General features: G+C 41.8%; 3 protein-coding genes across 3 annotated transcripts in view; 1 reads left to right on the top strand and 2 right to left on the bottom strand.

Moving 5' to 3' along the window:
* Positions 1–7,980, bottom strand: part of rab39bb (RAB39B, member RAS oncogene family b) — an 11,452-nt gene extending 3,472 nt beyond the window's left edge. The window contains exons 1-2 of the mRNA XM_085264781.1: positions 7,482–7,980; positions 4,488–4,769 (exon numbers count right to left, since the gene is read on the bottom strand). Of these exons, the coding sequence (XP_085120907.1) occupies positions 4,488–4,702 (215 nt within the window). The 5' untranslated portion in view covers positions 4,703–4,769; positions 7,482–7,980. The remainder of the gene's footprint in view (positions 1–4,487; positions 4,770–7,481) is intronic.
* Positions 7,981–10,199: 2,219 nt separating this feature from the next.
* On the top strand, positions 10,200–26,881 carry LOC146579759 (ras-related protein Rab-38). The gene is made up of 4 exons (XM_085264769.1): positions 10,200–10,978; positions 15,753–15,883; positions 21,177–21,326; positions 24,536–26,881. The coding sequence occupies exons 1-4, from the start codon at positions 10,786–10,788 to the stop codon at positions 24,752–24,754; spliced, it is 693 nt and encodes a 230-aa protein (XP_085120895.1). The 5' UTR covers positions 10,200–10,785; the 3' UTR covers positions 24,755–26,881.
* Positions 26,882–46,685: 19,804 nt separating this feature from the next.
* Positions 46,686–68,910, bottom strand: LOC146579758 (uncharacterized). Its single transcript, XM_085267992.1, has 10 exons — positions 68,886–68,910; positions 67,598–67,889; positions 67,379–67,515; positions 66,940–67,234; positions 61,183–61,334; positions 60,810–61,095; positions 60,511–60,656; positions 60,011–60,257; positions 46,847–47,025; positions 46,686–46,750 (listed from the first exon to the last, which is right to left on the bottom strand). Exons 1-10 carry the CDS (start codon positions 68,908–68,910, stop codon positions 46,686–46,688), a joined length of 1,824 nt encoding a protein of 607 aa, XP_085124118.1.
* Between the last annotated feature and the right edge of the window lie 3,179 nt (positions 68,911–72,089).

Here is a 72,089-nt window from a genome sequence, read left to right as displayed (position 1 = left end):
ACGCAATCTGACAGGGAGGAAAAGTGCTGCTAGATTTTGACGAGATGCGACAACCTGCATGCACGCAGGGACACATCGACTGCCTCATGACGTCTCTCTCTCTTCCTCACAGACTGCATGCGAATATAAATATAACTGGAAGGACAATTAGAGGCTTAAGCTGGAGACGGAAAGAGAGACGTGTCTTGAAAGAGGAAGAAGGGAGGAGTTGCTGACAGAGAGGAGACAGTAAGAGAGGAGGAGTGGATAGCAGAAAAACCTGAGCCGGAGAGTGATTCATTTGATCGGACACACACATAGTTTATATGTATTTTTAGAAGCAAGAACCACGCAGATGAAACAACAATGACTAAGAGATCTGCATCGCTGGTGGAGAAGAAGTGAACAGAGGACTGTGTGGTGGATTAAAACAAGCAAGGACTGCTGCGTCACAAGTTCCCAAAATAGTGGCTTTTAAATATTTTCCTAAAACAGCTACTTTAGTCAACCATAGTGTAATAACTGAAGGATTATCTGGGTGCAGTCTGTGCCACTGATAACCAGACAAACAAGTGACAAATGAATAAATTTATGATTAAATTCTTGTTTGCTGCATGTAGATAAATCATTAGGCTGATAATGTCCTCTATTTCTGTTATTACCAACAATTATAGGGGAAAAACAAAGGAAACAGTTCATCTGTCCATCTCCTCTGTTCATAGTTTTCAGCCTCAAGCCTCTTTGTACCTACTGATTTTATAAATGTTGGCAGATACACAGTGCTATAAAATTAATATTACCAGCTGATTAATACACCTTTAGTAAGTACAGTATGCATGTGGGCTCATGTGGGTGACTTGTTCCAATGTAATGACATTTTCCATACTTAAAGAGAGAGATAAAGAGTGAGTGATAAGGTGGGGCTGAAGATCAGTGAATCTTATGTAAACACCTGATTGGTTGACTAGTTATTATAGAGAGAAGTGGAGTGAGTGGGCACTTGACAAAGAATAAACTGGGATGCCAGGAGGCGTTCTGGGTCCGTCTCTGGCGCCCTGCGAGATGAGCAGTTCCAGAAGTTCACCGTTGGAAATTCCAGCAGAAGCGCTATGGTGGACTGGACTTACAGATCGGACTTGGATTTGGCTTTATTTCTGCTCATCATCATCTTTGCCATGTTGGATTATAATTCTGTGAAGGATTTGGACTTTAATCATTTTCCAAGTGGATTGCAGATTCTCAAGACTTTCAAGGTTTCCTCTGTGAAGATGTGGGACTTATCAAGGAATCCTGCATTCCTGATTATTACCATTAACAGAGCACTAAGCACATCTTCAGTGCTGGAAGTGTCCATCTCACCACCAACCTCTGTTCCAAAGATAGGAACAACATGAACATTAGCTTAGAGTGAGTTACTTCAATAAGTAGAATTCATGTAATCTGATTATTCTCTTTTTTGTGTGCTTATCCTTTGCCAAGACTCAAAGGAAATTCCTGATAAATTTGACCTGCAAGGCTACTTGAGTTTTTTCATACCAGGACAAGCAGGGAAGACACCTGCTTGTTCAAGGCAGTCAGGCTGGACGAGTCCCTTCATCCACATCAGCTGAAGAACCCTGCATTATCTACTGGGAAAGACTCACAGGATCCGGGATCAAGACTTTTCTTTATCAGAGCGCCGAAATCAACTTCCTGTATAGGGGTTTTGTGGGTCTACCAATTGACAGGCTTCAACAAGTGCATTAAAGTCAGGTTCAATATCTGAGTTGGATCCTTGTGGGAAAACATCACTGAGAGAGGATCTATATCTCGATTTATAAAACTTCTTCAAGGAGAACATGAAGCATCTTCACTGTTGGCATGTGAATAAAAATGCTGTTCTCCAACTAGCTTTGAAGAAGCTACAACCTCGTCATGAGCATTTCAAATGCAAATATGGTTTTTAGGTCTTTAGTCTTTCCATTCTGCATTTGAGCTCTAGGATGTCTTTGACTTTCTTCTTCTCAACAAACTCTTGAAATTCTGCTCTCAGTTTCCACACTCTTTGCTCAGGCTGAGCCATCTGACAGCTGTGTGGCAGCCGTGTAACAAACTATCTTTTATTCAGTGCCGTATTCAGTTGTTAATCACTTTATCTTGCACCCAACTCAAATTGTTGGACATTTTTCCCAGATTTATAGACATATTGATCATAACACCTGCCAGTTATCCTATTGCAGCCCAAGCCTATCTAAGCCTGGACTTAGCCCCATTAACAAATCACTTCCTGTTGTTGTCTCTTTCACTGAGTGCACTGCTGCCAGCTCCTCCACGACTTTAAAGTTTTTCAATATCCTAAGTTGAAAGATAATCAACTAGGTTGTGTCACGGACATCACAGCTCTCATCCAAAAACCAATAACACAAAGTCAAAATTGTCCATATTCTCAAATGCTGTTCTTTTTTCTCACCAAACACACTTTCATAAACCTGTCAGAGAATGGCTTACTGTTTTTTATTATATTATATTATATTATATTATATTATATTATATTATATTATATTATATTATATTATATTATATTATATTAGAGAAAATCTGATTGCTAGCATACGAAACTAAAAATGATTTCATGATACATAAATTCAAAGGAAATCATCTGAGAAGTGAAGTGCTACTTATCTGTGTGAAGTGCTTCTAAGAAAAGTCACTGTAACACAGATTTATTTCTAGGAAAAGGCCTCGTGGTGTTCGGGCTGAAAAAGGTCTGAGACATCCTTCGTTCTCGGAGGGACTTGCTGCGGTTGCTATAGAGATTTTCATCATGGTGACAGGTGAGACCGGTCCTCTTCTGTTAGGATGATGAGCTGTGCTGTGTGTGTGCGTGCATGTGTGAAAGTGCTTTCCCGCTATGAGGCATACATTATTACAGCTATGCGTTACCCTTTTTTACCCTTCATGTACTCTAGGTTCTGTTCTGATGGAGAAACATCTTTAATCTAACATATTAAATCAGCATTTTGATCAATTAGCTTGGCACACAGACATTTGAAAGATGATGTGACAGTTCAAATGAACACTAGAAAACTTCAGAGTGTGCATGAGAAATAAAAACACTTAAAAATATAAAGATTTTAATAAAATGAGTAAATTGAAATGATTGAAATAAAAATTTAAATTGGTCATCGCATTTCAGCTACAACAGACTTGCTGATCGCTTGATTCCTTAAATAAAATAAATAAGTGCATACTTGTTTACAAATTGACTTAATAACCAAAAGCTCCCTGGTTCACTTTGGGCTTGTGTCAGGACATTCAGCATGAAAATCTCAGCTTTAATCGCAGGATGCATATTAAACGCTGGCTTCCTAGTCAGTTACATATTTTTACATGTACATTTTACATGACATACTTGGCATTTCAAAGACTCCCATTTAATAAAATGTGTGTTTAACTCTTTCATTAGTTAAAAATAATTTCCCTATCTCAATCAGTCTGAGAGAGGTTTAATACTTTGGTGTTAAATCTAGGTCATAACTGCAAACCCCTACACTGGCATGCTCTCTGAAAATACGCAGCAAAGTACAGTTATGCAGTCTGCAACTACTGTGATTGACCTGTTCAGTCCTGTTGATTCCTCCTGTGCATTTCTGGGTATTTTCTCATCACAGTTTTTGAACTTATCAGTGAAAGAATAACAACAGCAGCCTCGCTGTTGTCAGCAATTTCCTGGAAGGGGATTGTCGAAACTATTGGACGTGCGGGAATGTAAAAAAGAAATCGACAAATGTGTTTTTCTGGAAAAAAATGACCACAACAGGGATTGGGAACTAAGGAGGGGATACTGGGACACGACAACAACAGCCACTATTTGCATTTCTGTATGTGATTGCACCTCTGGAAGTAGTTTGCAGCACTGTGGGACCTGTGTTAACTACTAAACTACTCTTTGTTCTTTCTCCTTTATTACACCTTTATTACACCATATTACACACCATAGGTTTGTGTAATCTGACTATGACCATGTAAACACACCATCTGAAAAAAAACTGAGAGCTTTTTTTCTCTGTAAAGGCAGTTCACTTCACTTCAGAGTCGCCTGGAGCACCAAAATGACGACTATCAGGTTTTAGCAACACCTGCAACTGTTTTCTTTTTAGAAACAAACGCTCTGGTTGTTTTCTCTGAGCACATGACCCTGGAGCTCATTTGAATGCCAGCTTTCCCTGTGCAAATTATTGCTGGTTCACGTTCTGAGACATCCAGGCTGTGTTTGTCTAGTTCTGAGCGCTTACATGGTTCTTAATTACCCAAAACGACACAAACCACAACACTGATAGCTCCTGACACACCCTGCACACATGTCACTATTTCTGCTGCATATAAACACATCCTCTCCTGCTAAACAAATATTCTTAAATTACCATGCGTCACCTCCAGTAAATTTAAATAATATTTCCATAAAGATGTAAAGGAAATAACACCACATTAAACGCAGACTCGTTGTAAAGCTCCAGACACACACTTACCTGAAGCGCTCCTGACCAGCGGTGTCCCAGATCTGCAGCTTGATCCTCTTGCCCGGCTCGATCTCCACCAGGCGGGAGAAGAAGTCCACCCCGACGGTCGGGTCGGACACTTGGGCGAAGCGACCCTCCGTGAACCGCCGGATCAGACATGACTTTCCCACCGTGGAGTCCCCGATGACGATCAGCCGGAACTGATAGAGCCATATTGCCTCCATGACTTAGCTTGGTCTGCAGCTCTCCCCGGTGCGCTTGTAAGTGTTGGTCTACTTGCTGTGGTACGAGCTGTTGGTGCACAAACATGAGAGAGAGACAGAGGGAGGGAGAGAGAGAGGGAGGGAGGGAGGAGGCGAGGGAAGAGAGGAATCAACAAACAACATTAGATTGTTTGTTTAAGTGCACATCTTACTGTTCTTCTTGGTTTAAGCGTGGTTGTTTCTTTGCAAACCAAATGCTACCATCTGACCCTTCACTTCCTGTTCTTTGAGCTGCAATGTCCAAGCTCCCACAGGGTGACAAAATAATGAGTTTTGGAGGGTTTTTGCAGACCAGCCTGGATACTTAGAAATACCCGGGCTCCCTTGATGAAAAGTCGATGGGATTTTTGGGGATAATCACAAGAAATAATCACTAAAATTAATAAAAGGTTGCGATATTTACAAGTCTCATTCTGCAGGATTATCTTCACAAACTCACACAGCTATAATTTTTGAAGCCTTAATCCAAGCGCAGGAAGTAAGATGACTTTTACTTTTACTTCTGTGGCCACATATGATGTAAATGGACGTCCAGTGGTGTTTTTTTTAATTGTTCATTTGTAGACTTTTTATATTATAACCTGGTATTTTTCACTTTCCACGGTTAATATGAACAAACTCAAGAGGATTGTAAACATCTGTTTTAAGATTGCAGGCCCAGAAACATGTTTCTGGGCTTTAGGGCTCATTTCTGCAGCACTGAGTGAGAGGCAATGAGCACATAAGATAAGATTAGATGAGAAACAGCAGAGTGGACAGAGCAGGAATAAACAAATAGAAACATAAGCTAACAATATCAATACTGTTGATATTGTTAGCTATTGTCGCTACCTTCGACTGGTAATTTGCTCACATGCCTGTGTGATATGATTAACACCACAGGGTATAAGGAGGAATCCTCTTACGCTTCTTTAGTCACTTGATGGCATCAACTGTTGATTTAATCAAAGCCTGCTTTTTAAAGAGGGTGGGGGGGGGGGGATATAATTACAAATATAACCAACTGCTTTGATTGGACTGATTTTTCTTGCAGCTATAATTAAACCAGTCACAGGTAACTAACTACATTTAAGTTCTTCAGTTATAGATGGGGTTTTGAAATGTGCCCAATGTTTCCAATAGTTCGTGTGACTTTATTTTGACTCCTCTACCTTTCAAATGTAATTATCTGCTCTTTGCTCCATGCCACTTCTCATACAAAATAATTCTTCGATCCAAATTCGATTCTGATTGCTACACAATAACAAATACCACTCTAAACAGGTGCTGACATGTTAAAGCATGTCTTAAAATAATATAATAAATATATTAATGTAACAATCTGACTACTAAAGGGACCAAAGGGTGTCAAGAAAACATCCAGCACACCATTACATCACCATCATCCAAAACTGGTGATCCAAGCTGTGATGGATCCATACTTTCATGTTGTCTGCACCAAATTCTGACCTTATTATTTGAATGTCATAAAAATGAAGACACAAAGCAGAGAACATCTTTTCAATCTTCTATTGTCCCTGTCTTCTGTTGTTTGTGTGACTGTGTGGATTTCAGCCTCAGTTTTCTGCTCTTAGCTGTAAGGAGTGACATCCAATGTGGTCTTCTGCTGCTGTAGACCATTCAGAGAAGCTTTTCTGCTCGCAACGTGTGGTTATTTGAGCATTCTGATCATTCTCCTCTGACCAACAAGGCATTTTCACGCAGACAACTGCCGCTGCTCTGTAAACCCTAAAGATGGCTGTGTGGGAAAATCCCAGCAGTTTCTGAAATACTCAAACATCAGGCACGAGCAACACCACCATGTTCAAAGTCGCTTAAATCCCCTTTCTTTCTCTTTCTGATGCTCAGTCTGACCTTCGGCCAGTTGTCTTGACCACGTCTACATGCTTGAATGCACTGAGCTGCTGCTGGTTAGATATTCTTGTTAATGTGCCAGTTGAACAGGTATATATTTACTCATGCATATTCTGCACATGGTATACGACATTAAATATATCAGATCATTAAGGGTTTGCAGAAAAATGTAAACTGAAATAGTAATTCAATCCTGAACTATGTTTATTTAGTCCATTCAGCTCTGTGTTTTCTCTTTTAAGAGGCAAAACGTCTCCTGAAATATGTGACTTAAGGGATTTGATAACATAAGCTATGCTGCTCTCTGTACAGCAGCCCTGTCCCCTACAGATCCTCACAATACAGCTGTTCCCGACCAGGCCATCAGGCGAGCACGCGGCCTCCCATCACCCCATGCGCGTCTCTGTGGAGTCAGGTTGCGTAGCTCGGGAGGTATGCAAACATTAGAGGCTGAATCCCTGCTGAATAGCAGCCTGATGGGCTCTCGCGCCGGGATGGGCAGCTCGTGGGTTCGACACGACACGCAGGGTTTCACATATCCGGCATTTACAGATGGCTGCGGTTCAGACTGACATGATTACATGCGTAGGGGGGTGGGGGTTGTTATTGATCCCATTGCTTCATTTATTTATTTGCGTAAATTTATCCGTGTTTGAGGTGAGTTTGTGCGCAAAATCACGACTTATCATCGATTTGATGTTGTTTATCAAACAACAGACAACGATGTTTCTTCCAAAGGCGACTTTTCTTGCTATTATGAATTTCAATCACATCCATGCAAAGCAATCTAAAGGCCTGGAAATAGTCATTTCGGTTTAATCAGCCATCGCTTTTATCGCGACACCACAAAGACACGGAGATAAAACAGTAGAGGAAAACAGCCTACTTGGAGCAGCAGTGGAGTGCTTCGGGACAGAATGGTCGCTCTTGTCACGCTGTTCAGGCTGCTGAGGGCTCCATGATACAGGCTAGTCCGGGGGATCGATGCTCAGGGAGCCGCAAAAACAACCCAAAAGCGGCGAAACCTCGATGTTTGTGTGGAAGCTGGATCACAGAGGCTGGTGAGCGGCAGGCCCCTGAGGACTCAGGGCTGACTTCCTCCTTAATGTCAGGCCCGATTGAGTGCTGAAAGGAGAAAAACGCATCCAAGTGCAGGTGCGACCAGAAAAAAGGGATCTTGCGCTTTCGCTCGGAGCCGCGAATAAACTGCGAGCAGGCCTCTGTACTCTGTTTCGAGCCTCCGAGCTGAGAGGATGTCTACGAGGCTGTGAGAGGGAAATCCCGCGGTATCGTTTCTGTGTTTGCTCGGGGTTTGGAGGCTTTCGCTGCTGATGAAATGGCAGCAGCATCATATAGCCTGACTCATCCCGCATCAGTACCACTACCGTAAAGGAGCGCGCAGAGGCGCAACACCGGGAGGCGGCACGGCTTTTAGAGGGGAGGGCACATAACAGTAAACCTCCATGTATCATAATATTAACGCCCAGAAGCTGCATTATGCCTCTGTAAGAGAGCATCCTACTTATATGTAGGGAAAACTGGATTTATGTACTGTAACAGTCTGCTGACGTCATCAAAGTAACGGATAATAAAACACACAAAGACTAATTTTATTTGCACAGTTTAAAGACCAAAAAAAAAAAAACCCTGAATATTGAAAAAACTTACAGAAGTTAGTTTCTCTAACAACATTTTGACCAAAAAGTCAAAATGTTTGGTTGTTAGATCGTAATTGTGAGGAAACTAACTGAAAATATGACTTATGGATGAGGAAAAACAAACAATACTGTGAGTATTTTCATTATTATTATTAATAATTTATTTGTTTATTGAAGAATATTGCCACCAGATGGAAGCTGCACACTCACTGCGCTGTCTATGTGCCACTGCGCAGTCACGGAACAGCCTGTGAGAAGCTCCAGCACCTGGGAGTTGTAGTTTTAAGCAATAACAAATAGAACGCCCTCTCTCTCGGTGTGTGTGTGTGTGTGTGTGTGTGTGTGTGTGTGTGTGTGTGTGTGTGTGTGTGTGTGTTACTCATGCTTCTGCTGTGGGGACATAAATAAATAATAAACAAACAATAAAAATAAACCTGTTATAAAGTCAGATATCACTCAGAGAATCCACAATGTAACTCATTCACATGAAATGTTCTCTGTATTACTTTTTTAAATCTGTGCTTAAGCACTTTCACCTAACCCTCACACACTTACACTCCAATGGACATTCAGTATTTTGTCCAACGATACTTCGGCGTGTAGACTAGAGGAGTTGAGGCTCAAACCATGGAGCTTTGAGTTAGCAGGCGACCTGCTGAGCCACAGCAGCTGATTTAAAGAGTGATTGTGCTGCGTGGGTCAGGTGCTTTTTAAATGTGGGCACAGAAAACAAAAGGGAAAATGTGATAGAGGTCTGACTGAAATGTCACAGAGCTGATGTGGGATAGTGAAGACGGGAGTCCTCGTGGCTAGGAGATGTAAACAACAGCTCACCTGCTGACTGTAGAGAGACGCAGCTTGACTGGATAGTTACTCACACACTGCCTTTCTACTCAGTTGGGTGCAAAGTGATTTCTACTGCAAGTCCCATTCATACAGTGTTTTTAATCCATGGCTTTATCCAACATTCACACACACACTCAAACTCTGATTGATGCTTCAGGGGAAACTCGGGGTTCAGTATCTTTCCCAAGAATTCTTCAATGTGACCATCAGTCATCAGGGATCCGCTGACCTTCTGCTTGTTAGATGATCGGCTCTTCCACCCGAGGCACAGCTGACCGGTGATCAAGCAGAATAAACTGAGACAGGCTGAGCCTCCAGTTATCTGGGATCCTTAAACTAACTACCTGCTAAACACAGAAAATACTGTAAGTGTTTCCCAAATCTGTGTGACAAATCAGCCCAGTCACCCAATCAGCCCCCAGAAACCCAGAGCTGCTGTCCCATGGTAGACTCCAGTCAGCAGAGGGAGCACAGCATGTTAAGTAACGCGCTGGTTTGTGTTTGGCTTGGAGGATTTATAATTTATTTCAAACATGTTTCCGTGCAAAAAAGGATCTAAGTGATCTGCAAGCACAAAAAGAATTCAGCCTGAAGCGACACTAACACAGGAGAACGATGCACCTGTAACCCCGGACTCTGCTGACTTAAAGCCAAACCTACTCATAGAAAACAAAGTCAAGCTGATGAAAACCCTCAGCCCTGGATCTGAAAGTTTCCTCTGCTCACTCCTCGTCTCATACTTTTGCACTGTCCCATCCACCAAGCTTTTAACACACTGCCTGCACCCTGTGAACTTGTTCGCTGTATTTTCTGCTGGTTTACTGAGTCATTTTAAGTAAATAGCACTTCATGTAAAACCACTGAGTTCCCCTGAGCAAAGACCAACAGATAGGGCGAGTACAATGACAGCAGAGGAAACTAAACTTAGACCGAAGAAGGTGTCAGAGTGCCTCAGAACTGTTCCTGTTTGTGTGTCCATCCTCTGCACATCACAGCGTTTAATATGCGCGCTGTGCGTTTGAAAAGCACACACACACACACACACACACAGTATGTGGGCGTGACTTTATAAGACAGTGAGCTGCTGTCAGAAACGCAGTTTGTTCTCTGAAGTCGTGGCAGTAGAGCAAACTGCTGCAGAAGCGCGCACAGACCGCAGACTCATCAGATAACAGCGCCTCGTTTTTTCTCGTCCTTATCTCATCAGAGTTTTACGTAAAGCGTGATCTTCTTCTTTTCCATTTCACTGTTTAAATTGTGAAACAGCTCGTGGGTGTTTGGCCGGGACACAGAGCGGGCACGGAAATGTGAGCACCAGCGTCCCGGGACGTCATCGAGGTCAGCAGTCATCAGCTGTGGACTGTTACATGAGATCACTCCTGTGCCGCCTCCCCTTGTGCATCTGCGGCTCTCGGGCACACTCGCTTTCATTTATAACTTTTAACATGAACATTAAGATATGCGCACTTGTTGTAATTTGCGCCTGATCTACTTTAATAGCGCGTTCTGTTTTATTTATTTGCGAAAACCTGTTTTAAAAACCTTATTGCGCTTCAAAGTTGCTCTCGGGGAGTTCTCGATGGTGTTTGTTTTCCTGCGAGAATCCACTATTTAAAAGCGTGACACTCTTCGCAGTTTTTGCACGTCTCGTTCACGCGGAATTCGTAACCGGGGTCTTCAGTAATCATGCAGCGCGAACGCCTGCTCAAAGTTTTGGTGATCGGCGACCTGGGAGTTGGCAAAACGTCCATCATAAAGCGCTACGTCCACCAGGTGTTCTCCCAGCATTACCGGGCCACCATCGGAGTGGACTTCGCACTCAAAGTGCTCAACTGGGACCACAAAACAGTGGTGAGGCTGCAGCTGTGGGACATCGCCGGTACGTGAACCATACTGTTATTGTTTTGTGGGTGGAATGACACACCGCTGTACAGGTTAATGCTCACTCACTCACCCACTCAAGAAACACTATCACGAAAGGTTTTTAGTAGTAGATGCAGATGACAACTCTCCACTCAACCAAACCCAACGTAAATATCTGGATATTTTTCCAAAACACGTCAGATCCACACCAAATTTTATCGAGCTGTTCCTTTGCGTATGCACCATGTTGCTACAAAGTTGCATGAAAATCGGCTCCTAATGACCTCAGCAAACCAATAAAAAGTTAACTCCACCTTGTGGCGTTGTGTTTTAAAAAAAAAAGGGGGGGGGGGGACTCTGTGTCCCTCAGAATTATGCAAGCTTCAAACGTCCATCGAGGCTCAAAGGTCAAAGCTCTATATCAGTAATGCCAAAGTGAACTCTACTGTCAACTCAGCCACATACAAGTACACAGAGAGACAAAAATATGAAGCTCAGGGTCCATGGTGCACACAAAGTGCAGTTAGAACAAGAAATAGAGACCAGTGCAAGTACGGACAACAAGTAAGGAGGTAATAAGAGAGTTGGGCTGCATGCATTATCTGTAATATAGCGTTGCTCGACCTACAGCGACTATAGAAAGATGTAACCAGTAATGTGCAACGTATACAGGACCCGCATTTCATAAGGACTTCCTTTACAGATCCTCCGAAGAACCTGTTGCTCCACAGGCATGCAGACAAATAGCACTGAAAACATGACCTTGGCCGAGTTCCCCTTTCACCAGCTGCAACAGCAGACTGATGTTTACTCAGAACTGCATCAGTACTTGTAACCCAATAATACGAGCCCACGAATCTGAAGGCGTACTGCTGCAGTGAAAGCAAAGGGACTGACCACGTCACGTCATCCACCACTGACTAAACATGACATAGAGATAGAGAGAGCAGTGTGAGGGTCATAGTCACGTGCAGCCGTCTTCATCCATAAGCTTGGGGGTCATTTTGGGACAGTCGGGTCAGGATTACTTACAGTAGAGTGTCTTGAACACAGCACACGGCAGGACACACAAGACATTAGTTGCTGCCGTCGCACCCAAGAAGAGTCTGGTACACAAATTCTTCAACCTGCCAGCTTGCTCACCTCTTCCTGTTCCTCATCCTCGTGTGGATGTGAGGAAGTTGGCAGGTTAAAGATGTCTAATAGAACTGCAATGGATACGTGCACCTGTTCTGGGTAAATTCTAGGGAAAAAAACATCTTTAGGAAAGTTCAAGCCTGTAAACAATGTGTATAAGACAGAGACACAGTTAGAGAGACAAGACCGAGATGGTTTGGACATGTGCAGGAGAGGGACACTGGATATACTGGACAAAGCAGGAGGGCCACAGAGGAGCTTCATGGATGTGATGAAGGAGGATCATTGTAATAGATGAGGATGCAGATTATCTATTGTAACAACAGAAGAAGAAGATGGGTTTTGTTACTTAATCAATAATCTTAGAATATTTCCAAACTTGCAGTGTGCATTTTTTTTGTCCTGCATGATTATCACGCAGTCAGACTCTTTCTTTTAAAATGGCACAAATGTCAAAACGTACTCCCGTACAAAGATGCACTCTTTATAAGCAGACGTCTTCCATTCATAATAAGTACAGATATCTTCAACGAGTCCCTCAAACACATTTATTAGGTGAATTACATGTTTCACTTCTGGTTCTGCAACATGTCATGTTGTAGATGGTTGAGGGGGAGATAACTGTGTTTACTTCCCTTGTGAATTTAGAGACACTTTCCTCTGACATCAGAAGCATAACGCAGCATAAAAGTAACAGAATCTTAAAGTCAAGTTGAGTAAATTCCCAGAAGCTCGGAGATCACAGAGTGGTCAGTGGTATGCTGCTCCTGGAGCTGTGGCGTATGCCGATGCTGCAAGAGTAAGCCAACATGTGACAGCGTCAGGCATCTGTTAGAAAGTACTTTGTAAAAGTTAAGTACCACTATACATATAAACAAACTCGCTCAAAGTTAAGCAAATGCATCTGTACTGTGCTCAATGCAAGTAAGCAGTAAACCCCAGAACAAACGTGCAGTAATCTGCATTTTCACACTCTTCAGCTGCTTTTTGCTGATGCATCTAACAATTATGTTGCACAATTTGAGAAGTGGCCTTGAAAAAAAAATGTGGTCAGCCATCATTCCTGCAGAGGCACATAACAAGCTCTCTGTATTCAGCTTATAAAACCCTCCCATGTGTCTCTTTAATTGCATGTAATTAGATTTTTTGGGAACTCCTTTCTTTCCGGTCTCACTGCTGTCTCCCTCTCACACACACAGACACACAAAGACACACACACTGTGTGTGCTGAGTGACGTGCCAGCTGATAAGAGTTATCATTTAAATGAAAAGGTCCGGCTGAGGCTGTTTTCTAGGCGGACTTTAGCAGCGAGGCAGGTCACGACTTGCTGCTAAACGACAATGAAGCTGCTGCGGTCACACAAACAGCCGGCATGTTGTCCTCACGGTGTGGATGTGGTGATCGTACAGCTGTTCTGTGCTGGCTTTTCTTAATATAGGGAAGCCGGTTGTTCAGGGTCACGAGGAGCGTTTTCAAGTCACAAAGTTTTTGCATTTTCCCATTTGAATGTTTTATAGTTACAAATGTCAAGATAAAACATGTGAGTTGGTGTACGTTCTTTTTAGGTCAGCCTTCACAGAGTGCTTTTACATAGATGTTCTCTCTGTATAGTCATTTTTTTATAAGTTATAATGTCTTCTTTTTGTGTTTTCGTTTCTGATATGGTGACATCACGACTTCCCTCACCCACAAAAAAACATGGTGTTTATTACTTTAACATAGTAGGCGTTGTGTGTGATAGACAGATGTTATTATTGTTGTTGTCTTTGTTTTGTTTTTAGTTGTCATGTTTGCTTTCCATGCTGGTTCCAATCCATAGGAGCCAACAATCAGATGACACCCCCATGATCTAGCATTTTGGCAACAGAAGGAAAGAAAAACTCCCTTTTAACAAGAAGAAATGTCCAGCAGAACCAGACTCAGGGACCGGCGGCCATCTGCTGGGGGTGAGGGGGAAGGCGGGGAAAAGACACGCTGTGGAAGAGATTTAGATATTAATGATAACACTGATTAAATGCAGAGGGGTGTATGAGCTGCCTGTTGGGTGGAGCTCTCACGTGGTGTTGACTCTGCCTGTCGCATTATACACATAGGATGCAAGAGCGATGTCAGTCTCGTAGGAGCACAACAACAAAAAATAAAAGGATATTACACATGTTCTGGTCTATTTACATAAACTGTTATATACAAAAAATAATGATCATGTGTACATTTACCTTTGAGTGAACACGGTCTCCTGGTTTTTAGATTGCCGGACTTGCTTATTTTAAATTCTGAAAACATTGGTCATTGGTGGTGTTGACCTTTGACCTCATACTATTAGTACTGATCAGATGGTGTGCAGAAAAAAAGGGAAAGGTACCATCTGCTTTTAGGAGACAGTTTGTGTGCTCGGTGTTTGGGCGCATGCGCAGGGTTGTGTGTCTGTGTGTGTCAGATGCTCCACTGCTGATTCACCGGTATATTGGGATCATGTGGAGCAAGTTAGTTTCCAGGATAGAGACTTAAATGTTCACACACATGCTTCTCTCATTTGCAACATTTTTTTAACAAGTGTGTGTGTCTGTCAGCAGTGAGAAGAACATATGCAGTTCCTGTATACAAAAAAAAAAGTGTCTTATTGTGCTGGGAAACTAGGGCTAAATGTTTGATACTGACAAAGATGTTAGTTATTATTATGAAAAGTGACCAGTTTTGGTATTAATGGTGTGACCCTCAGAAACTGATGTGATCACCCAAGCTATCATCACTTTAGATGGCTTGGTGCTGTGGCGTATGTCAGACTCTGGCTGGTCTGTTGTGCTTTTTTGTCTTCATTGTTGGTTGAGTGAGGTGCTCGTGCTGGGCTTTGAGAAATCCAGCTGGACTACTTTTTGCAGTGGGGGAGACGGGCGCTGGCCTTCTGTGTGGGGTTCCAGTCAACATGAGTCCCGGATCTGCTGTTCCTCACCTCCTCGAAATGGGGGGTGCTTTGCTGGCTCTCTCCTCCAGGCCTAGTCCTCTCCTTCCCCCGCTTCCTCTGACAACACATCACTCACACAAATAGGACGGGTTGGACCATTCAAGTGGCTTTGCTGGGTGTGATGTGCGGTCATCTGTTTCTCCCTTTTTAATGACACCATAGTCACATCTCACCACACATCACCGTACATGTAGGATCTTTGGAGGCAGGAGCACTACCCAGAGGTAGGTAGGCGGGGCTGCGTGGCAGCGCAGACTGCCTTTCAATTTTACGTAAAACTTAGAGACCAAGGCTTTTAGGGATAAGCATTGATAAGCACGGTCTCTGGCTCATGTCACATTTCTCCCCTCTAGTTTTACTCACTTTCTACCTCTCTGCTAGGTGCGGGTCTGTAACATTGCGATCTCTCAAACTCATTTTTCAAGTATGGTCTGTGTCAAACACACAGTCACTCATATCCTATCATATGCTGCGAACACATAGCAAAATTGTATATTTGTTTATGTACCTCCCTCTGCTTTGTCTTTTTTGGCGCTGTGTGCTTTCTTACAGAAGCAGCGTTGTCTGTTCACCGTTGCTCCCGTTCTTCTCTCCTTTTTTTTCTATTTTTCTGCTTTAAATTTTTTTTTAAAAAAGTCTCTTCTGTAAATTAACATTGGCCTGGGTTTGTCTTCTGTTTTCTTTAAAAAGGGCAGGAACGATATGGCAACATGACCCGTGTGTACTACAGAGAGGCCGTGGGTGCGCTCGTCGTCTTCGACATGACCCGGCTGTCCACGTTTCAGGCCATCCTTAAATGGAAAGGAGACCTGGACTCAAAGGTAAAAAATCAGAGATGAAGGAGGTGGAGAATTGAGAAGAGGAGTGTGGTGGGAATTAGGGCTGCCACAAACGATTATTTTGATAGTCGACTAGTCACCGATTATTTTTGCGATTAGTCGACTAATCAGATCATGCGTCTATTGGACGTAAAACTACAGCTTATTGCACCAGCAGCATCTGCTCTTAGATAACTATCATTAGCTTACAGCTTTAAGTGTTTAAGGTACAGTATGTGCTAACTAAAAATAAAGACAAGATGATAGTTTATTAAAGTTTAACGAAATTTGCAGATTGTCTCGGTGGAGTTTAATAAACTCGGCCGTCTGTTCTTTCCATGTAAAGTATAACAGGACACTGGAGTAAATTCTCTCCCATCTCACACTTCTGTTTAATCAGTTCTCTGTTTGACGTTTATTCAGCTGTGTAAAACTATAACTTTAATCTCAGCCAAACCGATTTACTGAGGAACAAATAAAACACTGAAAAAAGCCAAACAATAACATTTTTAAATTATCTGAGTGCATATCATGTTCAACCTGAGTAGCGAAACACCGCGGGGGGGTTGAAAATGATGTGCTGGGAGTCCGGTGTTCTCACCGGCTCTAGTGACCCTTGAACCCTCTAGCTGTCGAGCTGGTGGGTAACAGACGTCTCTGAAAACGTCGGAGCGCTTTTGCAGATATGTGGTGTCTTGATAAACCGAGCAGATATTTGAAGTTTGCACAGCTACATTCTCGCCTGAAAATATGTTAAAAGTTTATTTTGTGAAGCAGAAAGAATAATAGGGCTTAGGAGTTGACGTCACGTCGCAATGTATTGTGGGAGCGCGGTGCCATTTTCCGGGTCCATAAATCAAAACAAACACAGTGTGTTGGAACAACGACGACAAGAAACATGCTTAAAAGCAGCTCAAAAGAAAACGGATGGTATAGAGACCTATTACGTCCAGAGTGCATCGCAAATGTGGACCCATATGAAATATGGCAGTGGAATAAAGACCCAGACGACTTACCGCCACTGTCCTACCCCGATATCTTCACATATCTTGTTTGTGGAGTAAGCGCTTACACTGCGAACCAGTTTTGTAATTACAAATCGCTGGAGTGCATCTAGTGTAATGGCCATGGTTCACCCCCTACCACAGTTGATGTTATACATTTATCAATGAACTGCTAAAATCTCGTTGTCATATTATGTGCCCACAATTGTAAAGTTGATGCAAACTACCACATTGATAATCGGGCAAGATATTACAGCCATTTCATAGGCAGGCTTCCCAAAAGTTGTGAGAAAGAATTAGCAAATCGTTACATAGCACGTATGTCTGCAAAGTCACTCCATTCGATGTTTGTTCGCAATTTCTATAACCTCCGAGACCACCAACGATCATATTATTAAGCTATAAAGAGTGATATGAACATATATAGAACTTACCGGAATGAAATTGTCCGGTAAGTTAAGTGATATCTGGACATGGAAGCGAACTGGATACCAGCTCGTCTCACGGCTGCTATCCAGGCTAGATGCCTTCGTTTGGTAAGGTCCGCTATATGAGCTGCCTTATGTTGCTTCCAGGTTGGGAAAGAATAAAAAGACAAACCCTTTTTAAGCTTATTCTCTTGCCGGTTGTGCGATCGAACATTGCAGCTGACCACGCAGCAAGTACGAACCATGGCTGTTGTGTGTGCTTTCGCTCCTTTGTCGCTTGCGCTTTGTTTGGACCGGGAAAATGGCGCATCAGGCCAAAATCCTTTCCACGCCCACCCCCGTGACATCACGCTCCAAAGCCCTATAAGAGTAATATTAAAACTAACTAAACTTGTTAGTTATCTTAGCTAAATTTTATTTTCACAAATGCAAATACAGTAACAAAAAACCTAATTTTAAACATTACTATAATTATGTTTTATGTTACATAAAATTGATTAGTGGATCACTTAACAAAAAGGCTATGAAAACTATTACTATTTGTAGTAATTACAAATTATTTGAATGTATGTAATTCTTTGTATTACACCCCCTGGCATATGTTAATTTTGTTCTGATTGTATACATGTTCTGTATACGGTTTCTTAATAAAGTTTAACATTTAAAAAAAAAAAAGAGAAAAAAAAATATATTAAAACTAACTAGCTGCCGCCATTGTTGAAAACTGGAATTGGCTGGGCCGCGCTATGAATTCTGGGATTGTTTGGGCCACGAAGCATACACCCGACCCATCCTTCATAACTGGAGAAATGAAGGACGCATTTGTTTGGGGGAGTCTTCGAATTTGGGCATGCTTCGCCGTGTTGCTGTAACGTAATTGGCCTACAAATGCGGCCTCCGAAGGATGCGGCCGCTAAATTTGGACACAGCTATGAAACCGGACACTGCTTCTTCTTCTTTGGGGTTTAATGGCAGCGGGCATCCCTGGACATGCAGTGCTGCCATCTTCTTTTTCAGTCCATTATTACATTCTTAAATCCTACTACTTATCCCTGTATCTTTTGGGATCTTACAAAGCTTCAAACGACGTGTCGACTATTAAATTAGTCGTAATCGTGACTAATCGACTAATCGTGGCAGCCCTAGTGGGAATAAGGCACGTTGAGTCCACAGGTCATAGTTTTGAGCCATCTTTATTGACCGCGGCTGCAGCTCTCAGCTGTCAGCCGCAGATGCATCACACCACAATACACCACCACTCGCACTTGTTGTAGTCAGCGGGCATGTTTGCGGATGCCACGCAGGTGCGTCCGCCCTCCCTGCATGGCACAGCAAGCCACGCCCCACCACAAGGATTTTGTGAAGGAGGAAATGAGTGCAGTTTAAAAAGTTTTAAGAAATGTATTTCTTTGCTCTGAATAAAAATCTACAGACTTGGGGCTGAGGCAAATAAATATGCATGAATCAGGGTGAAAAATCTAATATTGTTGTAGGATTGAAGTAAATCAGACTTTCTGAAAAAGTTGGAACATTTTAAAATGTTAATAAAAACAACAGCAAAACAAAGAAAAACCCATGAACCTCTGCTCATATTTACTTCTGAAAAACTCTGCCTCTTTTTTCTACTCAATCATGTGACCAACCTGTTGGCAGCAAACCTAATTAGCTGCAAAATATTCCTTCAGCTCTTCCTTTCTAGTCTTTTGCTGCACACATCCCAACTTTTTCGAGACATGTTGCTGCCACCGGATTCACAATAAGCAAATCTTGTTACACAGCATCCCTACTTTTTGGAATTTGGGTTGTACATAATCTTAATGTAGTTTATTAACCAGAGTCTAGCATAACTAATGGTTTGTTTGGGGGCTCATGCTCAACAGGTTAAACGGACAAGCCCAGATCAAGTCACTAGGCTTTGTTTCCTCTTTCTCTAATAATTAAACATGTGATACAGGAATGCGCACAATCATGCACACTGGAGAGACCTTACTTAAAAAAAGGCACCTTATAGCTTCACTAGAAGCTTATATTATATGAAAAATAAATAAGAAAAAAAATTTTTTCATGTTTTTCTTTTAACTTAAGATGATAAATCACAGAAGCTTGTTTACTTGCTAGTCTTGGTTCTATTTCACTTTGCAGATTGTAACTGATCTTAGATCAGTGAAAGCAGAGTTAGAGGCAGCATATCAGGTCAAAGTGAAAGACCAACATTTCTCCACAGTATGCATGTGCTTTGTCTCGCAGCTTGAAAACCTCTAGCCATTGTTGGCAGGATACCTATGCCTGTAAAACTGATGCACTGCATATTTCATATTTCAGTGGAACCTAAGCCAAGCAGAGTTGAGCCTGCTTCCAGAGACTGTGGTCAACTGTGCCAACAAGATGTCAACAATTTAAACGATAGATGCAAACAAGCGACAGGAGAAGCTTTATGACAGAGCACTGTCTGAGATAGAAGAGTGGTCACTTTACTTTGGCTTTAATTGATGTCTATTTTTATATTTTACTGAACAATTGCCTGCCTTGTTTGCGTTGGTGGAAAGCCACTGCTTAAAGTTAAATGTTGTGTTTTCATCCTGATTTAGCCAAAAAAAAAAAAAGTGGTTTCTCAATAGTTGTGCATCCCCTTTTCTGTTTTCCTGTTGTTGGTGGTGGAGGTTTTTTTTGTTTTGTTTTTTACCTCACTTTTCCTTGTTTAATTCATTTTGGAAGTACTGTATTCAGGATAGCTAGCCTAGTTTGTGACTCAGCAATGTCAGGGAGAACGCAGCAGGTGGGATAAAGACAGTTGTATTCTACACATATCATTTTGTTACGATATATATGTTTTGATAATATATGTATTCAAGATCTAAAAATAATGGGAAATAAACTTTTGTACATTTTTGTGTGTTCATTTTTTATTTAGTTTTTTCTTGATTTCCTCTAATCCCCAGAATCCCCGTTTGCTAATCTGGGCTATTTTCCAGTTTGGTCATGAGGAAGCAGTCCTCAAATGACCAGCTTACTGTCAGCTTAGTATCAAATGACAGACAGCTGACTGACTGACTGATTTCATTTGCCACTTCAAAGCAGTAGAAGTACTTTACACAAAAGTGAAGTTGTTTTGTTTTCTTTTACACATCCAGCAGTTAAAGAGTTATATTTGGAGGTGTATTTCTTTTTTTAATCTTATTTTTAAAATACTTTTCACTGAAAAAGAAGAGACCTCAATAAAGACATTAAGGAGAAGAAAAACAAGTATAAAACAAAGACCACAAGTCAAGGCTATATATAGTGTGTGCATATGTGTGTTTCCTTGTGAGAAATGTCTCCTTTATTACCGACAGTGTTTTTCCAGCTTGATGCTAACTATGTTCAAAGATCTTCGGTGAGGCTTAGAGCTTCTTCTTAACAAATATAAATTATGCTTTGAGGGCTGTAAGATTGACGAAAAGCACATTTGCATACATTACAGCTTAACATTGAAACATTGAGCTGAAACTGTAATGCTCAGCAGGGGCTGCAGACAGAGGCCCATCCCTGCAAGCAATCCGTTTTATATTGTCATCTTACTCTCAGTGCCCTCTGCCTATCAACTATGTAATAGATAGCCAAATCAGTATTTATTTTTTTTATCACTGTATTACAAGCCTGATGCCTCTCTGATATCAATATAGATAAATAAATAGGCATAACATAACAGACAGATGCCATCACTTGATGCTGCTGTATCCCTTCACAAACTGCAGATTACAGTGAAGCACTTCAAATTGAGGCTCATCTACTGGAAGCTTCGACAGGTCTTTGTTGCTTCATCATGAATTATTTTCGTAAATTTTCATTGCATTTCTTTTTCCATCTTCCTCTGGGATTCATTAGGTTGCCCTCAGCAATGGGAGGCCAGTTCCAGCTGTTCTGTTGGCCAACAAATGTGACCAGCGGCGTCATGGTTTGTGCCCCAAGCTGCCCAAACTGGAGAACTTCTCCAAAGAGTACGGATTTGTCGACTGGTATGAAACCTCTGCCAAGGCAAGATGAGATTATTTTCTGTTTCTGTCTTCCTGTCAGCATTTAATGGGTGTTAGATTTGGTCACAATAAACAAGCCACACCCCCTGTCTTACTGTAATGCTTATAGTTTAGCATGTGTATATATGTCTGTGTGTATCGCTTCCACAACTGGTGTGCCAATCTTAACAAAACTTTGTATGATTATCATCACATATACAGTTATTATTCTCATTATCATTCTGATGATTATGATCAAGTTTTTTTTAAAAAGAAAGGAAAAAAATGTTTTCTTATATCCCAATTCTTCAGATTTCCATATTCATCACTCGCCTGCAAATCTGATGTCACGTTCTCTGTTTGCATTTGTTTCACATGTCACGATCAGCGTATGTCCCCATTTGTAACTTAACGGTCACCAAAGTTTGTATCCAGGGGAAAATTTTGTTTTTTGACCAATAAATACTGAATGAGAAATTTAAAAAATGTTGTAGGCAGCTAGTAATGTAAGGCTGTAAAAATGTTTATTTCTGCTGCACGCATGTGCATTTTACCATGGGAGTCAATGGGGACCGACTCGCTTTTAGAGGCAGCCTCAAGTGGCCACTAGAGGAACTGCAGCATGTAGCACGCCTGCGATGGCTTCATTTTTTCTTAGCCCTGGTGTCATGAATCAAATGAGTGTTTGGAACCCAAATGGAGGTTGGTTTTAGGTAAAGCTTTATTTTGTATTGTTGAATTTCCACCAGAAAAGTCCACCAGAAACACAAACACGATCCAAAACTTAGTGGAAAATGCGCATAGAGGAAGCTAACAAAGACTAAGAGGAAGACTGTTATGTATTCGCAAGGGTGACAAGAGGCAGGTGACAGTAATCTAAGACAATGAGACAGAAGGGGAAGTAAAACTAAACACACTCTAGAGACAAGACAACTATTAATATAAAACAAGAAGTGAGAACTGTAACTAAACGGAGAACCACCGACAATTAGAAGAACTTCGCTGTGTTATCCAGGAAACATTCAGAATGAATAAAACTGAGGAATATATTTAATTAATTAAGAAAAAACAAAATACTAAAATACTCTAGAAAATATTAAGCTTAATACGCATGTGCTGCTGTAACAATTGAACAATTGGGATTAAAAAATTATCTATCAACCAAAGAAACAATTCAACCCCAAAGCTTCAAAAGCCCACAGTCTGACCTGGGGTGATGACACCCAGAGGGTACAGGGTTGAAAACAGTGTTGTCAGCACCGTCTCATTTACATACTGGCCCCTTACAAATATAAAGCATGTCTTCTTCTAGGCTGTTAGAAGAAAAGAAGTTAGGTACATCAGGTTATAGTGAATGCCATGTTCACATAATATCCAGTTATATAAGTTTTCATGATTCAGTCACAGCTGGCTCTCGTAGCTGCCAACTCGCAGAATTCAATTAGTTCGTATCGGCTAAAAGTACCAACAGAAAAACTTGGAATTCAGTTAAATCTTAAAAGGAAAAAAAAGTGAGAACACGGCGCTTACTGTGGCTCATCTGTTGATCCAATTTATTTAAATTAAAGGTGGAAGGCTGGAAGCACAGCTTTTCATTCTTCACCTTACAGAACCTTCAAAGCCTCATGTCCTCTTTTTACCCGTTACATAACAGAAACAAGTTGAGACACACACACACACCACCTCAGGAAATGAGGAGCGCTCTAGTAGACTTTAGTGAGTTTCCTTTTTTAGTAGATGTTGTAGACAAAAAGAATATTTGATCAGTTATTTAAAGACGTTAATATTTGAAATATTTCACCTTTACGATGGAAAAATGATTAATATAGATGTTCAGCTGTAGCTGCTCCCATTAAAGATTATCAGAGTTTCAGGTAATGAAGTTTCAGTGTACGTGCCAAAAGCTCAGGATTCAGACAACCGTGAATGCTCCATTTTAATGTTTGTTTACTCTTTTACTCAACATCAGCAATAGCTGAAATCCCTAATACGGTCATCACAGGCACACATAAGCTCCACCCCCTGCTGTTCAAACCCTTTGTTTCCAGTGGGCACCCAATCAGAAAAAAGTTGCCTTAAAGAGACGGTGGTCTGAAAGAGAAAGGAGTTAAATGATTAGAACGAGAAGATCTTTATTGCCATTAAATGAACGAGCATACAGAAATATTTCATCCCCCTACAGTTCACAACACGCACAAGAAAATAGGAATTGCTGCTAAAGGGCTGCAATACAAACTCAAAAAAAGCAAATTGGTAATAAATAATAACAAAATGAGTTGGCATAAGAGGAACAGTGTGGCAACTTGTTAAAGCAATCACATGATTTTGTGTAGACTGATTTAACCCACAATAGTGTTTGTTATGGTAGTTGTAGGATTTTGTACTGTTAGAGGGAAAGTTGTGAACAGAAAACGTACTGGGTAAGCGGTATCTCTCGAACTCAAGAAAGCTGCGTTTTAAAAAAAGAAGCCACGTGGTGATGGCATAAATGAACACGTTCTCTATTGCACATCTTTGCATTGTTTGTTGTTGTTGTTGTTCGGGTCTGCAGGAAGTATATCTGTGTTTTCTTTGTGACTGCTAATGTGTCTCTTCCTTGTTAGATAATCTTTGCTGCACCAAGGCAACTGTAAATCATGCAAAGCAAATTTAGGACAAAATGAAGTTGAAGCTGTGGTTCCCAGTAGGTCACCATTCTATTGAAAATGCACCCTTTTCCAGCTGTTCTGGACTCTGCAGACATGTGCGCAGAGATGCCCAAACCTCCCTGTCCTCAGCCACCTCCTCCAGCTCTTAGAGACAAAGCACTGAGACATTCCCAAGCCGGTCCTGGGGTAGACCTAGGACATCAGTGTGTCCTAAGTCTACCCCGGGACATACAGGAAGTGGCTCACTTAGCTGGCTCCCTTTGACCAAAATGAAATGACCAAGTTCCTAACTCTATCAATAAGCTGAGCCCAGCCACCCTTCAGAGAAAGCTTGTTCCTGCTGCTTGTGTCCATTATCTCTTTCTTTGGGTCATTACCCAGAGCTCTTTTAAATCCAAACAAGACGAGTTTTAGTCATTCGTCCAAGTTTTTCCTGAGTGATTAAGCGCCTAAAGACAACCCTTAAATACTTAAATGGACAATATGGTGGATTTTACTGTTAAGACATTTCACTATTTCTACCTCCATCGAAACTTCTTCAACCCTTCAGCTTCATCCTATCTCTCTCTCTTTCTCTCCCCAGGACAACACCAACATCGACGCTGCCATCACATGCTTGGTGAAAAGCATCATGTCTGTGGAAGAGGAGAGAGCGCTGGCTGAAGCCACCAGTGGCGCCTGTAAGGGCGATCCAGATGGCAGCGTTCTTGTTCTGCCTCGCTTTGACTACAACACAAAGGAGAAGGGACTCGGTGGATGTTCGGGGTGCCTGTCAATTAAACCGAAACAAGACCAGGACTGAAGGACTGTCTGAACCAAAAGACTGCAGGAACATGCAGAGGATGGTGTGGATGACTCTACTCTCCATCACTTTCTCCTCACTGACCTTTCCTGAGAGAATTTAATAGAATTGATGTTTCTGGGTTTTTGGGGGTTTTTTTAGATTTTTCAGGAAAAAAAATCCATCTAATATTTTTAACCAAATAATTAAGTTGTTGTGTTTTTATATCGGACTCTGATTCAAAATGAGTTCAGTCATTGCAGCAATCTCTTATTTGGAGAATGTGACCAATAGCACTTTTTATGGCTTTTAAAGGAAATTTGTCAAAATAATGTTTTCCCAAAATTTGTATTTATCTTATCTGCTATTTTTAAGGTTTGTTTTTTTTTTTGTTTGTTTGTTTGGGTTTTTTTTGCATTGATGCTTCTATTGTAGCAGAGACAGTAGGTGTGTGAAATTTGCAACTTTGTCCAACAAGTGTTTTTTAGTTTTTAGTCTTTAAATTGCTTTGAGTTATGACTGCTTTGTAAGTTACTACTGTTTGCCTTAGAGCAGCGGTCCCCAACCCCCGGGCCTCGGACACGTGAGTCGTTTGGTACCGGGCCGCGAGAGTTGAGGCTCAGGTGTGAAATGTATGGTTTTCAGGGTTTTTATCGGTTTTCAGCGTTATTTTGTTATCATTTTTATCGTTAACTCGGTTTTCCTGGGTCTTTTCAGGTGTGTTATGAATAAATCTTCTTTTTTTCGGTACCGGTACTAGTTTTATTTCGTTGTATTTATCCGCGACAACTTAAAGGCCGGTCCGTGAAAATATTGTCGGGCATAAACCGGTCCGTGGTGCAAAAAAGGTTGGGGACCGCTGCCTTAGAGCAGTGCCAAGTAGCTCCTTATTGTTCATTTTTAATATTTAATTAAAAAGATTTGTTGTTCTGTATTTGATCTTTATTTGTTAAAAAAACAACTTTATGTATAAGATGGAGTATTTCTTAATGTTTATAGGGGGAAGTTGTGTTCAGCTAAAGGAGAGGAGTTTAAAGGCCGTTGTATATGCTTTTGACCACTAGTGGTGCTATAGATCAGTGGTTTTCTTTCTTTTTATATCTCAAGATCCTGTCTGTCTGAGATTGAGGAGGGTTATTTGAAGTGTGCTTTTCATGTAAGCTGTAATGTATAGCATATTATTAGCCAAGAAATATACCAAACTGTGACTTTTTATGGAGCTTAAGGAGCCACAGACATATTAAGAGTGGAATAGGGTTCATCTGTACTGACAATTTTTCTGCCATGATCGTCCACAATACTGCAACAAAATAGCATTTTCCATGTCAAACACCAGACTGTTGATAATTATTATTGATGGTGTGAATTTTGAATCTTTGAGTTGTCAGACCTCCCCAGCTCATCTGAGACCAGCAAGGAAGCATAATGTTTATATATGTGCAACATGAATGCAAACCTGGAGCCCAAAAACTGAAATAGACTGGCAGTTTTTGAGTTTGGTGTCCACTTCACTTTAATACTAATGATCTATGCAGGTTTGAATTTGTTTGATGAGAAATAAACTGCACTGTTTTATACATCATACACAAGAAAGTATCGTGTCCCTGCAACACGGTTGTGTTTGTCTAAGGCAAAAGGTACAAGTCTTACCAAGGTTTTAATCCCTAACACTGTTCCATTCTAAAGATTTTCCCTTGTTTGCATCCATCCTTTAAATTACTGCTATCTTGTGGCTTCAGTGGCTGTTCTCTGCAGAAGCACGCTGGACTCTGCTTGACTTGAACCCCACTGAAATATGTAGCACCCGTTAATTTCATGGGGATGTGGGTTGGCAAGCTGAGAGACCGACAAATGTTTGTGGTTGTGTATTGTTGATAAATCAGACAAGCTGCTGCTGGCTGGCTCAGGTTCCACTGCTCTGAGATCAGTTACCATCTGCGCTTTGTGTGGAGACAGAGCACTGGCGAGTAATCAAGCCCTCTGGGATTCATCCTCGTAACAGATAAGTTTCCTCTTGCTAAACATCATGCAGTGTGGAAACATTTTCAATATCTCCTTTAGTACATAAGCAAAGAAAGCTTTGCTGGTGCAGGGGAGACATCGGCTCTTGCAGCAGGTCTTGTGAGCGCTCAATTATCCAATTAAGGAAAGTCCACAAAGTTGATTCGTAGCATTTTCAGTGTGAGAAACGTCGCTCATCCAAGTGATTTCTTCAGGTGTCGGCGTCTCTGCTCGTCTGTCTGCTAAAGTCACCACAAACTACTGCATCACTGCCATGGTCGCCACATTTTTATTTATTTTCTTTGGTTTAATTTAAGCAAAGTTGGGTTATTTAACCTAGGGTGGCCATATTTTGATTTCCAAAAAAAGAGGACACTTGTGCCAGTCATAAAGAACTTTAATAATACTGTTTACTTAAAGAAAACTTTAACATATTTAAACTATGCCTTCTCTGTGTGGTTAATGAACGGTAAAATAAAAACTGTCATATAGGTTTTACAAGTCAACAAGTGCACAAAAAAAAGAGGACGGTTGGTCACCCTATTTAATCTCCATTGTCTCTGGGGTCTCACCATTTTCCCTAAAATACTATAAACCAAAGGCAATCCAACCAAATGTTCATATTTGATGAGCCGTTTTTAATTTTCCACCGAATTAAAATGTAATTGTGCTACATGACACTGTAAACGGATAGTGAGCATTGGTATGTAAACAAAGGAGAACCACCGCCGTTGCTGTCAACCTGTTTCTTCTTCTGTTTCTTCTTTACTAACAATAAAAGTTTTTTTACATTTGTGTTATTTAACACATGTCAAAACTTAAAACTTTAAGCAATCTCATCACACTACAGTGCTTCAGTAGAAGCACAATAGTCATGCTTTTTCAATGTGCATGCTTTGAACAGTGGTGATTGTGTCAGATTATATATGAGTCTGCGAAGAAAACGTTTCTTTCTGCAACCAGCCTGTCATATTAATGTGTGCACACAGTCTGACTGTTTATTGGCGCTCTTCTCAGCACCACAGCAGGAGATCGCTTAATGTTTGATCTCCAGCCTTGATGATGTAAAGATTTGTATTGTTTTAAGATAATTAACTGAATAGTGCTTTTATGGTACACGTAATAACCGTGCATTTGTTTTTGTTTTTATTACTCGTTCAGGAGAAAACTGCAGCAATTACCAGCACTGTAACAACAAGCAAAAATGGACATGGCAGGTGGTGCACAAAGCAACCAGTGTATACAGGTATACGCTTTAATCTTCAGCAGGAACTGTTCCTGTTTGTTGGGAATTATAGTTTATTTAAAACAATTGCACCGCTATTAATGTGCACAAAATGGGCAATGTGCAATAGATCCTGGTACTGTCTAAACATCTTTGGCCACAACTCATTTCTGTATATTTAGTTGGAAAAGTGTAGTATATAAAGCGCAAACCAGAGTTTGTATAATCGTACTTCTCTCCTGGCCTCCTCCAGACTTTGACAAAAATGTCAAATTTTTATTAATCAGCTCATCAGACAACAGGGTTTTTTTCCCCAGTAATTTCCATACCTCAGCCTTATCTCTACCCATACGGAAAAGAAATAGTAAAAACTTATATGTGATTACTCATGAAAGTGGCCACTTTCTCATTACTTTCATACATTGTTTTAGTAAGTATCCAAAACATACAAGTTTCATTATATAATTTCTCAAGGGATCTTATATCTGTTTTCACTCTTATATGCTTTTCATACAAGTTTCACACAAGACAGATACAAACTTTATAAGATTTATATATATCTTTTCCATATGGGTACCTTTAAAATAATTTCTTGACAGCCACCCTTTCACTGACCATTGATGAGGCTTCAGTGATCAGCTGAAAGGCCAGATATATCTCTCACATCCTGATCCTGGTGAATTTTCAATGATAACTGAATTATTGATGTAAAATTTAAATCACGGAGCAGCTAAATTAAAGTCAGATTGAAGATGGTTTTGAGTCGGTGCATGATGTTACATGAATCACAACCACTCTTTACTCAATTCTAGAGCCATTATAAGCAAATTTGATTTACACTATGGTTCATTTATTGATGTTAAATTTAACCGTCAGGGGTTGCATTAAGGAGTGGCCTCACTATTGGTCTTAAACCAAGGGTGTCAAATATAAGGCACAGGGGCCAGAGTCAGACCCACAATGACTCCAATCTGGCCCACTGGACAGCTTTGGACAATGTGAATGAGGGCAAACATTTTGGACTTCTAACTGCAATTTCTTCTATTGTTTTTATGGTTAAAGTTTGAGGTTTTTTTACAACGTAACATAATCATTTTTTAAAAAAGAAAATACAATAGTAATAAAATAAAATGGGAAGTTTCTGTTTTATAATTTAAGGACATTATCAGTAATGACCAGAACGTTTTCTGTAATTTTACACATTAATTTCTTAAAGTTAGAGTCATGCTGACAGATTTCGCTTTTACTACGGCAGCATTTCTTTACCATGTAGAAAAAACGAGGCACACTGTTGAAATTGTGCTTCTTTTTCTCATATTAAGATATCTCAGAGTTCAAACGTGCAGTTAAACTTCTTGACGCTGGCAGAGAGGCAAGTTTTACTGTTTCAGCCCACTTAACTAAAGTGAGCGCTACCTATGATAGTCTAGCCTTAAACACCCCAATGGCGCCCCCTGGTGTTTAACTTGTGATGTTACAATTATGGAGCAGGAAACAATAACAAGGAGCACTGTGTACATGGTACAGTGTACCATTTAATCAGCATCAGCTGCTTTTTTCTCCTTGATATAATCTTGTAAATAATAATTGTGTCAGTTAAAAATAGAACAGCTTGAACATTTTTGCAGTTTTTACTTTTATTTCTTTTCCATTCTTTACTTTTATGTCTTTCCAGACGAATACTTGTGAAATTACATAGAAACCATCAGAGTTCCTGTTACTCTACATGTCCGCACAGACATAACAGTGCTGCATGTTTACTGCTGAAACTATATGGCCAGTGACACTGAAGCACAAAGCTGGCTATAGGCTATGCCCTTCCCTCACAGCTAACAGTAATGCTATACTAGTACAGGCTCTGGTTTGATCTCATATCAATCAAGTAATTCTATCCTTCCTGCCTTACCACACAGATTTCAGCAGATTCAAAATGCAGCTGTTGTGTTTTTATTAGAACAGCTTTCATAGGACCCCCTTCCTTCAGCAGCTAAAATACGGCAATGATTTTAAGATTCTGCTTCGTATTTTCAAGTCTCCATAATCTCTCTAATATTCTGCACATCTCCACTCCTTTCTGTACTCTGAGATCATCCTCCTATTTTACTCTTTCCCACACCACATTTCCTTTCTGCTAAAGCATATAGTTAGGGCTGGATCAGGTGACCCTGAATCCTCCCTTACTTATGCTGCAATGGGGGATTCCCATGATGCATTGAGTTTTTCCTTTCCAGTCACCTTTCTCACTCACTATGTGTTAATAAACCTCTCTGCATTGAATCATACCTGTTATTTATCTCTGTCTCTCTTCCACATCTTCCATCCCGCTCTTAACCTGGTTCTGCCGAAGGTTTCTTCCTGTTTTACCTTCCCACTGTCGCCAAAGTGTTTGCTCATAGGGGTCATATGATTGTTGGGTTTTTCTCTGTATGTATTATTGTAGGGTCTGCCTTACAATATAAAGCACCTTGAGCTGACCGTTGTTGTGATTTGACACTATAAATAAAACTAAATTGAAATTCACAATATTGGTTCTGTCCCTTTAATCTTTAAAGCCAGCCATAAAACACATTTTAATCTCACAGATTATGTTTGATTGTTATTTATTATTATACATTTTCAGACATTATTCTTATTATTCTAGATCAAAATTTAAATAAAGACAAAACTTGGGTGTATGAGTCTTTTTCGACCCTGAAAATTTAATATGGGTAGCTGCTGTATTGCAATGTTAGAAAATAAAAAATGAGTGAAAAAGAACAAAGTTTAGACTTGTCACTATCAGGATCATTATAATTAACTAAAAATAACAAATAAGATGAAACTTTTACATACTGAAAGAGTTTTGTCATGTAGCTAAATCAAAAGTGGCATTATAGAGGAAAGAAATGTACAGGGAGTGCAGAATTATTAGGCAAGTTGTATTTCTGAGGAATAATTTTATTATTGAACAACAACCATGTTCTCAATGAACCCAAAAAACTCATTAATATCAAAGCTGAATGTTTTTGGAAGTAGTTTTTAGTTTGTTTTTAGTTTGAGCTATTTTAGGGGGATATCTGTGTGTGCAGATGACTATTACTGTGCATAATTATTAGGCAACGTAACAAAAAACAAATATATACCCATTTCAATTATTTATTTTTACCAGTGGAACCAATATAACATCTCCACATTCACAAATATACATTTCTGACATTCAAAAACAAAACAAAAACAAATCAGCGACCAATATAGCCACCTTTCTTTGCAAGGACACTCAAAAGCCTGCCATCCATGGATTCTGTCAGTGTTTTGATCTGTTCACCATCAACATTGCGTGCAGCAGCAACCACAGCCTCCCAGACACTGTTCAGAGAGGTGTACTGTTTTCCCTCCTTGTAAATCTCACATTTGATGATGGACCACAGGTTCTCAATGGGGTTCAGATCAGGTGAACAAGGAGGCCATGTCATTAGTTTTTCTTCTTTTACGCTACTTGCGACCCTGTTGACTATTTTGAATGAAACGCTTGATTGTTCGATGATCACGCTTCAGAAGCTTTGCAATTTTGAGACTGCTGCATCCCTCTGCAAGATATCTCACTATTTTTGACTTTTCTGAGCCTGTCAAGTCCTTCTTTTGACCCATTTTGCCAAAGGAAAGGACGTTGCCTAATAATTATGCACACCTGATATAGGGTGTTGATGTCATTAGACCACACCCCTTCTCATTACAGAGATGCACATCACCTAATATGCTTAATTGGTAGTAGGCTTTCGAGCCTATACAGCTTGGAGTAAGACAACATGCATGAAGACGATGAAGTGGACAAAATACTCATTTGCCTAATAATTCTGCACTCCCTGTAGTGTTTGTGTTTGTTCATTTGGTAAAATGACATAACTTGTATGAGAGGCAAATTTATTAAAACCCAAAAGTTGAACATGTCATAAATTGTAAGTAAATCAACAGATAAAGCAAGCAAACAACAAATAAACCCAAATGACTTGAAAGAGAGCAAAAGAAAGAGAGAGGCATAGACTGGTAGCATATATTAACCAAGATGCAACTATTACTCTAAATAAGCTGCTTCACTACAAGCCACACAAACCTACAAGTGAATGTAGGAGCCTAAAAGCACCACAGGGCCCTACTTGTATAGTTTTTTTTTAATGCAAATTCAATTCACTTGGTGAATTTTGAGTTTAGTTCTGTGTTTGTTTTTTTTATTGTAATCTACATTTAATTGCTAACGTTTTTCATATAATCCAGAACCATCTTCAGAGTTACATCTTTTAATTGAATGAGGTTCATGAATATTAATTACTGTTTCTATTAAGCTAGCAAACAGGAAACATGGGTACATATGCTATGATCATTATAGTATGGTATAGTATATACTATATAGGATGCTGCAAAACAATATATAGTGACAAGCAATTCAGATATTGCAATTTAGTTGTAGACTATGACGCTCCATTTGATGATAGATATATATATATATATATATATATATATATATATACATACACACACACACATACATACATACATACATACATACATACATACATACATACATACATACATACATACATACACACACACACATTAGGGGTGCAACGATTCAGTTCGATACTTTGGTGTCATGCCTTTTTAATTTGGCATTTATTAAAATTATAAATATATATTTTAACTCAAAAGTACAGTTTTTAAATTTAATGTTGCTGAAACAACAAAGTAATAAGAAAATAAATCTATCTGATCGAGAAATCACTCATCTTTGGAAAAGAGAGTTTATTACAGAGAAATGTCTCTTTCCAAAATAAAAGCTATACTATCCGCTTCTTCTGGGCTATATTCTCAGCAGCATATTAAACATGTCAGGTCCCCATAAGGAGAATCATGTGCTAACGGCTGTCTAAATGACTCGGGTAAAGTTTGTAGCATGCGTGCTTGTTGTTTTTGTCTGTTTCCACTTGTCTTTGCACTAGGATGATGTCGGAGTAAATGTGCAGTCATATTCGTTGTGTTGCCACTACTGCTGTCAGTGTTAATCTCGTTAAAATGACATTAACGCCATAATGCAGCAAATCTCCGTTACCGCGGATCTCCCCATGTGTGGGCCTGGAGGCGTCAACACGTTAACAAGCTAACTGCGCTAACGCACTAGTTCCCACCAATGTAATTGAGCATTGCGTGGCACATCCGACATACTGTTTTACTTTTGTCCATGACGCGCTTACCATCAGGGTCATACGTCACATGAAAACCAAGATATTTCCAAACGCCAGATCTGAATGAGGGTGGGGGAGGTTCAATTTCGGGGAGCGTTGAGGCAGTTGCCATGTTGCAACGAGCTTAGCTTCTGTCTTGCTAGCTTGCGCTGCGCTCAGTGGAGTAGTTGAACACAGATCCACTGAGCGCTCAACACAGACAGCATCGTCAGAAGAAAAGTTGATAAAATAAATAAAACATTTTGTATTGTTCGATACATATGAGTACTGAACCAAAAGCACTGTATCGAACGGTTCGATATTGATACGAGTATCGTTGCACCCCTTATATATATACAGTGGGGCAAAAAAGTATTTAGTCAGCCACCGATTGTGCAAGTTCCCCCACATAAAATGATGACAGAGGTCAGTAATTTGCACCAGAGGTACACTTCAACTGTGAGAGACAGAATGTGAAAAAAAAAAAATCCATGAATCCACATGGTAGGATTTGTAAAGAATTTATTCGTAAATCAGGGTGGCAAATAAGTATTTGGTCAATAACAAAAATACAACTCAATACTTTGTAACATAACCTTTGTTGGCAATAACAGAGGTCAAATGTTTACTATAGGTCTTTACCAGGTTTGCACACACAGTAGCTGGTATTTTGGCCCATTCCTCCATGCAGATCTTCTCGAGAGCAGTGATGTTTTGGGGCTGTCGCCGAGCAACACGGACTTTCAACTCCCGCCACAGATTTCTGTATATTTAGTTGGAAAAGTGTAGTATATAAAGCGCAAACCAGAGTTTGTATAATCGTACTTCTCTCCTGGCCTCCTCCAGACTTTGACAAAAATGTCAAATTTTTATTAATCAGCTCATCAGACAACAGGGTTTTTTTCCCCAGTAATTTCCATACCTCAGCCTTATCTCTACCCATACGGAAAAGAAATAGTAAAAACTTATATGTGATTACTCATGAAAGTGGCCACTTTCTCATTACTTTCATACATTGTTTTAGTAAGTATCCAAAACATACAAGTTTCATTATATAATTTCTCAAGGGATCTTATATCTGTTTTCACTCTTATATGCTTTTCATACAAGTTTCACACAAGACAGATACAAACTTTATAAGATTTATATATATCTTTTCCATATGGGTACCTTTAAAATAATTTCTTGACAGCCACCCTTTCACTGACCATTGATGAGGCTTCAGTGATCAGCTGAAAGGCCAGATATATCTCTCACATCCTGATCCTGGTGAATTTTCAATGATAACTGAATTATTGATGTAAAATTTAAATCACGGAGCAGCTAAATTAAAGTCAGATTGAAGATGGTTTTGAGTCGGTGCATGATGTTACATGAATCACAACCACTCTTTACTCAATTCTAGAGCCATTATAAGCAAATTTGATTTACACTATGGTTCATTTATTGATGTTAAATTTAACCGTCAGGGGTTGCATTAAGGAGTGGCCTCACTATTGGTCTTAAACCAAAGGTGTCAAATATAAGGCACAGGGGCCAGAGTCAGACCCACAATGACTCCAATCTGGCCCACTGGACAGCTTTGGACAATGTGAATGAGGGCAAACATTTTGGACTTCTAACTGCAATTTCTTCTATTGTTTTTATGGTTAAAGTTTGAGGTTTTTTTACAACGTGTAACATAATCATTTTTTAAAAAAGAAAATACAATAGTAATAAAATAAAATGGGAAGTTTCTGTTTTATAATTTAAGGACATTATCAGTAATGACCAGAACGTTTTCTGTAATTTTACACATTAATTTCTTAAAGTTAGAGTCATGCTGACAGATTTCTCTTTTACTACGGCAGCATTTCTTTACCATGTAGAAAAAACGAGGCACACTGTTGAAATTGTGCTTCTTTTTCTCATATTAAGATATCTCAGAGTTCAAACGTGCAGTTAAACTTCTTGACGCTGGCAGAGAGGCAAGTTTTACTGTTTCAGCCCACTTAACTAAAGTGAGCGCTACCTATGATAGTCTAGCCTTAAACACCCCAATGGCGCCCCCTGGTGTTTAACTTGTGATGTTACAATTATGGAGCAGGAAACAATAACAAGGAGCACTGTGTACATGGTACAGTGTACCATTTAATCAGCATCAGCTGCTTTTTTCTCCTTGATATAATCTTGTAAATAATAATTGTGTCAGTTAAAAATAGAACAGCTTGAACATTTTTGCAGTTTTTACTTTTATTTCTTTTCCATTCTTTACTTTTATGTCTTTCCAGACGAATACTTGTGAAATTACATAGAAACCATCAGAGTTCCTGTTACTCTACATGTCCGCACAGACATAACAGTGCTGCATGTTTACTGCTGAAACTATATGGCCAGTGACACTGAAGCACAAAGCTGGCTATAGGCTATGCCCTTCCCTCACAGCTAACAGTAATGCTATACTAGTACAGGCTCTGGTTTGATCTCATATCAATCAAGTAATTCTATCCTTCCTGCCTTACCACACAGATTTCAGCAGATTCAAAATGCAGCTGTTGTGTTTTTATTAGAACAGCTTTCATAGGACCCCCTTCCTTCAGCAGCTAAAATACGGCAATGATTTTAAGATTCTGCTTCGTATTTTCAAGTCTCCATAATCTCTCTAATATTCTGCACATCTCCACTCCTTTCTGTACTCTGAGATCATCCTCCTATTTTACTCTTTCCCACACCACATTTCCTTTCTGCTAAAGCATATAGTTAGGGCTGGATCAGGTGACCCTGAATCCTCCCTTACTTATGCTGCAATGGGGGATTCCCATGATGCATTGAGTTTTTCCTTTCCAGTCACCTTTCTCACTCACTATGTGTTAATAAACCTCTCTGCATTGAATCATACCTGTTATTTATCTCTGTCTCTCTTCCACATCTTCCATCCCGCTCTTAACCTGGTTCTGCCGAAGGTTTCTTCCTGTTTTACCTTCCCACTGTCGCCAAAGTGTTTGCTCATAGGGGTCATATGATTGTTGGGTTTTTCTCTGTATGTATTATTGTAGGGTCTGCCTTACAATATAAAGCACCTTGAGCTGACCGTTGTTGTGATTTGACACTATAAATAAAACTAAATTGAAATTCACAATATTGGTTCTGTCCCTTTAATCTTTAAAGCCAGCCATAAAACACATTTTAATCTCACAGATTATGTTTGATTGTTATTTATTATTATACATTTTCAGACATTATTCTTATTATTCTAGATCAAAATTTAAATAAAGACAAAACTTGGGTGTATGAGTCTTTTTCGACCCTGAAAATTTAATATGGGTAGCTGCTGTATTGCAATGTTAGAAAATAAAAAATGAGTGAAAAAGAACAAAGTTTAGACTTGTCACTATCAGGATCATTATAATTAACTAAAAATAACAAATAAGATGAAACTTTTACATACTGAAAGAGTTTTGTCATGTAGCTAAATCAAAAGTGGCATTATAGAGGAAAGAAATGTACAGGGAGTGCAGAATTATTAGGCAAGTTGTATTTCTGAGGAATAATTTTATTATTGAACAACAACCATGTTCTCAATGAACCCAAAAAACTCATTAATATCAAAGCTGAATGTTTTTGGAAGTAGTTTTTAGTTTGTTTTTAGTTTTAGCTATTTTAGGGGGATATCTGTGTGTGCATGTGACTATTACTGTGCATAATTATTAGGCAACTTAACAAAAAACAAATATATACCCATTTCAATTATTTATTTTTACCAGTGACACCAATATAACATCTCCACATTCACAAATATACATTTCTGACATTCAAAAACAAAACAAAAACAAATCAGCGACCAATATAGCCACCTTTCTTTGCAAGGACACTCAAAAGCCTGCCATCCATGGATTCTGTCAGTGTTTTGATCTGTTCACCATCAACATTGCGTGCAGCAGCAACCACAGCCTCCCAGACACTGTTCAGAGAGGTGTACTGTTTTCCCTCCTTGTAAATCTCACATTTGATGATGGACCACAGGTTCTCAATGGGGTTCAGATCAGGTGAACAAGGAGGCCATGTCATTAGTTTTTCTTCTTTTACGCTACTTGCGACCCTGTTGACTATTTTGAATGAAACGCTTGATTGTTCGATGATCACGCTTCAGAAGCTTTGCAATTTTGAGACTGCTGCATCCCTCTGCAAGATATCTCACTATTTTTGACTTTTCTGAGCCTGTCAAGTCCTTCTTTTGACCCATTTTGCCAAAGGAAAGGACGTTGCCTAATAATTATGCACACCTGATATAGGGTGTTGATGTCATTAGACCACACCCCTTCTCATTACAGAGATGCACATCACCTAATATGCTTAATTGGTAGTAGGCTTTCGAGCCTATACAGCTTGGAGTAAGACAACATGCATGAAGACGATGAAGTGGACAAAATACTCATTTGCCTAATAATTCTGCACTCCCTGTAGTGTTTGTGTTTGTTCATTTGGTAAAATGACATAACTTGTATGAGAGGCAAATTTATTAAAACCCAAAAGTTGAACATGTCATAAATTGTAAGTAAATCAACAGATAAAGCAAGCAAACAACAAATAAACCCAAATGACTTGAAAGAGAGCAAAAGAAAGAGAGAGGCATAGACTGGTAGCATATATTAACCAAGATGCAACTATTACTCTAAATAAGCTGCTTCACTACAAGCCACACAAACCTACAAGTGAATGTAGGAGCCTAAAAGCACCACAGGGCCCTACTTGTATAGTTTTTTTTTAATGCAAATTCAATTCACTTGGTGAATTTTGAGTTTAGTTCTGTGTTTGTTTTTTTTATTGTAATCTACATTTAATTGCTAACGTTTTTCATATAATCCAGAACCATCTTCAGAGTTACATCTTTTAATTGAATGAGGTTCATGAATATTAATTACTGTTTCTATTAAGCTAGCAAACAGGAAACATGGGTACATATGCTATGATCATTATAGTATGGTATAGTATATACTATATAGGATGCTGCAAAACAATATATAGTGACAAGCAATTCAGATATTGCAATTTAGTTGTAGACTATGACGCTCCATTTGATGATATATATATATATATATATATATATATATATATATATATATATATATATATATACATACATACACACACACACACATACATACATACATACATACATACATACATACATACACACACACACATTAGGGGTGCAACGATTCAGTTCGATACTTTGGTGTCATGCCTTTTTAATTTGGCATTTATTAAAATTATAAATATATATTTTAACTCAAAAGTACAGTTTTTAAATTTAATGTTGCTGAAACAACAAAGTAATAAGAAAATAAATCTATCTGATCGAGAAATCACTCATCTTTGGAAAAGAGAGTTTATTACAGAGAAATGTCTCTTTCCAAAATAAAAGCTATACTATCCGCTTCTTCTGGGCTATATTCTCAGCAGCATATTAAACATGTCAGGTCCCCATAAGGAGAATCATGTGCTAACAGCTGTCTAAATGACTCGGGTAAAGTTTGTAGCATGCGTGCTTGTTGTTTTTGTCTGTTTCCACTTGTCTTTGCACTAGGATGATGTCGGAGTAAATGTGCAGTCATATTCGTTGTGTTGCCACTACTGCTGTCAGTGTTAATCTCGTTAAAATGACATTAACGCCATAATGCAGCAAATCTCCGTTACCGCGGATCTTCCCATGTGTGGGCCTGGAGGCGTCAACACGTTAACAAGCTAACTGCGCTAACGCACTAGTTCCCACCAATGTAATTGAGCATTGCGTGGCACATCCGACATACTGTTTTACTTTTGTCCATGACGCGCTTACCATCAGGGTCATACGTCACATGAAAACCAAGATATTTCCAAACGCCAGATCTGAATGAGGGTGGGGGAGGTTCAATTTCGGGGAGCGTTGAGGCAGTTGCCATGTTGCAACGAGCTTAGCTTCTGTCTTGCTAGCTTGCGCTGCGCTCAGTGGAGTAGTTGAACACAGATCCACTGAGCGCTCAACACAGACAGCATCGTCAGAAGAAAAGTTGATAAAATAAATAAAACATTTTGTATTGTTCGATACATATGAGTACTGAACCAAAAGCACTGTATCGAACGGTTCGATATTGATACGAGTATCGTTGCACCCCTTATATATATACAGTGGGGCAAAAAAGTATTTAGTCAGCCACCGATTGTGCAAGTTCCCCCACATAAAATGATGACAGAGGTCAGTAATTTGCACCAGAGGTACACTTCAACTGTGAGAGACAGAATGTGAAAAAAAAAAATCCATGAATCCACATGGTAGGATTTGTAAAGAATTTATTCGTAAATCAGGGTGGCAAATAAGTATTTGGTCAATAACAAAAATACAACTCAATACTTTGTAACATAACCTTTGTTGGCAATAACAGAGGTCAAATGTTTACTATAGGTCTTTACCAGGTTTGCACACACAGTAGCTGGTATTTTGGCCCATTCCTCCATGCAGATCTTCTCGAGAGCAGTGATGTTTTGGGGCTGTCGCCGAGCAACACGGACTTTCAACTCCCGCCACAGATTTCTGTATATTTAGTTGGAAAAGTGTAGTATATAAAGCGCAAACCAGAGTTTGTATAATCGTACTTCTCTCCTGGCCTCCTCCAGACTTTGACAAAAATGTCAAATTTTTATTAATCAGCTCATCAGACAACAGGGTTTTTTTCCCCAGTAATTTCCATACCTCAGCCTTATCTCTACCCATACGGAAAAGAAATAGTAAAAACTTATATGTGATTACTCATGAAAGTGGCCACTTTCTCATTACTTTCATACATTGTTTTAGTAAGTATCCAAAACATACAAGTTTCATTATATAATTTCTCAAGGGATCTTATATCTGTTTTCACTCTTATATGCTTTTCATACAAGTTTCACACAAGACAGATACAAACTTTATAAGATTTATATATATCTTTTCCATATGGGTACCTTTAAAATAATTTCTTGACAGCCACCCTTTCACTGACCATTGATGAGGCTTCAGTGATCAGCTGAAAGGCCAGATATATCTCTCACATCCTGATCCTGGTGAATTTTCAATGATAACTGAATTATTGATGTAAAATTTAAATCACGGAGCAGCTAAATTAAAGTCAGATTGAAGATGGTTTTGAGTCGGTGCATGATGTTACATGAATCACAACCACTCTTTACTCAATTCTAGAGCCATTATAAGCAAATTTGATTTACACTATGGTTCATTTATTGATGTTAAATTTAACCGTCAGGGGTTGCATTAAGGAGTGGCCTCACTATTGGTCTTAAACCAAGGGTGTCAAATATAAGGCACAGGGGCCAGAGTCAGACCCACAATGACTCCAATCTGGCCCACTGGACAGCTTTGGACAATGTGAATGAGGGCAAACATTTTGGACTTCTAACTGCAATTTCTTCTATTGTTTTTATGGTTAAAGTTTGAGGTTTTTTTACAACGTGTAACATAATCATTTTTTAAAAAAGAAAATACAATAGTAATAAAATAAAATGGGAAGTTTCTGTTTTATAATTTAAGGACATTATCAGTAATGACCAGAACGTTTTCTGTAATTTTACACATTAATTTCTTAAAGTTAGAGTCATGCTGACAGATTTCTCTTTTACTACGGCAGCATTTCTTTACCATGTAGAAAAAACGAGGCACACTGTTGAAATTGTGCTTCTTTTTCTCATATTAAGATATCTCAGAGTTCAAACGTGCAGTTAAACTTCTTGACGCTGGCAGAGAGGCAAGTTTTACTGTTTCAGCCCACTTAACTAAAGTGAGCGCTACCTATGATAGTCTAGCCTTAAACACCCCAATGGCGCCCCCTGGTGTTTAACTTGTGATGTTACAATTATGGAGCAGGAAACAATAACAAGGAGCACTGTGTACATGGTACAGTGTACCATTTAATCAGCATCAGCTGCTTTTTTCTCCTTGATATAATCTTGTAAATAATAATTGTGTCAGTTAAAAATAGAACAGCTTGAACATTTTTGCAGTTTTTACTTTTATTTCTTTTCCATTCTTTACTTTTATGTCTTTCCAGACGAATACTTGTGAAATTACATAGAAACCATCAGAGTTCCTGTTACTCTACATGTCCGCACAGACATAACAGTGCTGCATGTTTACTGCTGAAACTATATGGCCAGTGACACTGAAGCACAAAGCTGGCTATAGGCTATGCCCTTCCCTCACAGCTAACAGTAATGCTATACTAGTACAGGCTCTGGTTTGATCTCATATCAATCAAGTAATTCTATCCTTCCTGCCTTACCACACAGATTTCAGCAGATTCAAAATGCAGCTGTTGTGTTTTTATTAGAACAGCTTTCATAGGACCCCCTTCCTTCAGCAGCTAAAATACGGCAATGATTTTAAGATTCTGCTTCGTATTTTCAAGTCTCCATAATCTCTCTAATATTCTGCACATCTCCACTCCTTTCTGTACTCTGAGATCATCCTCCTATTTTACTCTTTCCCACACCACATTTCCTTTCTGCTAAAGCATATAGTTAGGGCTGGATCAGGTGACCCTGAATCCTCCCTTACTTATGCTGCAATGGGGGATTCCCATGATGCATTGAGTTTTTCCTTTCCAGTCACCTTTCTCACTCACTATGTGTTAATAAACCTCTCTGCATTGAATCATACCTGTTATTTATCTCTGTCTCTCTTCCACATCTTCCATCCCGCTCTTAACCTGGTTCTGCCGAAGGTTTCTTCCTGTTTTACCTTCCCACTGTCGCCAAAGTGTTTGCTCATAGGGGTCATATGATTGTTGGGTTTTTCTCTGTATGTATTATTGTAGGGTCTGCCTTACAATATAAAGCACCTTGAGCTGACCGTTGTTGTGATTTGACACTATAAATAAAACTAAATTGAAATTCACAATATTGGTTCTGTCCCTTTAATCTTTAAAGCCAGCCATAAAACACATTTTAATCTCACAGATTATGTTTGATTGTTATTTATTATTATACATTTTCAGACATTATTCTTATTATTCTAGATCAAAATTTAAATAAAGACAAAACTTGGGTGTATGAGTCTTTTTCGACCCTGAAAATTTAATATGGGTAGCTGCTGTATTGCAATGTTAGAAAATAAAAAATGAGTGAAAAAGAACAAAGTTTAGACTTGTCACTATCAGGATCATTATAATTAACTAAAAATAACAAATAAGATGAAACTTTTACATACTGAAAGAGTTTTGTCATGTAGCTAAATCAAAAGTGGCATTATAGAGGAAAGAAATGTACAGGGAGTGCAGAATTATTAGGCAAGTTGTATTTCTGAGGAATAATTTTATTATTGAACAACAACCATGTTCTCAATGAACCCAAAAAACTCATTAATATCAAAGCTGAATGTTTTTGGAAGTAGTTTTTAGTTTGTTTTTAGTTTTAGCTATTTTAGGGGGATATCTGTGTGTGCATGTGACTATTACTGTGCATAATTATTAGGCAACTTAACAAAAAACAAATATATACCCATTTCAATTATTTATTTTTACCAGTGACACCAATATAACATCTCCACATTCACAAATATACATTTCTGACATTCAAAAACAAAACAAAAACAAATCAGCGACCAATATAGCCACCTTTCTTTGCAAGGACACTCAAAAGCCTGCCATCCATGGATTCTGTCAGTGTTTTGATCTGTTCACCATCAACATTGCGTGCAGCAGCAACCACAGCCTCCCAGACACTGTTCAGAGAGGTGTACTGTTTTCCCTCCTTGTAAATCTCACATTTGATGATGGACCACAGGTTCTCAATGGGGTTCAGATCAGGTGAACAAGGAGGCCATGTCATTAGTTTTTCTTCTTTTACGCTACTTGCGACCCTGTTGACTATTTTGAATGAAACGCTTGATTGTTCGATGATCACGCTTCAGAAGCTTTGCAATTTTGAGACTGCTGCATCCCTCTGCAAGATATCTCACTATTTTTGACTTTTCTGAGCCTGTCAAGTCCTTCTTTTGACCCATTTTGCCAAAGGAAAGGACGTTGCCTAATAATTATGCACACCTGATATAGGGTGTTGATGTCATTAGACCACACCCCTTCTCATTACAGAGATGCACATCACCTAATATGCTTAATTGGTAGTAGGCTTTCGAGCCTATACAGCTTGGAGTAAGACAACATGCATGAAGACGATGAAGTGGACAAAATACTCATTTGCCTAATAATTCTGCACTCCCTGTAGTGTTTGTGTTTGTTCATTTGGTAAAATGACATAACTTGTATGAGAGGCAAATTTATTAAAGCCCAAAAGTTGAACATGTCATAAATTGTAAGTAAATCAACAGATAAAGCAAGCAAACAACAAATAAACCCAAATGACTTGAAAGAGAGCAAAAGAAAGAGAGAGGCATAGACTGGTAGCATATATTAACCAAGATGCAACTATTACTCTAAATAAGCTGCTTCACTACAAGCCACACAAACCTACAAGTGAATGTAGGAGCCTAAAAGCACCACAGGGCCCTACTTGTATAGTTTTTTTTTAATGCAAATTCAATTCACTTGGTGAATTTTGAGTTTAGTTCTGTGTTTGTTTTTTTTATTGTAATCTACATTTAATTGCTAACGTTTTTCATATAATCCAGAACCATCTTCAGAGTTACATCTTTTAATTGAATGAGGTTCATGAATATTAATTACTGTTTCTATTAAGCTAGCAAACAGGAAACATGGGTACATATGCTATGATCATTATAGTATGGTATAGTATATACTATATAGGATGCTGCAAAACAATATATAGTGACAAGCAATTCAGATATTGCAATTTAGTTGTAGACTATGACGCTCCATTTGATGATATATATATATATATATATATATATATATATATATATATATATATACATACACACACACACATACATACACACACACACATTAGGGGTGCAACGATTCAGTTCGATACTTTGGTGTCATGCCTTTTTAATTTGGCATTTATTAAAATTATAAATATATATTTTAACTCAAAAGTACAGTTTTTAAATTTAATGTTGCTGAAACAACAAAGTAATAAGAAAATAAATCTATCTGATCGAGAAATCACTCATCTTTGGAAAAGAGAGTTTATTACAGAGAAATGTCTCTTTCCAAAATAAAAGCTATACTATCCGCTTCTTCTGGGCTATATTCTCAGCAGCATATTAAACATGTCAGGTCCCCATAAGGAGAATCATGTGCTAACGGCTGTCTAAATGACTCGGGTAAAGTTTGTAGCATGCGTGCTTGTTGTTTTTGTCTGTTTCCACTTGTCTTTGCACTAGGATGATGTCGGAGTAAATGTGCAGTCATATTCGTTGTGTTGCCACTACTGCTGTCAGTGTTAATCTCGTTAAAATGACATTAACGCCATAATGCAGCAAATCTCCGTTACCGCGGATCTCCCCATGTGTGGGCCTGGAGGCGTCAACACGTTAACAAGCTAACTGCGCTAACGCACTAGTTCCCACCAATGTAATTGAGCATTGCGTGGCACATCCGACATACTGTTTTACTTTTGTCCATGACGCGCTTACCATCAGGGTCATACGTCACATGAAAACCAAGATATTTCCAAACGCCAGATCTGAATGAGGGTGGGGGAGGTTCAATTTCGGGGAGCGTTGAGGCAGTTGCCATGTTGCAACGAGCTTAGCTTCTGTCTTGCTAGCTTGCGCTGCGCTCAGTGGAGTAGTTGAACACAGATCCACTGAGCGCTCAACACAGACAGCATCGTCAGAAGAAAAGTTGATAAAATAAATAAAACATTTTGTATTGTTCGATACATATGAGTACTGAACCAAAAGCACTGTATCGAACGGTTCGATATTGATACGAGTATCGTTGCACCCCTTATATATATACAGTGGGGCAAAAAAGTATTTAGTCAGCCACCGATTGTGCAAGTTCCCCCACATAAAATGATGACAGAGGTCAGTAATTTGCACCAGAGGTACACTTCAACTGTGAGAGACAGAATGTGAAAAAAAAAAATCCATGAATCCACATGGTAGGATTTGTAAAGAATTTATTCGTAAATCAGGGTGGCAAATAAGTATTTGGTCAATAACAAAAATACAACTCAATACTTTGTAACATAACCTTTGTTGGCAATAACAGAGGTCAAATGTTTACTATAGGTCTTTACCAGGTTTGCACACACAGTAGCTGGTATTTTGGCCCATTCCTCCATGCAGATCTTCTCGAGAGCAGTGATGTTTTGGGGCTGTCGCCGAGCAACACGGACTTTCAACTCCCGCCGCAGATTTTCTATGGGGTTGAGGTCTGGAGACTGGCTAGGCCACTCCAGGACTTTCAAATGCTTCTTACGGAGCCACTCCTTTGTTGCCCGGGCGGTGTGTTTTGGATCATTGTCATGTTGGAAGACCCAGCCTCGTTTCATCTTCAAAGTTCTCACTGATGGAAGGAGGTTTTGGCTCAAAATCTCACGATACATGGCCCCATTCATTCTGTCCTTAACACGGATCAGTCGTCCTGTCCCCTTGGCAGAAAAACAGCCCCATAGCATGATGTTTCCACCCCCATGCTTCACAGTAGGTATAGTGTTCTTGGGATGCAACTCAGTATTCTTCGTCCTCCAAACACGACGAGTTGAGTTTATAGCAAAAAGTTCTACTTTGGTTTCATCTGACCACATGACATTCTCCCAATCCTCTGCTGTATCATCCATGTGCTCTCTGGCAAACTTCAGACGGGCCTGGACATGCACTGGCTTCAGCAGCGGAACACGTCTGGCACTGCGGGATTTGATTCCCTGCCGTTGTAGTGTGTTACTGATGGTGACCTTTGTTACTTTGGTCCCAGCTCTCTGCAGGTCATTCACCAGGTCCCCCCGTGTGGTTCTGGGATCTTTGCTCACCGTTCTCATGATCATTTTGACCCCACGGGATGAGATCTTGCGTGGAGCCCCAGATCGAGGGGGATTATCAGTGGTCTTGTATGTCTTCCATTTTCTGATGATTGCTCCCACAGTTGATTTTTTCACACCAAGCTGCTTGCCTATTGTAGATTCACTCTTCCCAGTCTGGTGCAGGTCTACAATACTTTTCCTGGTGTCCTTCGAAAGCTCTTTGGTTTTGGCCATGGCGGAGTTTGGAGTCTGACTGTTTGAGGCTGTGGACAGGTGTCTTTTATACAGATGATGAGTTCAAACAGGTGCCATTCATACAGGTAACGAGTGGGGGACAGAAAAGCGTCTTACAGAAGACGTTGCAGGTCTGTGAGAGCCAGAGATTTTCCTTGTTTGAGGTGACCAAATACTTATTTTCCACCCTGATTTACGAATAAATTCTTTACAAATCCTACCATGTGAATTCATGGATTTTTTTTTCACATTCTGTCTCTCACAGTTGAAGTGTACCTCTGGTGCAAATTACTGACCTCTGTCATCATTTTAAGTGGGGGAACTTGCACAATCGGTGGCTGACTAAATACTTTTTTGCCCCACTGTATATATGCCCACCTGGCGTCCCACCCAGGGAACTTTACTTTACAGTTGTGACATTCTTGGTGCTGTAGAAATCCACTCTTTGCACATTGTCCCCAGCACCTAAATGAACAGAAGGTAGAGTAATCAGTCCTCAGAAGCACAAAACTTTCTGAGGAACAACAGTGCACACATGCATTAGCGTCATCTCAGCCCGACCTGATTGGCAGATGAAGTTGACGTGTTCCCCACAGTGCAGGTCCTGCCACATGAAGTGCTCTCCATTGCTCATGGCTCCACACATGCTGGAGTAATAGTAAGGGACAAAATCTTGTGGCCAGTTGAAGAAATTCATGGAGTGTCCGGACATCCAGAACCAGTCATCTCTATTCAAGGATCTGTTGGACATAGTGAATCAAAATACTGCCATTTATGTAGCCTATGGATTTTAACTGCTTTTTCACATTTTCAAGCTATGTGGTCTTTATGATGGGATAAACAAAAACCCCAAATCACTCCAAGCCTTCATTCATTTTCTTCCTCTTACCCAGTTCAGCATCATCACTATTCACTACGACCCCAATGCTGGTCCATCAAGAACTGAGTTACCATGAGGACCACTGTTGTCTTTACCCTTCAAATCTTCTCTAGCTTCACTCTCAGTCCTTGGTACTTCTCAAGCTTCCCATGATCCTTCTTCCTGGTATCACTAGGTATAGCTACTTCTATCACAACATACTATATGCATACTGTACAGTGGTCTGTCCACACAGCCAACCATGACAGAACGACGCGACCAGTACATGGACCCAGCGGACTCATCCCGGGAGCGCGATCTCGCCCACGTCATGGCCCTAATGGAGCGGATTTCCCACACAAAGGATACTAAGGCGATGGCGATCGGATTAAACGCTATTGGAACAATCCTCGAGGGGAATCCACATCTCTGCCAACTCAAGGGATTCATGAGCTTAATTGACGAGATGCACGAAGCCCAGGAGGTTCTTCAGGCTCAGGAGCTAGCGGCCTTTGCTCGTTCGCAGTACTCCACTCCGAGGCCTCCGCAGCAACAGCAGCAACTGACGGAGCGCGCTGCGAAGCAGCGTAAGCTCCCTGCAACACAGCAGCGGCCGAACACGGAGCCTTCTGCGACACCACAGCGATCGCCGCGGCAGGATATCAACCCCTTGCCGCTGCCACCGAGCGAACTACCGACTCCGGTCTGCTCCGACTGTCGCTCGCCAGCCTCTTTCCTTGCGGCCATGTGGGCGCAGGATGAGGAGTCGGCCTCTCCGCCATCGCCATTCTCCTCTGCAGTTTCCACTCCCACTTCCAGGAGGAAACGGCACCGGCGCCATTACCAGTCCTCGCTACAGCCGCACTCCAGCCCCTTCCCAGAGCAATCAGCAGCTGTGAGTAACCACGACAGTTTTTCCCGCACTCCTTCTGGGAATGTCAATAAAAAGGATTATGTTTCTTCTGCTCCATCTGACCCTGTTAACCCCGTATCAGCTAAAGCTGCGGCTTCCACCCCGGAGACAATTAACCTCAGCTCTGAGAACATTAAGACTGTTTTATTCTCTGAACTGCCACCTCAAGAGACTGTTCAGTGTGCGCCCGAATGTTTCATTTCTTGGGCTACTGACACTCATTTAAAAATTTCAAGTGGTAATGTTGTAGATATTGACACAATCTCCAGGGCCTCCCCAGAGTCTGCGTGTCCTCCCTCAGCAGACTCTGGACCGCTAGAGGCTGAAGAGCCAGCATTTCCCGAGTCTTTTAAAAATTCCACTGAGGTAGTGCAGTCAGCTGCCCAGCAGTCATCACAATTCGCAGTCCAGCAGCCCTCAGTTTGCTTAGCTGCCCAGCCAGAAGCTCACTTAGCTGCCCAGCGGTCCCCAGTTCAGTCCTCTGCAGCTCAGTCTCCTCCTGTTCTCCAGTCACTCGCAGCTCAGTCGACCTCAGTGCACTCTCTTGTATTTCCAGCGCCTCAGCCTTTAGCACGGCCTGCACCTCAGCCGCCAGCTCCACCGTCTATTCAGCCACCATCTCCACCCACTCGTTTTCAGGAGGAGGATGCCCCCACACAGACTTTCGTTGCTCCTCAAGACCTGGCTAAATTTGAGACTTTTACTCTCTCCGGGGCCTCCCCAGAGGTTAAATATCAGCATTCAGTTAACTCTGGACCCCTGGACATAAAGAAGCCAGCGCAACCTGTTTCGTCCCTGCCAGAGGCCCGCGTGCCTGCTGGTTCTGTTTTGCTCCTGCCAGAGGCCCGTGGGCCTGCTGGTCCTGTTCTGTTACTGCCAGAGGCCCGTGCGCCTACTGGTTCTGATCTGTCTCTGCCAGAGGCCCGTGCGCCTGCTGGTTCCGATCTGACCCTGCCAGAGGCCCGTGCGCCTGCTGGTTCCGTTCTGTGCCTGCCAGAGGCCCGTGCGCCTGCTGGTTCCGTTCTGTGCCTGCCAGAGGCCCGTGTTCTGTGCCTGCCAGAGGCCCGTGCGCCTGCTGGTTCCGTTCTGTGCCTGCCAGAGGCCCGTGTGCCTGCTGGTTCCGTTCTGTGCCTGCCAGAGGCCCGTGTGCCTGCTGGTTCTGTTCTGTGCCTGCCAGAGGCCCGTGCGCCTGCTGGTTCCGTTCTGTGCTTGCCAGAGGCCCGTGTGCCTGCTGGTTCTGTTCTGTGCCTGCCAGAGGCCCGTGTGCCTGCTGGTTCCGTTCTGTGCCTGCCAGAGGCCCGTGTGCCTGCTGGTTCTGTTCTGTCCCTGCCAGAGGTCCCTGCGCCTGCTGGTTTTGTCCTGTGTGTTCCAGGGGCCCCTGTGCCCACTGGTCCTGAGACTGTTTTCGCTGGAGGGCCCGAGGAGCCCGTCCAGCCTCCTGCTTCGCCAGCTGGAGGGCCCGAGGAGCCCGTCCAGCCTCCTGCTTCGCCAGCTGGGGGGCCCGAGGAGCCCGTCCAGCAACCTTCCTCGTCAGCTGGGGGGCCTGAGGAGCCCGTCCAGCCACCAGCTGCTCCACCAGCAGCCTCATCCACACCTGCAGCAGCAGCTGGATCCACAGTTTCGTCCACGCTGCCGCCTGCTGCAGCGCCTCCGTCTCCGGCTTCCACGCTGCCGCCAGCTGCAGCCTCTGTGTCTACATCCTCACCAGCTGAAGCCTCTGTGTCTTCATCCTCGCCAGCTGCAGCCTCTGTGTCTTCACCCACGCCGTCGCCTGGTCCAGCTTCAGCTTCACCCACGCCGTCACCTGGTCCAGCTTCAGCTTCACCACCCACGCCGTCGCTTGGTCCAGCTTCTGCTTCACCCACGCCGTCGCCTGGTCCAGCTTCTGCTTCACCCTCGCCTGGTCCAGCTTCTGCTTCACCCTCACCTGGTCCAGCTCCGGTTTCACCCTCGCCTGGTCCAGCTCCGGTTTCAGCCTCGCCTGGTCCAGCCGCAGTGGCTTCTTCCACGCCAGGTCCGGGTTCAGCGTCTGGTCCTGCCTCGTCTGGTCCTGCCTCGTCTGGTCCTGCGGTTGTCACACCATCATCAGTTCCAGCTCGTCCTGTTCCACCTCGTCTCTGCCGGCCGCTTTCCTGGCCTCTAGTTGGGCATTGTCGCCGCTGTGGACGACCTCCTGAACGCCGCCACTGCCCTCCACGTGGCCGGCCCCCGGACTTGCTCTGTTGCCACCGCTGCCATGCGCACGGTCGGCCCCCGGACTTGCTCTTTCGCCACCGTTGCCATGCGCACGGTCGGCCCCCGGACTTGCTCTGTTGCCACCGCTGCCATGCGCACGGTCGGCCCCCAGACTTGCTCTGTTGCCACCGCTGCCATGCGCACGGTCGGCCCCGAGAACTGTTTCTACGCCTCCGCCGTTGCCGTCCGCACGGTCGGCCCCCAGAACTGTTTGCCCGTCACCGCCGTTGCCGTCCGCACGGCCGGCCTCCGAACCTGCCCCGCTGCTGCTGCCTTTCGCACGGTCGGCCTCCCGAAATGAACTGTGCTGGCCTTCTGACCTATCAGTCCCCAGGCCGACCTCCTGACCTACGTTTTGGACTCTGATCCCCTGTGTGGTCTTTGGACATTTTTTTTGGTTTTCTGGGGGGGCTCTTCTTTTGTTCTGTTCTGGGCCTTCCGTCCTGTGCCTCCCGCCGCCCACCCTGGCTTGGTGGTCTGTTTGTCTTTTGGGGCTGTCGGGGGCCAGCCCTTGAGGGGGGGGTACTGTCATGGTCCTGGGTCGGTGACCCAGCGCTTTAAGTTTATTATTATCATTTTCCAATTTATTATCATGATTATTATTATTGTTTGAGTTCTACGTGTTATATTCGGTCTGCCTCTGAGTCTGCGTCTGTATCTGTCTGTCTATGGTGTCACCCCGTCTGTTTGTGAATCTGTCTGTTTAGTTCAATGTCTTGTCTGGTTCCATGTGTCTGAGTTTCCTGTTTTATTGTGAAGGTCTGTGTCGTATGTGAGTGTGCTCAGTTTACGTTTCCCCTGTCTCGTCAGCTGTGATTTCTGCCAGGTGTGTTCCCCTCCTGTCTCTCATCCCTTGATTACTGCCATCTGTGTATTTAAGCCCTGTGTTTCTCTGTGTCAGTGTCGCTTCGTACCCTCAACTTGCTGTGTGTTTGTAATGTCCTGTCCTCCAGCACCTCGGTTTAGAGTTTTGTTTTTGTAAGTTGTATTTCGTGAATCATTCTTCCAGCAATAAAGCTGCGTTTTCAGTTTATTCCCATCTCCAAGAGTCCTGCAATTTTGGGTCCACCACTTCTGCTTGCCTGCCACACAGCCAACCATGCAGTGTTGGGGAGTAACGGAATACATGTACCGCCGTTACGTATTTAAAATACAAAATATGAGTAACTGTATTCCGTTACAGTTACCGTTTAAAAAGGTGGTATTCAGAATACAGTTACTTTGTTGAAATAAATGGATTACACTGGGGTACTTTCCTGTTTCATATTGTCGCGGGTCAGGACTGTTTGGGTTTTGTTTGACAGCTACGTTCTTTTGTTCCAGGCGGCAGCGTTACGGTTGCCATGGTTACAGGGCGACGCTCTCTCTCTCTCTCTGCGACTGTGTGTTTCCTGGGTGAGAGAGCGCCTTTTCATTGTTGTTGTTGTTGTGCTAAGCTAACAGGCAGAATGCTACAAGCATAGCTCTAAAGAATGTAGCCTCATGGGCAGTGTAGTCCGTGTTGCAGGGAGAATGGACTGCCATACACATTATGTGTCTGTGAGCGCGAGGAGGGAGAAAAAGGGGAGTGGAAAGGTAGGAGCAGTCATCGAGCAAAAACGGGAGCTGGAAGCATGTAAATATAATAATAACCACTGCAGCCAAGAAGAGAGCCTGACGAGCCCAGTTGTAAGTAAGCTATTAAGACTCGACTGTACGCTGTGTTCGTGTTTTCCTCCGAAAACATTAAGTTCCGTTGGAGCAGTCTTTCAACGCCTCTCTCTGTCTCTCGCAAGAAAAGTTGACCCACACAACAAAGTTGAGCTATTTTTCGGCTACCAGCCGACAGGGACCCCGCCGTATTAGTCAGAGGTCCCTTTACTACAGTTCGGAGTCGCGGACCTTCAGTAATAGTAATAAATCACAGTACATTCACGTTGTTATAAAAAGCATGATAATATTGTAGCGGGTCAGGGCTGTTCGGGGTTCTGTTTGTACAGTTATGTTTTGTGTATGTTACCATGGTGACGGGTGACGCCCTCTCGCTGCGACGGTGTGTCCTTCCGGGGTCAGAGGGCGCCCTATGTGTGTTGTGGTTGCCGCGCTGAGCAGTTAGCTAGCGGCAGTGTGTTCTTCTGCAAATGTAATAAACGGCTGTGCTCCCTGGCTAGCTCACGGGAAGCAAGACCAAACGATACCTCCGTCTCCTCCTTGTCTGAACTCGCCACAATATATTAAGTATTCCAAAGTATTCAGAATACGTTACTGTCATTGAGTAACGTAACGGAATACGTTACAGAATACATTTTGGGGCATGTATTCTGTATTCTGTAATGCAATACATTTTAAAAGTAACCTTCCCAACACTGCAACCATGACACTAATAGTGTACTTGTCACACAGTGGAAATTTGTGTTTTTATGTTTTATCAATCTGTGTATTGGTACATAGTGTTGATTTTATTTGCATGATTTTATTGTGATATTTATATTGCATGTTTGTTTATTGATATTTATATGGCATGGTTTTATCCTCATATTTATATTATGTGTGTTAATGTTGTACCATGCTCCTTTAATCCACTGTGGACTAAACAGACAATTGTAGGCACCTGTGAGGTGGGGGCGTTCCCCAAGGTGGCCTATCAGCCGCCAGGTTGACCTGTTAAAGGGGATGGTGAGCACAGAGACAAAAAGAGGAGTGTCGCACGAAAGGTGAGCAGGAGAAAAAGGAACGCGTGCAAGCCCGCACGTGTGTGGAAGGAACTGCTGCCTGACTGTGGGGTGCCGCGAGTCGTTCGGCAATCCACTCCCAACGCAGGAACAGCAACAGTGGGTGGCGATGGCTGCAATGCACAACAGGGCAGGGATGCCCTTCTGCCTGCATCTGACGGTGAGACGAGGGAGGCCGTGTTCAGGTGTGGAGCGGGGCGGGACTGTGTGGCGACGCGCTGTCAGGAGGAGACAGGTCTGCGATAGGAGTCTCCTCCCTGGTCTGCTGCTGACGAGTTTTACCATACCGGAAGAGAAGTTCCTCTCCTGTCTCTTTCATATAAGGACCATTCGCCCATGTGTGGCTGGACTGTGGGATTATGGGACTATGGGAGGGTAATTTTAGCATATGGAAAACATGTTTTAGCCTTGTTTTAATAGTGTATAGTTATTTCTGCCGGCAGGGTTTTTAGCGGGTTGCAACACTATTTTTATTGTATACGGGGAATTTTATCTTGTATTTGTGACTCTGGCTGTGTTTTTTTTATGGAAATAAATGGTGTTTGAAGCCAGCTTAGTTTCTGTGCCCGGAGCGCTGACCCGCTCGCTCCCCTTTCTGCTTGTATGTATACAGACGTGGTGGTGAAGATTTAGGTCCACCAGTCTTAGCGGCTACATACTGACACTACAGTGGAAATATAACATAAATTGGCGACGAGTTTTGACGTCTGGAAGACTTGGCCGTCTACTGAGCATGAACTGACTGCATGGCCGAGTTTGGACGGAAAACGGACGATCGCGTGGTGAATTAGCATCGGAGCTAGCTGCTAGCTGCTTTTTCGCCGACGAGTCAGAAACGACAGTGTTGGCTGTGGACAGCGGATACATCATGGCTGGAATGATTGGGCAGATGGACCCCTTTGATGATGCTGGTGAGCAATGGGCGACGTATATTGAACGTTTTGAGCATTACATCCTTGCTAATGACATTCAGCCTGAGAAACGGGTCCCGGTGCTGTTGAGTGTGATGGGTCCCAAGACGTACGGTCTGCTGCGTAATCTAGTAGCTCCAAGCAAGCCTGGGACAATGCAGTATAACAATATTGTGGGTGTTTTGCAAGCTCATTTTGCTCCCAAACCGCTGGTAATAGCTGAAAGGTTCCGGATCCACAAGAGGAATCAGGGGGAAGAAGAAACGGTCGCACAGTATGTGGCGGTGCTGAAAAGACTGTCAGAACATTGCGAGTTTGGTGCGTATCTGGAAGATGCTCTACGAGACAGATTTGTGTGTGGATTAAAGTGTGAAACTGTGCAGAAGCGTCTTTTGACTGAAAAGGATCTCACGTTTCGCAAAGCAGTTGATTATGCTGTGTCGGCAGAGACAGCAACACGTGAAGTGCAGCAGTTGAGTGGTTCCCTTAAACTGAATGCGGTGCTGTCACAAAAAGGTGATAAATGCCGCCGCTGCAGGAAAATTAATCATACTGATGATGACTGCTGGTACAAAGACCGTGACTGTCACCAGTGTGGAAGGAAGGGCCACACGAAACGCATGTGTAAAGGTAGAGCCAGAAGCAGCCAAGATTGGAATAGGAAAGAGAAAGAGGGGAAACCTGAGCTGAAAGGCAATGCAGTTAAAAACAGAGCAAAGGACAAAAAGAGGAGAATTCATCATGTTGCTGCAGAGGAGAGTGAAAGTGAAGGAACCAGACCCGACACTGATAGTGAGTTGGAGCTGTATTCTTTGTCACGAAAAGAGAAATATTCACGTATCTCCCTAATGCCTGTAGTTAACGGGAAGAAAATGGAGATGGAGATGGATACAGGGGCTGCTGTGTCTTTGATTCCATGGGAACAATATAAAAGTATGCTGAGTCAGTTGCCGCTGCAACCCACTGACATCATGCTGGCACCAGAAGGGGTCATCAAGGTGCAAGTTGAACTGAATAAGCAGCGTGCAACTCTACCCTTGTACGTGGTAAAGGTGGATGCTCCACCACTGTTTGGTAGGGAGTGGCTGAGAGTGATTAAGCTGAACTGGAAAGACTTAAAGATGGTCCATGCCAGAGAGCAAAGCGGATATGACAATCTGGAGGCAGTGCTAAAGAAACACTCAGCCGTTTTCCCTAAGGAGCTGGGCACAATGAAAGGAATTAAAGCCAGATTGACTCTTAGGCCTGATAGTGTCCCCAAATTCTGTCCATCACGTAACGTGCCTTATGCTCTCCGCCCTCGGGTGGAGGCAGAACTGAAACGCCTGACTGAGCTTGGGGTGATCACACCAGTGGAGCATAGTGATTGGGCTACGCCCGTGGTCCCTGTCAACAAGAAGGATGGCTCAGTGAGACTCTGTGATGATTTCAAGGTCACTCTTAATTCGCAGCTCTGTGTGGATAAGTACCCACTTCCACGCATTGAGGATCTGTTTGCTCTCTAGCAGGAGGTCAGCATTTCAGTAAGCTAGACTTAGCAAATGCTTACCTACAGATGGAGGTAGAAGAGGAGTCTAAGAAGCTGCTGACTATTTCGACACAAAAAGGGCTGTTCCGTTTCAATCGCTTGCCTTTTGGAGTGGCGTCTTCACCTGCATTGTTTCAGAAGGCTATGGATCAAGTGCTTCTCGGCCTACCATACACCCATTGTTATCTGGATGACATCCTCGTCAGTGGTCCAGATAAACAGACACACCTGAGAACCCTTAAGGCAGTTTTGGGCAGGCTGGAGGACTATGGCCTGCGTCTCAAACAGGAGAAGTGTCTGTTTTTCCAAGAATCAGTGGAATACCTGGGCCACATAATTGATGCGGCAGGGTTACACAAACCACCAGAAAAGGTGCGTGCCGTTATGGAAGCTCCAGCACCAGCTGATGTCAGCCAGTTACGTTCTTTTCTGGGAATGCTCAACTATTATGGACGTTTCATACCTGATTTAGCTACAGTCCTGAAGCCGCTGAATGAGCTACTCATTAAAGAGAAGAAATGGCAGTGGACATCAGCCTGCGAGTCAGCTTTCCAGAAAGCTAAAGAACGTCTGGCCTCACCAAAAATACTCACCCACTACAATCCTGAACTGCCTCTCCGTTTGGCATGTGACGCTTCACCATATGGCGTTGGAGCCGTGCTCTCACATGTCATGCCTGATGGCCAAGAACGGCCAATTGCTCATGCTTCACGAACCCTCAGCAAAGCAGAACAAAACTATGCTCAGATCGAGAGGGAGGCGTTGGCAATTGTTTTTGGAGTGCGCAAGTTTCACCAGTATCTCCATGGTAACAAGTTCACCTTGCTCACTGATCATCGCCCACTGACCTCAATTCTGAGTCCAGTAAAAGGTACACCATCAATGGCAGCTGCGCGAATGCAGCGTTGGGCGCTCCTTCTGTCAGCACATAATTACACCTTACAGTATCGGAAGGGGGCACATCACGCCAATGCTGACGGTCTGTCACGTTTACCTCTGCCCCTTGCACAGAAAGAGAAACAGGGAGTGGTTGAGGTATTCTACGCATCTCAGCTGGACACATTACCAGTCAGTGTCGCCGAGATCAGACGTGACACTTTGTCTGATGTCACTTTGTCTCGTGTGCTGGAAATGGTAACAACTGGATGTTTTCCAGCACCAAAGGACACAGATCAAGAGCTGTCACCCTATCTGATGCGCAGACATGAACTCACAATACAGCAGGGATGCCTTATGTGGGGCGTGAGGGTGGTTGTGCCACCTAAGCTGCGCTCTCATGTCCTGAAAGAGCTCCACACTCCACATCCAGGGATGGTGAGGATGAAGAGCTTAGCTCGCAGCTATGTTTGGTGGCCTGGCATTGATTCTCAAATTGAGCTTCAAGCTAAAGCCTGCCACTCTTGTCAGCGTGTGCAAAAAGAGCCTGGGTTAGCACCTTTACACCCTTGGCTGTGGCCTTCCTGTCCGTGGGAACGGATCCATGTGGATTTTGCGGGTCCATTTGAAAGTCACATGTACCTGGTGGTGGTAGATGCACATTCCAAGTGGCCTGAAGTGCATATTATGGATAGCACCACAGCTGGTAAAACCATACAAGTGCTACGGGGTCTCTTTAGTCGCCACGGCATTCCCCACGTCCTGGTGAGTGATAACGGACCGCGGTTCTGTTCTGAGGAATTCAGGGTGTTCCTGAAAGCTAATGGAGTCAAACACATCCGCTCCGCGCCGTACCATCCTGCCACTAATGGTTTGGCTGAGCGTTTTGTGCAGACATTCAAACATGCACTGAAAGCTTCCAGGGGTACAGCACCTGTGCAACAACGCCTTGACATGTTCCTCTTGACATATCGCAACACTCCCCATGCAACAACTAGAGAAACGCCAGCTATATTGTTCATTGGACGCAAGCTGCGCTCTCGACTGGATTGTTTGAAGCCCAGTGTGGCCGGAGCCGTGCGTCGGTCACAAGATGCGCAACAACAATGCCGACAGCAACACTCCAGGGACAGACGGTTCACTGTTGGCGAGCCTGTCTTGGTGCGCGATTATAGGAAGGGAGAGGACAAGTGGACGCACGGTGTCGTACTGGAGAAGACTGGGCCAGTGTCATACAAGGTGAACGTTGGAGCCCAAGGAGTGTGGAAACGTCATGTGGATCAAATGCTGACACGACCTGAGTCAGTATCTCAGCAGGTCACAGTGGATCCTCCGACAAGCTCTCAGATGTCACCAGCCCAGAGTGGTAGTGACACCATGCTTCACCCTTGTACAACTCTGCAGGAAGAGACTGTTGAACAAGTTATGGGGACCACCGTACCTCCAGAAACACCCCAGTCTCTTAAATCATCACCGACTGACTGTACACAGGTTACAGAGTCTGTAAGACGTTACCCAGTGAGAGTCACTAAGCCACCCGCTCGTTATCGTGATGGGTGAGCGTATTAAGTAGTTCAGTGAGAATGTTGGCGTTCAGAGACATTATTCTCAACTAAAAGGAAATTCATACAGAAAGCAACATTAGTTCCAGTTTTCATGAATGTGGTAATAATAAAAAAAAAGGGTACTACTTTGGTTATGGGAAATGTTTCTGCGGGTGGTGCCACGGTCGCATAGCTTAGTGGGGAGGAGATGTTATGTATGAACCAAGAATTATTGTGTGCTATGCAAGCCATCGCCAATCCCAATAAAGAAGAAGTCAACTTGTAAACAAACTATTGTGTGTGCAGTCTGACTCGGCATAAGCTCTAATAGTGTACTGACACTACAGTGGAAATATAACACCTGGTAATGAACTAATCATGTGATTCAGGTGTGTTGACCCTGGGTGAGATCTGAAACCTGCAGGGACACCGGCCCTCATGGACTGGGATTGGGGACCCCTGCCTTACATGATCAGTTGTGGACATCTTCCTGATTTACTCATGGATGTTTGTTGTCTCATCCTGGACAGTGCTTCTGACACTCACTAGTCCTCGGCGTCTCAGGGTGCTGGACTAAGATGAACACTTAATGCCTGGTAAAGAGCTCTTTGTCTTGATGTAAGTAGGTTTTACCTCTTCTTTTGGCCTGCTTATTATCCCAGCAGGGTATTTGAAGACCCTCAAAGCACACGAGTTGATTGCCTGAATCTTGATCTTCCCATTCAGCAGACTTCTCATGACTTACCTTACTGTCTGAATGTTTTGCATGGTTGCAGCTGTCCTAGCGGCCTCTTCATACTTCCATTTACCAGTGGATTCCTTGGTGCTTGCAACTATCCTTGATGTAAAGTTGCCTTCTGTTTGTATTATACCTCAGTACTAGTGCTGGGCGATATATAAAGTTGTTTTTTTTTAAAATATCGATATATTTTTATACGAGATATAAGATGTGACAATATCCTTTATATCGATATAGTCTATGTTACGTTATAGTTATAGTTGTGGAGCCACAAGTTTGCCTCTCTTTCGTCCACTTTTGTCTTTACGCAACGTTACTTGACCTCGCCTCTCCTTCACTGAAGACAACTCCCCCTCCTTCCCCATCGCTTCACCTGCAGGCAGCGACAAGATGGACACGGCAAATTTCCGTTAACGAGTTACTGCGCATTACCCCGTGTGTGGGGCTGGACAGCATCAACGTGTTAAAAAGCTAACCACGCTAACACCATGCAGTCCACAGGGGCTGCACAGCCTAAAATCCGTTCATTATGTCAAAAGTTGACAGCGCGCCTTATGTATGAATTCTGGTTGTGCTTGATGACTGCGAACTGGTTTTATGTGGAACACAGCGCTCAGCAATCTGTCAAAAAATGTTTTGGTATGACTTTGGTAAGCTACGGAGCTGCACTGCTTGATGGATTGTCGGAGCATTACGGCTACCGAGGAGCCTCGCGGAGTGATACGTACTGTGCTTCAACGTAATATTACCGTATTGTGTGTGTAAAAGGACCATAAATGGCAGCTGTTAAGAGACATGGTTACGAAGCGGATTTCAAACTCCAGGCTGTCAGTGACGCAGTACAAGTTGGGAACAGAGCAGCTGTGAAATCTGTCTTTGTTATTGTGCTCAGCGTCTTTTAGTTTACATTTTGACTGCACAATTGTGAGCTTTTTGTTATGCATAAAAACAACATTGTTTTCTTTTATTTATGGAGCATTATTATTTAATAAATGCTCATAATTTACTTTTGAGTAGTTTTTTTCATTTCCATATATGCTGTATGTTAATAAAAGTGCCTGTGTGACATCTGGGACACAGCTTTGACTAAGAACTCTTCTTGTTCTTACTTTATGGCTTTAAAAAATATCGACATATATATCTTATATCGCCATCCAGCTAAAAAAATATCGAGATATGAATTTTGGGTCATATCACCCAGTCCTACTCAGTACTGACAATCGTCACTCTCTTTGTTACCATTCGACTCCACTTCTCCTGTCTAAATGTTATTCTGATCTCATTAACACGCACACACACGTTCTTAACTTGCACAAGAAAACTTGAACTATGACCTTTTGAATCCTGGATGACTCTGTGTCCTCCCTGTTCATTCATTGAGTTGTTAGAAGTATCTTCTGTATCAGTACCTGCGCAGTCCCAGCCAGACGTGGTCTGTGAGAGAGAAAGGAACGAGGCCCAGCAGCTGCTCCAACTCGCTTTGCTCCTGTTGGCTGTGAAGGCTGAGCAGGTCCCAGTAATAACGTCTACAGTACATCAGAGCATCGGACCAGCAGAGCCTCTCTCCCACCACCGTCACGTTCCTGCCACCAAACTGCAGGCTCACAGGCGGAGGAGGGGTGGGAGGAGTGGGTGAAGGAGTAACAGCTTCTGGTGCTGGAGAGAAGTTTGTTAGGTTTCTGTTTGTTTCATCCATGACTGTTTGTTTTTATTTTAGTTTAACAGGTTAAATTGTAATGTTGCAATCAGCTCTGAATCCCCCCCCCCCCCAAAAAAAAAAACACGAACATTGAAAGCTAGAAAGTCAGTTCAATTTCTTGACTGTACAATAATAAATATGAGAAATCATATAAAAAAGAAAAAGAAACAAGCAGCTTCCACATATACCACTAGAAAACAAGGGCTATACCAGGCAGAGAAGCAAACACTTGCACTTCACACAGCGTCAGAACTCTCAGAAGTGCTGGTATGATCACATTGATGTAGCGACCTTCCATTTCATGACACTGGAATGTGTATGTTGGTGTACCATCCAATGATTCAATAATGCCACACCTGATGGAGTTGTAGAAACATCAAAGAGAAATGTGTCAGTTTTACTTACTAAAGGGAAAAAAGCTAATATCTATTCAAACAATGTGTTGTTTAAATGGGAGAAAAAATGAATAATAACAATAATAAATATTCCTGTCAGAAATCATGTCTCACCTCGGGTTTTGATTTCCATTTTGATCCAGTGAGTCCCCGATCCGAATCTCTGCCCCAAGAATCCTTCCAGAACAACAGTCCTGTCTGTTGATGATGGTGACAGCACTGACTTTATACACGGCTAACAAGTCTACTCTCCACCAGGGATTTGTTTCTTCTAAAGTGTGGGTAAAGCCTGCACCGTAGATGTTTCCATTTTTGTACCCATCAACAGCTTTGGAAGACGGATGTGTAGTCGATGACTGTACTGTTGGCTTGCTTAAGGCCACGTTTGAAAGCGGCTCCACTAAAGTGTTAAAAAGAACAAACAAGTACGAATCAGTATCAGGCAGATGTGTTTCAGTAGATCAGATCCAGTCACTTAAAGCTCTACCTGCTGGGGCAGCATACACCTCCACTTCACACAGGGTGAGAGTCTTCTGCTGTCCAGGAAGAAACACGTTCACAAAGCGACCCTCCATGCTGCCTCCATCACACCGGTATGTGTAGGTTTTACCAGCATTGATATGTGAGATGGAAGCACACCTGACAGCAGAGAGTGTGGGGGCAGCATTATGTTAGTATTATGGGCCTCATGTTGAAATAACATGACTCAAGGACTAGAAAATAATCTTCTTCTCTCTTCATTCTTGATGGCCAAAATGAACACACTGGGTTCTTATAAGTTCTTATAGGTTTTCAAACCCCTCCTTGCAGTTTCTTAGCTTCTGCTGGGCAACTCAAAGCTTCAGCTCCCTCCACAGAAAAGTTTCTTTGTTTTTTATTTAACTGTTGAAAAAGGTGGGATTGAAAGACATTGAAGTCCCCCCAGCTATTAAACCCAGCATTTTATGTTTAAAATGACACAGGGTGCTATAACAGAGCTTTATATATATTTATATTTTATATTGGTAAATAGTAAATCATTTTTATTCTTTTCTCTTACTCTTTATGATGTACGATTCAGTCAAAGAAGCTGTATTGAGAAAACTGTGATGGACAAAAACAGAATTTTACAGCAAAAAAGGAAACAGAAGTATGTCTATATAACTGGATTAAATTTAAATGTGAGAATAATAAAATCTAATAGAAGAAAGATAAACTGAATAAAACACCAAAGTGACGCATATTTATACGTAACTGAATATTCTAATGTAATGCTATTTTCTATGTGTTCCTCTTGTTCATGAGAATCTTACATCTGTTTATGTATTTGTTTCTTTTTGTCTTATTTCAGATATTACATTATTTGTAGACCAGTATGACAATGTCTAAGGCAAGACAGGCAATTTGAGAAAAAAGAGGATAGAAATAGAGCTGGGGGATAGAAACAAATAGAAATGCATTATGTATTGCCAACTGTTGCACCTGTGAGACACAAAAAAATCCCAAAACAAACATTCAGCACCTAGAACACAAAAATTGGAAAAACACAGATACATAAATCAACAATCTTCTTAGTTTGTTTGTGTGTGTGTGTGTGTGTGTGTGTGTGTGTGTGTGTGTGTGTGTGTGTGTGTGTGTGTGTGTGCGTGTGTAAATGCCTCCTGTCCAGCTTACGAGTTATCTTCTTTAAGGTGCGCAATTTGAGAATTATACCAGGGTTCAAGTCCCTGTGATTTGAGGCTCTCTTTTTCAGAGGAGCTACAGTATCCAAGGTCACACAGAGTGGAAAAAGTAAAGTTATTAACAAGATAATCGGCCTCTGTTGAAGTAGCATAAGTGCTGCTCTGTGTTGGCACAAGGTGTCAAATAAGACAATAGTGAGTCAAATATACTTACATTTAGTTACAGCACTTTCAGTTTCAGAAAGACATCTACTGTGATGAAATCTACTGACCACTGTTGTGTAATCAATTGCTGAAAATTTAAACGTTGTTAGGAATTGATCAGCCCCAAAAGAATTTCAGGAAATACTGTTAAATGTTCAGTTTCTATGCTCTATGCTGGAAACCATGATTAAAGTGCTGGCTAGTGCTCTTTTACAGTTTGAAAGAAGGCAATTGAGTCTAATAATAGATTAAATGCTGTTGTGGCAGAGGTGTGGTCTGTGGCTCCATTACACAGGAGGAGTAGCAGGCTTGAGGTGTAGTGCCAGAGAGCTTGGCAGGGCAGCTGCACCTCAGTTTGTGATGATTCTCTCACTCTTTTCAGTGATGCCGGGACCTGAAGAGAGGTAAGCTGGTAAGCTTTCCAGCCATAGACTGTACAATGGCGCAAGACAAATTCTCTGTTCTTTGTAAAGACCATTAAAAATCACACCAAAGTGTCCAGAGTCGTGACTGCGATAACAAAGTCGTGCAGAAACCAGTGTCATCATGTCGGACCTGCAACCTGCGCTACCTCCCTAGCCGCTGCAATTGCCCGTGCAGATGCTAACAGAGATGGCAGGAGATGCTAGCAGGGATGGCAGCTATGCACAGGGAACAGGCATTGGCACAGAGACAGCAATTAAACAGACTACAGGACCAGGCCAAACACCAGACGCAGGTGTTGGAGAGGCTGTTCAGGGTCACTGTGGCTCTGCCCCTCCTCTGTTATCAGTGACAATCCCCTAACCCTAACTCTAAACCGAGGTGTTCTTGAAGGCTTTCCAGTTGCAGCTGTTGCCCACTAACCTTTTTTTTCTGATCTGCCTCCCCGGGTCCTAAAGGCGGCACCCGACCCACAGAGGGCTGCACAAACACTGAAGCAGGAGTGCAGGCAACCAGGACACCTGACAGGGCAGTGTATGAGGACCGCTGGCTCCGGTGATTTGGTCAGTAGAAGATTTTCCATTAGAGCAGTCTCGTGATGACACCCTATGCTCAGCCTTTGACCAAGTGAAAGAAACCGATTGTCACTTGGTGCACCCTTAAGTTTCATGGACCTACCCGCAGTTCATATTGATGAAAGACAGGCTCTGCTGCAGGGGTGGACAACTTCAGGCCTCGAGGGCCGGTGTCTTGCAGGATCTAGCTATAACCCTGGGTCAACACACCTGAATCAAATGATTAGTTCATTACCAGGCCTCTGGTGAAATTCCAGACATGCTGGGGAGGTAATTCAGCCATTTAAATCAGCTGTGCAATAATGGATTGCATTTATATAGCGCTTTTCGAGACCCTCAAAGCACTTTACAATTCCACTATTCATTCACTCTCACATTCACACACTGGTGGAGGCAAGCTACAGTTGTAGCCACAGCTGCCCTGGAGGAGACTGACAGAAGCGAGGCTGCCATATCACACCATCGGCCCCTCTGGCCAACACCAGTAGGCTGTGGGTGAAGTGTCTTGCCCAAGGACACAACGACCGAGACTGTCTGAGCCGGGGCTCGAATCGGCAACCTTCCAATCACAAGACGAACTGCCAACTCTTGAGCCACGATCGCCCCATAGTTATTATTATTTATTACTTAGTTGCTTAGTTACTTTTTAAAAACATGATGCACAACCTGAATACATAATGAAGCAATAGACCTTTCAGCCCAATTCTATTTTTCTGCATAATACATCATATAAAATTGAATCAAATGAAAAGTCTCTTTTAAAAACTTGTTTTGTTAGTTTTAATCTTTTGATTTTATGCACATTCCATCAAGAAAAAAATCAACTATATGCAACTGTCTTTGACTTGAAGAAATTTGTTTAACCTCTAAACCTATTTTCTGCATATTCTAGCATATAAAATATTTTTTAGTGTGTGTTATAACCTCAGGATAAAAATGTTCAGAAACTCAAGTGCCAATTTTAGGACGTTTACTGATCGCTTTCAGAAACAACCACAGCTAGTCGCAACACATACAGGAAACTGTTTCTCACATAACATTCCGGCAGGGAAAACCCTGAAAAACCTCTGAAGGTTCAGGGGTGCAACGCCCCCAAACATACATTAACAACAACACTGTCTATAACAGTGTGTACACTCACTCTTTCAAATAAATGCAAGTAAAATAACAGCAGAAAATAAATAAAATCAACACGTCCTGTCACTTTATTTTCACCAGTTTAGAACTCAAAGTAAGGTCAGTACTTCTACACTTTAAATGCTACATGGTTGTACTCCCTCCTGCACTCCATGTCATCCATTGTTGATCTGCAGGCTGATACCAGGGACATCACACGCGCTTACATCATTGTTGTGAGACACTCTCACTAACAAAATCACGGTTTAGTAATGCAGTAATGCAGTAACGCAGCGTGCTTACAGGAAAGCAACAGTAATCTAATTACCTTTTTTGCAATAGTAATCCCTTACTTTACTCCTTACTTTAAAAAAAAAAAAACAATCGGATTACAGTAATGCAGGTTAATTATGGACAAAATGTTGAGGAAAAGCACTGAGTTTTTTAAAGGAACTAACAATGAGGTGGAGTTGTTGCTGCGAGTAACACAAAAGTACAAAGTTGCAAAAGTGAGTGAGGATTAAAGAATTCGCAGAAAAGCTATCTGGAGAATGTACAGACTGATATTAATCTTTAATAGGGCTGTCAAAATTGAGAGCAAACAAAACAACTGCTGTATAATGCTAATTTTGCCTAATTAATTAATTAATTAAAAAATAATGCCTAATTTTTCCCTCCCTTTTGTGCACACCAGCACCTGGAATAGTGGGCTGGGGGCAGTTTTGACCCAGCAGATAAGTTGGGCCAGCGGCCCAGTTGTGCCAGAAAAAGAGAAAGAGTGTCTCGCGATACAGCAGGTGATCCACTCCCTTCGTTATCACCCTCTGTTCGGATCATGCCCCGCTGCAGTGGCTCCATCGCATGACAGATGCAAACCCTCTCAGGAGAAATGTGAGCACCTCAGTTTGAGGATAAGGCAAAAGAAGGACCCTGCATTCTCCACAGAACCAGGAGAGCATGGACCCATCCCTCACCACACAGACTAACTGCACAGAGAGAGGAGAGCAGCAGCAGCTGGGATTCTGTTACACAGGAGCACATCTAGGGAATCAATTCAGGCAAGGTATTGAAGGAGGAAGTGGCTGACACAGACTGCAAAAGCAAGATCTGCTGCACCGAGGGGGTCCCGAATGGCAGTGATGATACTGATAACTGCTTAGATCAGCTGAAACAGACGTTAAAACACTAAAATCCTCTGCTGCTGCAGTGAGTGACAACTGTCTGAGAAACCTCCAGGTGAACAAGCAAAACCCTCCAAACCCACATCAAGGCTGGTACCAGCAGCCTTTAGGATATCCAGTATCTTCATCTGTTGCCATGGCGACATTCCATTCCCTGACATGTGTTCTTTGGGTTATTTCCAGAATCACAGTGATTACCCAAATAAGTAAAAAGATCTCCACACTAACACTGAGGAAGACAACAAGGGTGTAGGATGTGCTGTCCTTATCACCTACAACTATGTTGGAACACAAAGTAAGAGTGAAAGGTGAAAAAGTGTCCTCCTTCAATGAGAGCTTCAATGAGAGTGCCAAGCTCCAGCCCAACTAGGTGGTTTGCAGAGCGAGACTGTGCCATCTACAAGCGATCAGCAGTGAAGCGTAAACAACAGGGTGTTTTCAATTTTCCTCAAGTTCCTGCTAAGGAGGAACTTTAGCATGTCAGGAGTTGATTTTTAGGTTTCTTAGGTTTAGTTTTACATCAACTCAAAGCCTCAGCTCCTTCCACAGATTTTCTATCTGGAGACTGGCTCGGACAATTACTAGTTTGTTGATTTGGCCGTATGTCTGGTGTTCTCGACAAGCTTATTGCTGATGCTCCTGTAGCTCTTTCCAGCCTTTTGCAGTCTTGTCCCTTTAAAAGCTCTTTGCTCTTGCCCATTGTGGTGGAAAGGTTGGACTGGACGAAATTGATTTTCTGGACAGGTGTGCTTTATACTTAACTAAGATCAGTTTTATCTGTAACTGATTAACTGATTTGTGCCTAATAGGAACTGAGTCAATCTATGAAAGCCAGAAATCTGACTGGTTTGTAGGGGATCAAATACCAAAACAATTTGTAACTTTTATATAATAGGTTTTTTATGGATATTTTGTCCACTGTCATTAAAATGAAACTACCATAAACTGGAGACTGTTCATTTTAGCAGGGGTTTAAAATTAGCCCTCAGTATGTTAGTTGTCATGCTGCACATAGTATATATCTTGTAAACTTTAACATATTGCTGTTCTATTATTCTAAAATTAACTAACTTCTAATCATTACCTGGGATTATTGTTTCCATTGTTCTCCAGTGAGTTTCCTATTTTGATCTCAGCTCCATCCAGTCTTTCAGCACAGCAGTCTCCTCTGTTGGTGACTTTTACAGCAGTGATTGTAAAGCTTCGCTGCAGGTCCACCCTCCACCAGGGGTTGGTCTCGTCTTCAGCCGTGTGGCTACAGAACCCATTGCTATAGAACGAGTTCCGTCTGCCATCGATGGCTTTGGACGCAGTGGCAACAGAGAGTGTAGATGACTGGGTAGCTTCTCCTTTGAGTGCCACATTGGGTAATGGGTATCCTTGGAGGAAAACCAGTATTAGTCAGTTTCTCTAGAAGGTGCCCTGTGTGGTGATTTTAAAGATCGCATTTGGCTGTCAACATAGCCGGGGAGTCTGTGAACTACCAGGCTTCTGTATCAGCTTCAGAATAAAAATGTGATTACCGTAGTACACTTCAACCTCGCAGAGATTTAGGACCTTCCCGCTTCCTGGGAGGAACACAGTGACATAGCGTCCCTCAATAGAGCTACATGGAAAGTAAAACGTCTGTCCGCTGGGAATGTGAGAGATGACCGCACACCTGTGTATGAACAAGAAAAGAAATTGATGGAACTATAACTGACTGCAAATTTATAATGTTAGTCTGTATCACGCTGTTTCACCTCACACGCTCAGGGTCACTGAAGTTTGTCGAGTTTCCAATCCAGATTTCTGCACCATTCAACCTGTTTTCAAATCCTGCTATATTGGTTATCGCAACAGCACCAATTGTATACACTCTTCCCAGGTCTACCCTCCACCACGGATCAGACTGTGGTAAAGTAAGTGTGCAGGACGATTTCTGATAGTTCTCATCTCTATTGCCATCGACGGCCTTGAAAGCAAGTCCGATGCTGTCTCCGTTTGAAGACTGCACAGCTGTCTTCTTTAGTGCCAGGTTATGAAAAAGATGACCTCAATGGGAAAAACAGACATAATTAGTCAAAATTCATAGATTGCACTGGGGGCTTGGGGTTACTCAAGATTCATTCATTTATTTGTGCACCGCAAATGTGCAAGATGACCCGATACCATTATTATTGATTATATTATATGGATCTATATCAGGGTCACTTTTTTTTTTTTACATTTCTGATCCAGATTTCAGGACCATACATTTTTCAATTCCACTCTACTGGTTATCACTGGAGCACCAATCCACTATTTCTAGGTCTACATTCCAGCAGTTGGATTGTAACATGGTAAATGAGCAGCATGGAACAGAGCATGTTAAGCGTAAAGGTCAGGAAGAATTCCAGTATGTTACGCACCCAGGGATACATCCTGTTTTGGGTATTTAAAGCAAGCAGTCAAATTACTTTTGCCTTTCCACAAATCACAAATTGACACTGACTGAAGACGGGATACCGTTTTGATTCAGCGCTAAGTAATGGAGGTTTTGTAATAATAAAAATGAGTAACTATTATTTTTTTAAAAAGATTGTTTTCAAAAGAGGAGAAAAAAATCTTTACCTGGAAATGCTGCAGTTGTCATCATGAAGAAAGTTCCTGTAAACATATGCAGTGATTCTAAAAATCATATAGACGGTGAAATGAACATCAACTATTATTTAAAGAAGTAAATATTCCTTAATTATCTCTGCTGAGCGAGTCTTTTAGCATTATTTATCTCACTGTTATTTTTGTTGACTGACTGATCTGCATGAGCATGAGTCAGCTCTTCCCCATCACTGCTTCTAATACATTTAATACAAGGTCCAATGTGTGTTTCCTCATTTTCTCTGTGTAAGCCAGGATATGATTAAAGGAGGAGGAAGTCTGTTAATTGTGTGTTTTCACAACATAGCTGTGGTATTTGGTCTGGGTTTTGTTTTAAAGATGAAAAAGTACAAAATATCTGGAACTGATTATTTATAAGTAATACATTTAGTTGAAGACAATTTGGCTTACCAGTGAAGATCCAAATATAATCCATTCCACTATTGTCTAGTAAAAAATTCTCACATCATTACCACATTAAAGAAATTACGCTAGTTACTGGTATATCCCTGCTGACTTGTAGATCGGCTTACTTCCTCTGTAATTTCTTCAGAGTACTTCTAATATCACACTGTACTAGTTCGTTTAGTCTGAACATTCCCGCAGCACTAGTGAGGGTTTGCATAAATGACAAGACATCCAAGTGGATATTTGCATTTTCCAAAGAAATTACTTTGCACTTTTCTAAAAAAAAAACATTTTGCATGGTAACACCCCTTATGTGTTTTCAGTATTAGCCAAGATGACAAGTGTCATTAAGTACAAGAACTTTAATGACTGTTGAATCAATTTGTCATGGTACCTGGATTGTTGACCCAGTGTTCTGACTTTAGACTTTTTGTCATTGTTTTGTTTTTCTGTGTCTTTTCCTGTTTTATTGTGATAGTCTTTTTTGTCCTGTGTGCATTATGTTCAGTTTTACTTCCTCTGCTTCATTAGTTAGGTTTGTTTCCTTTTCTTCCATTATCCTGTCTATTTAAGCCCTCAGTTTGTTTCTGCTTCTGGTCACATCATCGTCTCGTCCTCATGTTTGTGTGCCCTGTTCGCTCAGTCATTTATGTACAGTTCACCTATCTTTTGTGTTGTCTCTCTGTGTTTCACACTCATCTGATCATGTCATAACTTAAATATTACCTGAAGCAGTTTCAGTCAGGTTAATTAGGTTAATTATGGACAGTGTTGGGGAGTAACGGAATACATGTACCGCCGTTACGTATTTAAAATACAAAATATGAGTAACTGTATTCCGTTACAGTTACCGTTTAAAAAGGTGGTGTTCAGAATACAGTTACTTTGTTGAAATAAATGGATTACACGACAGTCTTTTCCTGTTTCAGATGTTAGAGTGAAAAAGTTTTTCTCCAAAACAATGATTTCATTGGAGCAGCCTTTCAACGCCTCTCTCTGTCTCTCCCTAGCAAAGTTGACCCAGACAACAAAGTAATGCTAGTTTTCGACTACGAGCCCGACACGGAACCCGACGTATTAGCCAGAGGTCCCTTTACTACGGTTCAGAACTGCAAATATCCCCACTTTGCAGTTATTTATTTGTAAAAAAAATGTGTGGAATCATGTATCACGTGTACACCACTTTGTGTTGGTCTTTCACGTGGAATTCCAATAAAATTGATTCATGTTTGTGGCTGTAATGTGACAAAATGTGGGAAGGTTCAAGGGGATAACTGTGACATGACATGGAGTAGATAGCGCAGATGTAGCACAGGACCCAAGGATCAACACAGACAGGGTTGCAATTCGTATGCTTATTTATTTATGGTGCAGCGTAAAGCACCATAAATAAATAATAAATACCAGATTGACGGTGTTTTAGCACTTTTCTGCCAAGAAGGGAAGAAGGCCATTGCAGAGGACGCTCTGAATGTAAAGGGAAGCTGGATCCAGTAAAGCCATCGGGCGGCCAGGGACAGAACTCAATATGTGACTGTATGGTAAGAACTATGGGTAAAAGTGAGATGGGTAGTGCGAGATGGCAGAGAAGGTAGAATGGCTGTGTGACAAAGACTTCACTCAGCATGAGCCAGTTGAAAGTTAGAAGAGCAGCTGGAGGGAAATGAACAGAAATGTTGAACAAGTGAGTTACTAGGTTAGTTTGTGGGTGTTAAACTGTAAAAACAATGGGGGGGGGGGGGGGACAAAAACAAAAGAAAAAAGAAAAGAAAGAAAGAGTGGAGCGTAGAAATGTGCGTGACAAGAATTGTCTCCAACTAGTGGGAGAAGGTGGTATTGCAGGTTAAAAGAGAATAGGAGTGTTGTTGATGAAAATATAATAGTAATAGTAAGAGGTTTTTGTGTTTCTCAGCCTAGAACAACTACAATCTCACTTTCTGGGTTTTTAAGAAAGGATAATTCAAAACCAGAGAGGGATGATGTGTTGTTTAAGCAACGATGAGAATGATCAAAATGTCTCAGTCTGTCAGTTGCAGGTGGGGAAACAGACCTGGATCAATCTCCACTGGCAGCACTCAGAAGAAAATTATAGGTTAACATTATTAGAAACACCCAGGCCGAGTTTTGGCTGAATTGTCTTGCAGCTTCACTTCCATGTGTTCCTCATCCTGAAAAGCAAGCTCCAAGGACATTAACCTCTCCCTGAAGACAAGAAACACAGTTCCAAAAGCAACAACATGCCAGGTCAAGAGACAACAGCAGTGTCCTGAGCAGTGATAGGTCCAGCAGCAGCATGTGCAAACGGCATCAGCAAGGAGAAAACACCATCATCATGGCTGGATTGATGGAGATGCATTTCCAACAAGCTGCAACTTCACTGAATGTGACCGGACCTTTGAGAAGACTGTCTGAGTTTGACATTTGCCACGTTTGGGGTGAAATGGCAATGGGAAGAGACAGTGGTAATACACAACACAAAGCTGAAGAGAACTTACTGCAACTAACTGCTGCAAAGGGGAGAGGAGACCACAGGGAAAGGAGGAGGGCGACACATGCAGGGACGCTGTTGTTTAGTGTGGGAAATCAAAATGGGATAAGGAACCTGGGGAGGAAAACTGATTGTTTAAGTGGAACACCACAAAATAGGACAGGTACACAAAATCACACACACAAACAAGAAAATGCATTAATCCTACTAGCAGACACACACACACGCGCACACGCAATGAAGCTCATGAAGACCAGACAGCATCTTAAGCATGTGATTCTGTTTTACTATCTTGTCCAGTTCACTTAGTGGAATGAGAAGTGATATGTAAACTAGTGGATTAGCACCTGGTTACATGGGAAGAAACTCAATATCTAATAGGACATTAGGCTTGTGTGGTGTGTGTGTGGCTGACGGATTAATGTTTTTGAGATTAATCTGGCTGATGCATTTTCTCCTGATACCAAGGTGAACCTAACAATTAGTTTTGATTTACCCACCTAAGATGAAGAGCACGCTTCATGACTTCCCTCGACCTTTTTATTTTTCACTTTCACAGTGCACTGAGAGTCTTGTTTGGTAATCTCTCTTCTCTGAGCAGGCCTCCACGATTGGAACTGAAAGCGCTACAAAACATTTTGTCGGGAACGATCGTAAACTAAACTTCTCCACAGTACAGTGGGCTCTGGAGAAAGCCACTTATTTGGAACGTAATCAGA

Source organism: Mchenga conophoros, linkage group LG3, assembly GCF_057382185.1.
Source record: "Mchenga conophoros isolate Kocher_MC1m ecotype Shallow Benthic linkage group LG3, M_conophoros_male_GT1.1, whole genome shotgun sequence".
NCBI lineage: Eukaryota > Metazoa > Chordata > Actinopteri > Cichliformes > Cichlidae > Mchenga > Mchenga conophoros.
Note: the sequence above shows the minus strand (reverse complement) of the source record. Positions and strands in the feature narration are given on the sequence as shown.

Coding starts and splice junctions, on each gene's coding strand:
- LOC146579759 (XM_085264769.1), top strand. CDS start 10,786: ATGCAGCGCGAACGCCTGCTCAAAGTTTTGGTGATCGGCGACCTGGGA. Junction 10,979..15,752: donor GCAGCTGTGGGACATCGCCG/GTACGTGAACCA, acceptor TTCTTTAAAAAG/GGCAGGAACGATATGGCAAC. Junction 15,884..21,176: donor AAGGAGACCTGGACTCAAAG/GTAAAAAATCAG, acceptor GGGATTCATTAG/GTTGCCCTCAGCAATGGGAG.
- LOC146579758 (XM_085267992.1), bottom strand. CDS start 68,910: ATGGATTATATTTGGATCTTCACTG. Junction 67,235..67,378: donor CGAGGTTGAAGTGTACTACG/GTAATCACATTT, acceptor TTTTCCTCCAAG/GATACCCATTACCCAATGTG. Junction 60,657..60,809: donor AATGGAAATCAAAACCCGAG/GTGAGACATGAT, acceptor CAACTCCATCAG/GTGTGGCATTATTGAATCAT.